Genomic DNA, 72,089 nt, shown 5'->3' with positions numbered 1-72,089 from the left:
TGTTGCTTTATGTGCAGGTGTCACGATTGGCTCCTCCCACTCCATGTGCATTTGTTTTGGTTTTGTAACTCCGCCCTGATTGTGTTCACCTGTCCCTCGTTACCCTTTGTTATTTAAGCCCAGTGTTTGCCCTTAGTGTTTGCTGGTCTTTGTCCTTGCCTTGGCTATTTGACCCTGGACCATTTTGACCACGACCCTGGATTTGCCCTTAATAAAAGTCGCTTACAGCAGGTAGAAACAGTGTGAATGTCCCATCAAAGCTCCAACAGTGGTTTTAGGGGCCAATTGTGAACCTTAAATAAGTTTTTCCAGGTGAAACCCCTCTAGTCACTGGGGTGGGACCCTCAAGGTTCCATCTCAGTGCCTTTAGTCAGGGAACATAACTGATCCATAATCCACTGAAATGATCTGTTCTAAGCTGTACTGACTCCACACACCCTGCCTCGCCTCGCCTCCAGGCTTTTATTCTACTGCTCTGTTTTAAAACATTTGGTTATGAAAAGGTACAAATACCAACTTTTCACCAGGAGGAACTGATTTAAGCTTCACAATCAGACCTTAAACCCACTGCTGGAGCTTTGAGGGAACATTTACACTGTTTGTACCTTGATGAACTAAAAATGGACCTGAACAGAACCTTCATTTCTTTTTTTTTTTTACCCGATTTTCTCCAAATTTAGTCGTCTCCAATTCCACCCACTACTTAGGACTCCCCCAATCCAAAATCCAAATCCAATCACACGATACTACCAATGCTAGGAGGGTGAAGGCAGCACAGGCTTCCTCCGAGACCTGTGAAACCAGCCACTGCTTCTTTACAAACTGCCGTTCACGCAACGCTCGCTCGGAAGAAAACGTCAACTGCCAGATCTGTTACGTCAGCTAACAGACGCCTGCGCTGACTAGTATCGCGTTGAGTGATGGGGGGGAGAAGGAGGGGCCGTCCTATCCACCCAGGCCCATTGTGCTCTCTTGGACTCCCGGCTACGGACGGCTGTAGCATCACAGGGATCAAACCCATGATCTCCTGATGACACGGCCAGCGCTTAGACGGTCGCGCCACTCAGGAGCCTCGAACCTTCATTTCTAACTGTGTAGTGAAACTGCTAAAGTAAACTATTGACTTTTCTATTATTTATCACAGCGCTTAGAAACGTCCTGAAAAATCGTGAGACTGCAAAATAAATAACATGATTGTTTTGCAATATTGGCAACTCTTGCGATGCTATACTGTAAGTAGATCATATAGCCAAAAATGGCAAAATCGATTAAATTAGGCACTAATTAGTGTTCTTAAAAAAATGCGTCCTAAATCCATTCAAATGAGGGCAACACATTCAAGTGAGGATAAAATTTTAACATAAACCCAATAAAAAGACAAAATTTAAAGCTAAATTCGCGTCCAACATTACGGCCAGTTTTTCTGGTTACCATAGCGACGCTTCATGATTGAAATCTGTAATGTTTTCCAACAGCTAAGTATAATTTCACTGTCATGGCTGTTCAGCCTGTGCTATGCAGTTTCATTACCATGGCTTTTCTCAAGTTTTCCGACTGGGAAGGGCTGGGAGGGCATTGCCCCCTAGCTTTACTTCTAGGGGGCCAGTAACCCAGTGACCCACCTCCTGAATTGACGTGTCTGCTGAGAAGAACTGACGTTTTTCTTTATTTTTCCCCTTTTAGTCATAGCCAGCTTCCACTGTAGGCCACGCTTGACTGCAGCAGCAATCTGAGAGGGCAAAGGGCAGCACTGACCTCCTGTGATGAATATAAAGCGCAGCATTTACTGTGTCAATATAAGCCACTGCACCTTTTTGAACTAGGCTGTGCTGTCAAGCACCTCATGGAGAAGGAATAAACACTGTCAGTCCACCTGACTGGCTTAAATGTTTCACGGCGAGGAAGAGGGGAACTTTTTGACCTTCCAAGTAAGATGTGGGTGGTTTGGACTTCGGCAACCTGTGGCACAATCAACCAGAGCCAATAATCTACTACCACCAAAGACTAGATCGAGGATGCCAGGAGTAGTATTCACTCATTACCTTTACATCCAATTTGCCCTCTTGAGTTGAGACTGAACTCCGAGTGGAATTTCTGGAACGGTGGAAAAAAGTCAACTCTCTGTTTTAAACCGATTCCACTGAAGCTCCGTTTAGAGTCACGTTCTTTTCAATCTGTAAATTCCTCAGCTGGTTTTCATAAAGCTTCTCTGGCTGTTTTTCTCTGAGCGTTTGTCTTCAGGCTAACATGGTTGATAACCAGAACAAAACCTGAGCGCAAAAGAAATCGAGTGTAAAAGAAGCTGTGAGATCTGCCGATGGAAAAGTTCAGAACGTTCAGACAGTCGTTTGGAACCGCTTTACTGATAACAGCAAATAGCTGCAGAATTCTGAAAAGCAGCTATTTTTATTTGGTCTAAAAGTCTTATGCGGGAATGTGTAGAGTTTAAACAATGATGAAGTTGAAATGAGTTGATTTCAGCTGATGATGCAGCAGATGTTAATAGAGCCTTTAACATCTTACAACATGGAACAGGTCCTACACACAGGAGTCTGGTCTAAAATGCCTTTACAGTGCTTTACATCACCAGAGAAAGTGATATGTAAAGCTAATTATCTGAAGGGTAAGCATGTATTTGCTTGGCAAAACAGAATAAATGTAAGTAAAACTAATAAAAACTAATTTCTAGGCGTTGGATGGTCAGTATCCATTTTTGAAAAGTTAAATGCTTGTAAATACACTGGTCAGGCGTAACATTCTGACAACCTCCTTGTTTCTGCGCTCACTGTCCTTTATCAGCTCCACTTACTGTATAGCTGGTCTTTGTAGTTCTACAGTTACAGACTGTAGTCCATCTGTTTCTCTGATACTCTGTGACCCTGTTCTTCAGTGGTCAGGACCCCCATGGACCCTCACAGAGCAGGTACTATTTGGGTGGTGGGTCATTCTCAGCTCTGCAGTAACACCGACGTGGTGGTGGTGTGTTAGTGTGTGTTGTGCTGGTACAAGTGGATCAGACACAGCAGTGCTGCTGGAGTTTTTAAACACTGGGTCCACTCACTGTCCACTCTATTAGACACTCCTACCTCGTCGGTCCACCTTGTAGATGTAAAGTCAGAGATGACAGCTCATCTGCTGCTGCACAGTTTGTGCTGGTCGTCCTCTCGTCCTTCATCAGTGGTCACAGGACGCTGCCCACAGGACACTGTTGGCTGGATGTTTTTGGTTGGTGGACTATTCTCAGTCCAGCAGTGATGCTGAGGTGTTAAACTCCACCAGCACAACACACACTTTCTCTTTTGTCTGCCTGAGTTGCCACATGGGAGCTACCAGAGCTGCTAGAGTCACCAGAGCTCTGTCTTTGTTGGCTGATCTGCACTTCAGCCTCATGAACTGACCCTCCTGCTGCTGCTGCACAGACTCAATCGATCTAATTAACAGCTGCTCCAACTGTTTTTCTCAGTTTTGTGTTCTAATATTTTATTCTAATGCTGTTCGCTGTCCGGTGCGGTCCAGAGGAGGTCGGGTTCCCCTTCTGAGTCTTGGTTCCTCTCAAGGGTTCTTCCTCCTGCTTTTACGGAGTTCATCCCTGCCACTGTCACGACAGACTATTTAAACACTAGGTGCAGACGCTTAAGACTGAGCAGCGTGTTCTGGGTGCCCTTTAAGGGCTGCTCAATGTTATTACCATGCTAAACGGAGTGCAAACGATTATATTATCAGAGATAACATCAGTATTAGCTGCTGGTGGTCTGGGCTGTGAAGGACAAAAAGACTCGTGGTCATGTGATATGGCTTTAAGTGCCTCTCTGGCTTAAATTAACTTCCATTAAAATAAGCACGCCGCTATGAATATGCAACAGCGTAGTTATGAATATGCAGCAGCTGAGCCATTTGCCAGGTCTAACTGCAGCTTCCTTTGAAGATCAGGGCCTGTATTTGTGATAACATGTACCAGCTGTTACTGAGCAGTATCTGTCCTCTATCTGCTCCTTCTCTCTTCTACATGTGAACTTCTTGACACCTCAGGACGCTCCCCCTCTCCGCTGAGGCCCATGCGTAAAGTTTAATGGAGGATGAAAGACAGAACGATAAAGAGGATTTATCCGGCGGAGTCCTGATAAATAAGCCCCCTAATGATGTGCCTGTCATTATTTATGTGTGACTGATTTCAGACAGGCACTTTGGAGCACAGCCAAGGCCTCGTCTTGTGACAAGCGCACGGCGCCCACGCGGGACCCTGATTGAACGGGTCCTGGAGTACAGGCTGTCTGAACCCCGGACGTGACGGCGACGGCTGGTGATTGATGAGTTTGTGGGATTCTGTGAGCTAAATCAGGGCGTTACTGACTGTGTGAGTTACTGACTGACCACCCAACATGGTTTTCTTGGCATGAAAGACCTTCTGCTGGAATGTCACGCTGCACTGAACCTTTATCTACAGCCTCATTTGAAAAGAAACAGGGTTTTCTGACTGATTGATTGATTGAATGATTGAATAAAGACAGAAAACAAATGGGAGTCTGTTGAAATCAGCTCACTGTAACAGACTTAACGTAAGTGCTAGAAACAACAATTTAGTGTTCTTATCAGTCTTCATTATCTGATGATACTTGCTGTGGTAACCCATATGGTTGCCAAGGTAGTGGTAGGCAGTTGCTATGGTACCCCAGGTGGTTGCTAGGGTGTTGCTAGTTGGTTGCTGTGGTATACCAGGTGGCTGCTAGGGTGATGCTGGGCAGTTATTGTTGTATCCCAGGTGGTTGCTTTGGAGTTGCTAAGCATTTGCTATGAGATCCCATATGGTTGCTAAGGTGTTGCTAGATGGATGCGGTGTTATCCCAGATGATTCCCAAGGTGATGGTAGGCAGTTGCTATGGCATCCCAGGTGGTTGCTAGGGTGTTGCTAGATGGTTGCTGTGGTATCCCATGTGGTTGCTAGGGTGTTGCTAAGCAGGTGCTGTGGTGTACCAGGTAGCTGCTACGGTGATGCTAGGCAGTTACTGTGGTATCCAGTATGGTTGCTAGGGTGTTGCCATGCTATCCCAGATGATTGCTAGGGGCAGCTAGATGGTTCTTATGGTGTGCAGATATGTACCGTTCCAGACTGATGAACATCTTCAAACCAGGCTGAGGGGCTTCCTATTTGCCAGATTCTTAACCAAATGTTCTGTTCCACCTTAAATTCCACAGCTTGTACAGGCACCAGAACATAACTGCGGCACCATTTAAGGTGGAACAGGAAAGTCTCAAAACAAGCTGGCAAATAGGACCTTCAGCAAACACATCTTTAACAGGATCTGTCACGGCGTAAAAGACCTTCTGCTGGAATGTCACGCTGCACTGAACCTTTATCTACAGCCTCGCTTGAAAAGGAACAGGTTTTTCTTCCCTTATTTGATTGATTGATTGACAAATTGAAAAAAAAAACAGAAAGCAAATGGGAGTCTGTTGAAACCAGCTCACTGTAACAGACTTAACGTAAGTGCTAGAAACAACAATGAGTGTTCTTATTAATCTTCACCATGTACCTATAATATCTACACTCATTTATCATTGAGTGGGGGAACAAACCCAAGAATGGCAGAGGTGAGGTCTGTGCTGGAACACCCACCAAGGTGCAGGACCAGGTGAGTATTAAGAGGCGTCGGTAATGATGTAAATGTAAAATGTAAATAAATGTAAATAAAAACAGAATGCAATGACTTGCAAATCTCATAGATCCATATTTTATTCACAACAGAACGTAGAGCACATATCAGGTGCTGAAAGTGAGACGTTTTACCATTTCATGAAAAACATTAACTCATTTAGAACTTGATGGCAGCAATGCATGTCAAAAAAGTTGGGACAGGGCAACAAAAGACTGGAAAAGTAAGTGATGATAATAAAAACAAACTGCTGGAGGAGCAATTTGCAACTAGCTTACATGACTGAGGGTGTTTTAGAGTCTCTCAGAAGCAAAGATGGGAAGAGACTCACCAACCATTATTTACATTTAACACAACATCCCAACTTTTGTGGAATTGTGGTTGTAGATTAGCAGCGGGAAAAATATTCATACATGCAGGCCCAATACATATCAGCTTGACGGAGAGCCTTCTCCACACTTAAGGAACAATAAGCTCCTTTTCCATGGAATATGATGGCATATCTACCAAAATGGCATTTCATTTAAAGCACAGGATTAATGTAACCTACAGTTTGTGTTATAGCACAAAATTAACATAACCACAATGTTTTATGGCACAAAATGTATATAGTCTGGTGTTATTTCTATGGTTGGGTTTACAGCACCAGATTAATGTCATTTGGGATTATTTCTGCAGTTTGTTTTATAGCACAGGATTAATATAACCTGGGATTCCTTCTATGATTCTATTGATTTAATGTAATGCAAGTTTATTTATATAGATCACTTTTGTAAGCATCTATAAACACAGTTATAACATGTTATAATTCATTCATAAGGCATTATAAACATGGTTATAAATAGTTATAAAATGAATTACACTTTATAGCCATGTGTATTATATGTTATGCATTGTTAATATAATGCATTATAAGTAGTGTTAATAACATGTTATACTGTCAGTGTCAAAGAGGTCAGTCCAAGCTTGGAAAACATAAAGTAAAGACAAATATAAAGTTTATTTACATGTTGAGATTCCTAGTATAATCACTGCTACCGTGAGCTTTTCTCACCTAGCGTCTTACTTTAAACATTACATTACATCACAACAAACCAAGTATCCATCAGCCCCTCCTCTGAACCCCCTCTGACATCACACTGAGCTTGAAGTCACTGTGAAGTGAAGGCCTGGAGAGGGAGAGGTGAGATAGTAGAGTGCTGTTATTGTAATTTGTTCCTCACTGGTCCTAGCATTAAGCACTAGAACCCTTCACTCTGTAACACTACACTATACTACAGCACAGTAATGCTGGTTTCTGCTGGCGTTCTATTGGATATGCAGTGTTATGTCAGGCTAACGGTGGTGAACATTAACGGTGGTGTACATTAACGGCGGTGAACATTAACGGTGGTGAACATTAACAGTGGTGTACATTAACAGTGGTGAACATTAACAGTGGTGAACATTAACAGTGGTGAACATTAACGGTGGTGAACATTAACAGTGGTGTACATTAACAGTGGTGAACATTAACAGTGGTGAACATTAATGGTGGTGAACAATAACAGTGGTGTACATTAACACTGGTGAACATTAACAGTGGTGCACATTAACGGTGGTGAACATTAACGGTGGTGAACATTAACAGTGGTGAACATTAACAGTGGTGCACATTGACTTTCCCACATTGGGTGAAACACTGACGTTGCTCTAGTTTAAACTCTGACGTTTGAAGCCTGTAATGAGCTTTATTGTGTTTTAGTGTTTCAGTAAATTCTTCAACCTGAAGCCTCACTCTTAACCCTGGAGGAGGCTTTAGTCCAGTACGCTCCACTTTACTTAGAGCGGACAAATACAGCTTATGAGCGCTTATAATGTGTTATGAACAGTACTTATACTGCATTAACAATTCATTTTGCATAATAAGCATGGCTCTAACATGTAATGCATTTTTATAAATATTTACAGCCATGTCAGTGATACCTCATGAATGCATCATGACATGTTATGAATGTGTTTAAAGATGCTTACAAACGTGACGTTCATTGAAAGTGTTACAGATCATTTTATAGCAGGTAAAAGCTGCTGGAATCTTTTCTAATGCGGGACATGATGAATGAAATGTTTGACACCCCTACTTACAAGTATACTACTGGTGCATTGATATTAGCATACCCCCTACCCAAAGTATACTCGGGAAATATACCAAGTCAGAACTGTTCACAGTGGTGGTGATAGGAACCAGACGTCCCCCTCACAGCTCCTCACAGAAAGTTCCCACATGAAATGGTTCTGAATTCATTGCCTGATGACTGAGACGCTGTTTTATGACAGTTTGTGATAACGTTTTGGCTCTAAATGTATTTGTTATTGTTATCCAGTAAGTTTACTTAATGAAATTACATTCACAGAAACAAAGCAATCAAAGGCTCTGCTTTCCGGCCTACATCAAGGGCAGGACACTGTGCGTCTGAGTTTGGTAACAATTCTGACATTCTCTCTCTCTCTTTCTCTCTCTCTCTCTTTTTTTTTTCTCTCTCTCTCTCTCTTTCTCTCTCTCTTTCTCTCTCTCTCTCCATCTCTCTCTCTCTCTCTCTCTTTCTCTCTCTCTCACTGTCTTTCTCTCTCTCTCTCTCTTTCTCTCTCTCTCCATCTCTCTCTCTCTCTCTCTCTTTCTCTCTCTCTCACTGTCTTTCTCTCTCTCTCTCTCTTTCTCTCTCTCTCCATCTCTCTCTCTCTCTCTCCATCTCTCTCTCTCTCTTTCTCTCTCTCTCTCTTTCTCTCTCTCTCTCTCTCTTTCTCTCTCTCTTTCTCTCTCTCTCTCCATCTCTCTCTCTCTCTTTCTCTCTCTCTCACTGTCTTTCTCTCTCTCTCTCTCTCTCTCTCTCTCTCTCTCTCTCTCTCTCTCTCTCTCTCCATCTCTCTCTCTCTCTCTCCATCTCTCTCTCTCTCTCACTGTCTATCTCTCTCTCTCTCTCCCTCTGTCTCTCTCTCTCTCTCTCTCCATCTCTCTCTCTCTCTCTCTCTCACTGTCTATCTCTCTCTCTCTCACTGTCTATCTCTCTCTCTCTCTCCCTCTGTCTCTCTTTCTCTCTCACTGTCTCTCTCTCTCTCCCTCTGTCTCTCTTTCTTTCTCTCTCTCTCATTCTCTCTCTCTCTCTTTCTCTCTTTCTTTCTCTCTCTCTATTTTCTCTCTCTCCCTCTCTCTCTCTCTCTCCCTCCCTCTCACTTTCTCTCTCTCTCACTGTCTCTCTCTCTTTCTCTCTTTCTTTCTCTCTCTTTCTCTCTCTCCCTCTCTCTCCCTCTCTCTCTCTTTCTTTCTCTCTCTCTCTCTCTCCTTCTCTCTCCCTCTCTCCTTCTCTCTCCCTCTCTCTTTCTCTCTCTCTCTCTCTCTCTCTCTCTCTTTCTCTCTTTCTTTCTCTCTCACTGTCTCTCTCTCTTTCTCTCTTTCTCTCTCTCCCTCTCTCTCTCTCCCTTTCTTTCTCTCTCTCTCTCTCACTCTCTCTCTCTTTCTCCCTCTCTCTCTCTCTCTCTCTCTCTCTCAAATAGACCATAGATTTGTGTGTGCCAGAGAGAGAAATGAATAGCATGATACAAAAACTGATTACAGGTTCATTTCCACGGCGGAGGGCTGATTTATACGCTGTTTTCCCATCGTGCCCAGCACTCTGTTCCCGTCAGCAGAAAATATGAAAGAAGCAGAGTCGGAAAAAGAGAGAAAACATTTTGAGCTCAGAATTCAAACACAGATTATACCTGAAATACACATACAGCATACAGAAACACCAGAAGGCCAGATCAAAACGCTCTGTGTGTTACATCAACGGACAGATGATGGTCCCTTTAAAGATTTTAAAAGTGCCATAGAAAGAAAAACTGTATTTACACTGGCGTAGTTGAATAAGGAGAGTTCAGTATGTGGGACTGACACACTGTAAACCTCAAACACGGCTGTCTCATTTGCAATGAGATCCCATGGGGTTGCTAAGGTGCTGCTTGATGTTTGTTGTGGTATCCCAGATGGTTGCCAAGGCAGTTGCTTTGGTATCCCAGGTGGTTGCTAGGGTGATGCTAGGCGGTTACTGTGGTATTCCATGTGGTTATTAGGGTTTTGCCATGATATCCCAGATGATTACTAGGGCGTAGTTAGATGGTTCTTATGGTGTGCAGAACCCTTCATAAGAACTGAACTGTCAGTGGCTGATGATCATCTTTAAACCAAGCTGAGGGGCTTCTTTTTCACCAGCTTCTTAATTAAATGTTCCGTTCCACCTAAAATGTTACAGCTTGTACAGGTGCCAGACTGTGGCACCATTTAAGGTGGAACATAAAATTCCCAGACCAAGCTGGTGAATAGGAGGCCAACTTTAGCTCCCACATCTCTAACAGGATCCCGACAGCTTTAACTCAGAGCTGTTAGTTTCTCCCGACAGTTTCTTAAAGCTCGGACAGCATCGAGCAGCTTCGGTCAGCGTTTGACCCTGAAGAGACGGAGACGCAGCTCCACCTTTAATAGCATCACAGCCCCAACAGCAGCCTGTGAGCAGCCCTGCTGTGAGATTTTAGCAGCTTTCTGACGGTTGAAGCAGATCATCTTGAGAGCTTCATAGTGAGAACAGCTTTAATTTACTTTGTGTTGGTGTAAACAGTATGAGGAGCAGCTCAATTACACAGTGTGTTTGTGCCCAGTGTAGGACCTGTTTTAAACTAGGGGTTTTGTTTGTTTGTTATGTATTGTTTGTGGTATATTTGTGATTTGTTTTGTTTGCATCGCAGTGCAGATGCTAACAGGGCCGCAAGCAGGGACACATCTTACTGCAGATTCACTCAGGATGTAACAGCAGACACACCGAGTCAGAATCCAGAAATAGTTCGGCAAACAGCTCCACAGAGAAGCTAGATTGATGTCCTCTTCTTTGAAGGCACAGCATAACGACGGCAGTGCATGATGACAGAAACGTGATGATGACTAGAAAAGAAAATGCAGAGTGATTGTGCAGTTTAAACAAATTCCAGGTGGTTGCTAGGGTGTTACCATGGAGTTACTATGGTATTTTAGGTGGTTACAAGGCTGTTTGTAGGTGCTTGCTATTTTTTACCAAGTGGTTGCTATGGTATTGCTAGGCATTTGCTATAAGATCCCAGGTGGTCCTAGGGTGATTCTTGGTGGTTGCTGTGTCTATCCCATGTGGTTGCTAGGGTCTTGCTAGACGGTTATTTTAGTATCCCATGTAATTGCTAGGGTGTGGCCAGGTGGTTGCTGTGGTATCCCATGTGGTTGCTAGGGTGTTGCTAGGTGGTTGCAGTGGTAGCCCAGATGATTGCTAAGATTCAGCTAGATGGTAGTTATTGTCTTATGGGTGGTTGCCAAGTTGTTGTTATGCAGATGCTATGTTATTCTAGGTAGTTGCTATGGTGTTTCTAGGCAGTTGCTATTGTATTACAGGTGGTTGTTGTGGTGTTGCTAGGAGGTTGCTATAGTGTCCCAAGTGGTCGCTCGCATGTGGCAAGGTGTTTGCTAGGTGGTTGCTATGCTATCCCAGGTAGTTGCTAGGTGGTTGCTATGCTATCACAGGCAGTTTTTAGGTGGTTGCTATGGCATTCTAAGTTGTTGGCAGAGTGCTGCAGGGTGGCTGCTTTTTGGGGGTTGTGGTAGCATTATCGAAAGCTTCTGTATTGAGAAAAGTCCTGTAACATAGATGTTCATGTGAAAAGTGCTATAGACCGAATGGTACATTTGGAAACTTTAACCATGCTTACGTACTACAAAGCAAAGTTTTCTGTGATATGGGCCTAAGGACTGCGGAGAGAAGTGACTTCACTTTTCATAAGTGAGGCCTCTTCACTTTAAGCACTGTATCCGATTATTAATGACACTCAAGGCTGTAGTTCTTGCAGTTCTTCTACCTTGAAGCCCACTCATGTCATTTGCATTGGATGATGTACCAAGTTTAGTACAGCAGACAATTCAACCCAGCAAAAGTAAGCTTGACTAGTCTTGTTAACTTCATCATCTCCAGCTAACACAGCTAATCTAGTTTTCAGGTTATAGTCGTGTTCATATATCCATCGTTTTATCGCACTGCACACATTAGCTGATGCTGTTATGAAGGGATTTTCCCATTAGGAATGTATATCCCTTATTTAGCTTGGACTCCCACATTGATGTGTGTTCTTCTGTTCATATGAAAAGGGCTTATTATGCTTAATGGTGATAATCCACCACCAGGGTGCTTACAAGTCAGTTCTAAGTGTCTAATGACATTGTATTTAATATTGTAACCGGGTCTTTCAGCAGCGCAGCTCTGTGAGGTTTGTCGTGAAGAGGCTCCTATCATGGTAAATAATAGCTATTTTACAGTTGAATACATGCTTGTGTTGTAGGTCCCCGTATGCAGTGCTGTCTGCTTAGCTTTCTAATCATTAGACTCTGTATATCCTGTAGAAAGGACAGCCTACTTGAATAACTTCAATGGCTTGTAAGAAAAAACATTTCAAAGTTAATGTTTTTCACTGAAAATGCGTGTTCTATCAGTTTGACTCTGTGCAGGCCAGTCAAGTTCTTCCACACCAAACTGGCTCATCCACGTCTTTATGGACCTGCTTTGTGCACTGATGTGCAGTCATGTTGGAACAGGAAGGGGCCGTCCCCAAACTGTTCCCACAAAGTTGGGAGCATGAAATTGTCCAAAATCTCTTGGTGCTGAAGCTTTAAGAGTTCCTTTCACTGGAACTAAGGGGCCGAGCCCAACTCCTGAAAAACACCCCCACACCATAATCCCCCCTCCACCAAACTTTACACTCAGTACAATGCAGTCAGACAAGTACCGTCTCCTGGCAACTGCCAAACCCAGACTCGTCCATCGGGTTTCCAGATGGAGAAGCGTGATTGGTCACTCCAGAGAACGTCTCCACTGCTCTAGAGTCCAGTGGCGGCGCTTTACACCACTGCATTCTACACTTTGCATTGCGCTTGGTGATGTAAGGCTTGAATGCAGCTGCTCAGCCATGGAAACCCATTCCATGAAGCTCTCTATGCTGTTCTTGAGCTGATCTGAAGGCCACATGAAGTTTGGAGGTCTGTAGTGATTGACTCTGCAGAAAGTCGTGACCTCTGCGCACTATGCCTCTCAGCATCCACTGACCCCTCTCTGTCATTTTACGTGGCCGACCACTTCGTGGCTGAGTTGCTGTCGTTCCCAATCGCTTCCACTTTGTTATAATCCCACTGCCAGTTGACTGTGGAATATTTAGTAGTGAGGAAATTTAATGACTGGAGGTGTCCAATCACGGCACCACACTGGAATTTACTGAGCTCCTGAGAGTGACCCATTCTTTCACTAATGAATTAAATAGACTAGCAGTTCTAACGCCTGAAGTGCCAGAATGTAACTGCTGCACCACTTAAGGTGGAATTCAAACAAGAATCTGGAGAATATGTGACTTCAGCATATCACTGAAGAATTAGTGGTGGGTGATAATAAATAATTGCCCCCCTCTTTGAAGGCGTATGACCCCTAAATGTAACTAAAGCCCAGCAGTGAGGAGCTGAACTTTCCCCTCCTCTGCTGTCCCTGCAGACGGGCAGGGTCGCCTACAGAGCAGCGCTGGTAGCTGTTAATGAAGTGATGCTCTGTTTATTTGAGGATCTCATTTCAGAGGGAAGATCTCAACCACTGCCCTGTAGCTCTTGACACTTGAAATAAGGGGTAGGGGTAAAAAGAAGAAATGGTATTGGGCCTAAAAGTTCTAGCTATGCCCCTGCTTATAGATTTCGTTGGTGCCTGAAAGAAGATTCTACAAATGTGTAAACTAGCGAACGCGGTCTCGCTGAGCGTTCAGACGAGCCATTTAAGAGCAGTGGCCAGATCTTGCTCAAGGCCAGTCGTCTCTGTTGTGTCTGTTCTCCCAGAGTAGCCTGACCCTCATCTCCTCATGGCCACAGCGCAGGAACAGTTTACAGGTGATGGATCGCGTGGCCTCCTGGTGGGCGCCGTGAATTTCATTTCCCCAAAGCCAGCAGGGGGCTCACTCCTATCCCCTGGCAGGGGATGAGGAGGGCCAGTCCGCCGAGCTGCAGTGCATCCTTTCCTCCACCCATCCCCCTCCACCCCACCGACACTTCTATTACGAAGAAAAATGAAGGGAAGACGCGGTGGTCTGTCCTCCCACGGTCGGCGCCTTCTAAACACTCTCAGTGAAAGCAGCAGCAGGTGGAGGGGGTCATTTAGACTATAGGATGAGAGCCGCTGCTCTCCAATTTGTGAGATCAGAAAGCACTTAAAGGGCCCATATCCTCCATTTCTCATGGGCTTTATTGTTGTACCTTCATCTGAACATTTTCCCACTTCTTTTTAACCCTTAGGATTAAACAGAGTTTCTGTTACTGTGCCTTTAAGATCGGACTGGCTGCCCTGTACTGTGCCTCATTTAACGAGGACTCTGGGATGAAACACTTGAGTGTATTGAGATAAAGTGCTATAACCTGAACGGTTGGAAATATGTTAATGTTAATTGAACATAAATATGTTTATATGTTAATGTCAATTGTACATAAATATGTTAATGTGTTAATGGTCATTGAACATAAATATGTTAATATGTTAATGTCAATTGTACATAAATATGTTAATGTGTTAATGCAAATTGAACATAAATATATTAATATGTTAATGTTAATTGAACATAAATATGTTAATATGTTCATGTTAATTGAACATAAATATATTAATATGTTAATGTAAATTGTACATAAATATGTTAATGTGTTAATGCAAATTGAACATAAATATGTTAATATGTTAATTGAACATAAATATGTTAATGTGTTAATGGTAATTGAACATAAATATGTTAATGTGTTAATGGTAATTGAACATAAATATGTTAATACGTTAATGCAAATTGAGCATCAATCTATTAATACGTTAATATTAATTGAACATAAACATATTAATATGTTAATGTTAATTGAACATAAATATGTTTATATGTTAATGTCAATTGTACATAAATATGTTAATGTGTTAATGGTAATTCAACATAAATATGTTAATATGTTAATGCAAATTGAACATAAATATATTAATATGTTAATGTTAATTGAACATAAATATGTTAATATGTTCATGTTAATTGAACATAAATATATTAATATGTTAATGTCAATTGTACATAAATATGTTAGTGTTAATGCAAATTGAACATAAATATGTTAATATGTTAATGTTAATTGAACATAAATATGTTAATGTGTTAATGGTAATTGAACATAAATATGTTAATACGTTAATGCAAGTTGAGCATCAATCTATTAATACGTTAATATTAATTGAACATAAATATGTTAATATGTTAATGCAAATTGAACGTACATATGTTAATATGTTAATGTTGAGCATAAATATGTTAATATGTTCATGTGCGTGTTAATTGCACATATTGTAACCACAGCATTGGTTACTACGGTTAATTCTTGCACTTTATATGTAAATAATATTGTATTTTGCACTTCTGGTTAGACGCTAACTGCATTTCATCAGCTCTCTACCCTGCTCCGTACTCAGCATTGACAGCGAAGTTGAATCCAATTTAAACTAATCTAATGGATTGTTTTCTGTGACATCACAAAAACAGTGAATTTAAAATGAACTGTTTTTGCAGCTCAGATTCCACATATACGCTGTGGAGTGAATGGTACTTTGGGACCCTCAACAGTGTTTACATACTACATTTAAAAAACAGGAAGATGTGGTTTTCAGTGGTATAGGCCTTAAGGCCCTTAAGAATGAGGACTGTGGAGAGACGTGTAACTTTAGCCAGCAGTTTTATTTGAGGCCTCTTCAGTTTAAGCACTGTGTCCCATTATTAAACACTGAAGGCTGCGGTTCTTGTCCTGTTCAGAACATAAATCAAAACACAATTAGCAACCAGACGCCGTATCACAGAAACCTCTTAAGTCTGAAAACACATCTGCTTTGTCTCCATGACGACTTCAGTACGGACTGAATTTAGTTCAGTAGCTATTCCAGAATACCAGCTCCTCCCTTCCTGATCTCAGCATTAACTCCAGATCAGAAAACAGCATCACACAAACATCCTAACTAGATTAAACCTCCTAAATCCTGTCCTAACTTTAGGATGAACCCCAGCAGGGTCCTGACTTCTGTTTAAGCTCCGTTTCTCTGGTTTTTAGGCGGCTGAATCAGGCGGCGTAGTTCACTACCAGCATAATGAGCTCCGTTTATTTCTACTGTAAAACGCGGCTTTCACTGGGAGATGTTTTTCTTTTCTAACTCTGCATTTTAAACATCTCAGACGCTGGCAACTCCACCGCCCCTCTGATCACCTTACTGTGTTAATGTAGATGATGGAATATTACAGTGATGGTGGTGAATAATGAGGAGGCGGAGCTGAATGTGCGTCTGTTTATAGGAGGAGTAACGTGAGCGCGCTCGGCTGAAGCGTTTGGGAAATGGAGACTGAAACTGGGCAGCGGCGACGCTCTGATAAACAGCAGGGGGCGCTCTTACAGCATTCACCACTCACAGTTTATCAGACTTTAGTTCTGTTTGAGCTTTTTTACATCAGTAACAGCAGCTTAACTCACATTTTTAACATGATTCTGGTGATGTGTTTACATTTCAGCTGTGCGCATATGGTAAAAATCTGTGAAAAATCTGATCTTGACCCATCAGAACTTAAGACAAAAGATGGGCAGTTTCTGTAATACGGCCTCAGCACTTCTATAAAGGGTCCTACATTTTTCTTGCATTTTATTTCTTCATTTTTTTTTACCCTGAAGTCCATTTGCTCTGGATTATGTACCAAAACTAATTTGGTTAATTTACCTTTATGACCTTTTCCCCACCTCTCTTAATCCCTCAGAATTAAACAGGCTGTTTTTCTTACTGTGCCTTTAAGACTGATGCATGTAAACAAGCTGTTAATTCTTAAATTGGCTGCTCTGTGTTGAGCCTCATTTAATAAACAATCCAAGGTGAAACATTCCTTATAGCTTCGGTGAGGGGGTGTGGCTAAACTGCTATAGGCCAAACAGCTATATGCCAGAAATTCAGAAAAAAGCCGCGTCAGTCTCGACTGCATATGTGGACATATTTCTATATTGAGCTCTATTTACACAAAGTTAGGTTAGTTCATCATTTATGTTGAACAGACTCTCCCAAAGTTTTACGCTGCCGCGCTGACGTTGAACCGCGTGCTGCACTGGGTCGGTATGACCAACAGGTCAAAACCAGCTCTAAACAAAGTGACCGCTGGGCCCTGATTGGTGCTCTGGCTTTGCGCTTCTTTCGTTTTGACATGTTACGTTTTTATACACAGAAACCAAAAGGAACGACAGATTTCTCAAAATGTAGGAGGAAAAAGTCGGATATTAGACTCTGAAATGTAGTGGAGTGAAAGGAAAAAGTCGCCCAGAATGAAGAAACTTCAGTACAGATACACCAAAAATACTAAAGTACAGAAACTAATTACATTTACTCAGTTACTCAGTTACTCAGTTACTGTCCAACACGGGTGTTAAACTCTTACTTTTATTCACTATTACTGTTATTAATCAACACAACATGTAATTTGCCTTGGGGGTGTTCAAACTTTTGAAACTTTTACACATGTAGTTGCAAGTAAATTTTTTTTGTGGCATCAAAGAAACAAGGATTTCAAAACAAGCTGTTTGTACAAGTTAGTTTTCTTATGTTTTATCTATGCTCTTCAAAAGTGAGGGAATATTCCAGGGTTTTTAAAGTCACAGCTTGTATAATGTCCATAGAACAGCACTGACCAATAGATTGGGACACTCTGGAGCAGCTGCACACGAGCCTAAGGTCTCCATGCCCAGTGTCAAGTGTGGTCTAGAGGGGTATAAAGCCCCCTAACATTGGGCTGTGGAGCAGTGGAGCTGTGTTCTCTGAAGTGATGGAGCTCCATCCAATACCGTTGGGATGATTACTGTTCCAGAACTGACCATCCAACATCAGCACCTGACCTCACTAATGCTCAATCAAACCCTCACAGCAATGTTCAACATCTAGAAGCCTTTCCAGAAGAGCAGAGGCTGTTACTGCAGCATCGTGGAACGCTCTGAGAGGGGCCCGCGTTTGATGTTGTCGGTTTTCTGTGATTTTTTGAAAGCTGGTCAGTAGCAGAAGCGTTTGGGCTTCGTGTTTCAGAAACATTGCACACCTGACTGAATAAAGTCGTCACGCATCGAGAAGGAATGTTTTACCTCAAGGGGAAGCTCAGGTCACGGATTCGTATTGTTTGTACTTCTGTTTCCAAAGGAACTCTTTTTCTAAAAGTCTGGGTGTTTTTCCAACCGTCTTTGTGAGGTCATCCTCTTACAGCTGGACTCTCCCTGCTTCCCTTTCTTAGTCTCCATTCAGTCTCCCCTGCTGTTAGAACTGCTCTGCTCCTCTGGCATCTCTTTAGGAGAGCAGGTCTTTAGACATTAAGGTGACTTGACCTGGTTACAACAATCTGCTTGTTTCCCCTGTTGAGACGGAGGGGGGGTTGGGGAGGTGGGGGTGGGCTCTTTCTTATCATGAAGTCTGAGTTGGAGAAATATTGACTTTAGTCTAAACACTATGATGGATGCTCATTTAGTAGACATGCACTGAGTGTCCACTCTATTATGTCCACCTACCTACACTCCCTGGTCAATTTATCAGAAACACCTACCCTACAGGTCTGTAGGTTTACAGTTACAGACTGTAGCTCAACTGTTGTTGCACAATTTGTCAGCCCTTCTCTGCCATATCTAATATATAATAATAACAATAATAATGATGATAATAATAATAATAATAATATCAAAGATAAAAGAACTGATTCTATTACAGGGAACTGAATAAGCTGCTAAAATGCCTGTCACTAAACAAAAGCTGTTTACTCGTGAAAATGGTTCATGGTGTTTAATACGATTTTATAGAGGTAAGAAGTAGTCTCATATATGTCAGTGATTTTGTTGGGCTTTAAAAATATTACTACTACTACTACTACTACTAATAATAATAATAATAATAATAATAATAATTGGAATTATTGTTTTCTTTTTACTGTATTTATTATTATCCCCACTGTCTAACGACTTCAGCCAACGTCAGGCCAATGTAGCCCCACCGTCGAACGCTGAGTCAGCCAATGTCAGGCCAATGTAGCCCCACCATCTAACGCTGAGTCAGCTAACGTCAGGCCAATGTAGCCCCACCATCTAACGCTGAGTCAGCTAACGTCAGGCCAATGTAGCCCCACCGTCTAACGCTGAGTCAGCTAACGTCAGGCCAATGTAGCCCCACCGTCTAACGCTGAGTCAGCTAACGTCAGGCCAATGCAGCCCCACCGTCTAACGCTGAGTCAGCTAACGTCAGGCCAATGCAGCCCCACCATCTAACACTAAGTCAGCTAACGTCAGGCCAATGTAGCCCCACCATCTAACGCTGAGTCAGCTAACGTCAGGCCAATGTAGCCCCACCGTCTAACGCTGAGTCAGCTAACGTCAGGCCAATGCAGCCCCACCATCTAACACTAAGTCAGCTAACGTCAGGCCAATGTAGCCCCACCGTCTAACGCTGAGTCAGCTAACGTCAGGCCAATGCAGCCCCACCATCTAACACTAAATCAGCTAACGTCAGGCCAATGTAGCCCCACCATCTAACGCTGAGTCAGCTAACGTCAGGCCAATGTAGCCCCACCGTCTAACGCTGAGTCAGCTAACGTCAGGCCAATGTAGCCCCACCGTCTAACGCTGAGTCAGCTAACGTCAGGCCAATGTAGCCCCACCGTCTAACGCTGAGTCAGCTAACGTCAGGCCAATGTAGTTCCACCGTCGAACGCTGAGTCAGCTAACGTCAGGCCAATGTAGCCCCACCGTCTAACGCTGAGTCAGCTAACGTCAGGCCAATATAGCCCCACCGTCTAACGCTGAGTCAGCTAACGTCAGGCCAATGTAGCCCCACCGTCTAACGCTGAGTCAGCTAACGTCAGGCCAATGTAGCCCCACCGTCGAACGCTGAGTCAGCTAACGTCAGGCCAATGTAGTTCCACCGTCTAACGCTGAGTCAGCCAACGTCAGGCCAATGTAGCCCCACCGTCTAACGCTGAGTCAACCAACGTCAGGCCAATATAGTCCCCCCGTCGAACGCTGAGTCAGCCAACGTCAGGCCAATGTAGCCCCACCATCTAACGCTGAGTCAGCCAACGTCAGGCCAATATAGCCCCACCGTCTAACGCTGAGTCAGCCAACGTCAGGCCAATGTAGCCCCACCGTCTAACGCTGAGTCAGCCAAGGTCAGGCCAATGTAGCCCCACCGTCTAACGCTGAGTCAGCCAACGTCAGGCCAATGTAGCCCCACCATCTAACGCTGAGTCAGCCAACGTCAGGCCAATGTAGCCCCACCGTCTAACGCTGAGTCAGCCAACATCAGGCCAATATAGTCCCACCGTCGAACGCTGAGTCAGCCAACGTCAGGCCAATGTAGCCCCACCATCTAACGCTGAGTCAGCCAACGTCAGGCCAATGTAGCCCCACCATCTAACGCTGAGTCAGCCAACGTCAGGCCAATGTAGCCCCACCGTCTAACGCTGAGTCAGCCAACGCCAAAGTTAGGCTAATGTAAAAAATTCCGCTGAGTCACCTTTGGGCCAGCGTATGCTTGATTCTCAGAAAATGTTAAATGCCATGGAAATTCGCAATGAAGGCCTCTTCCAAGGATCACCACTTTCTGCACTGTCTGCAAGTGACACAGAGCTCCTCCATGGAGGCGCTCAGATCTTTGAAAACAACAATCACAACAATGACCTCAACGGATGCTAACAGGACAATATTTTTGTCCAGGAAGACTTGGATGTCCATGATGGTTGCCCACCTTTCAGCCTTGTGCAGGTACACCAAATCCGAGAGACTTAAACTGCACTGTCTGTGGTGATGGACACCTCTTCTAACAGCTCACTCTGCCTGTTCTCTAACACTGCATTGCAGGCTTGCATTTGTAGTACGGAGCATGCTCCTCCACCAGCCCTAACATCTAGACAAGGGCCTGATGGATCACAATGCCAACGTTGTGCCGTTATTGTTATCGTCTGACCGAGAAACCAGTGATAAAAGACTGAGTTCATAGTTAATGATAAAATCTATTGTATTACTCATGTCTTTAATTTCTATTCTTGTTTATTTTGTGTTACATTTTAAATTATATTTAATTTCATTAGAATTATCTTTGCATTGCATCATATGTACTGCACTGCGTGAAAGGTGCTAAATAAATACACTTGCCTGGAGGAAAGGCTGATAAACTGTCCAGATGAGCTGCAGTCTAACTGTAAACCTACACAGTGCAATAAAATGAGTGGAGCTACAAGGCACCTAATAAACTGGCATCAAGAGAGCCTCGTTTCAGAAGAACTTCTTCTTCTTTCCAGTCGAAAGTGATGCTACATAATCGCTCAGTATCTTAAAGTAGCCAGTAGGGGGAGGTAATACTAGTAATGCATACCATTCCCGGTCCCCAGCAAACCTGGAGAACTTGGTTTTTGCAGAGATCCATGCAGATTCCCTGATTCCTGTAGACGATGATGTATGAATCACAGGATCAGGACAGACTCTACTCTCCTCCTGCATCCTCAGCATCGCAGCGCTGATGTGAAACCTTGCGCATTCATTTGCTGCCATCTTGTGGCCGTGCACTGTTTTCTGTCCTTTCTGTGCTTCTCAAACATTTTCACAACTCAAACTTTAACATTTTTAATCTAAAATTGATGCATTTGACACTGGAAAACATCTAACCGTGAAAAATAATACAACAGACTGACATTCAGAGGCATTATATACACAAATTATGCATGAAACATCAATTTTTCCTGTGTAAACTTACTTTAATGCAATATCAGTTAAATGTGCAGGATTTTGGCTGAATGACCTGTCAATTGAATCAAATCAAATCAAATCAAATCACGTTTCTTGTCACATCACATTTACACAGGTGGAAAGTGAGTGAAAATCTTAGGTGTGTAGCCCCCATATAGAATTTAAGTACCAAAAAAATAAATATATATATATATATATATATATACACACCGACTCTGAACATACACATATACACAATATGCACCAGTACTGCACTATTTCAATGTACAGTTACAGTAATAAGTTACTGAGAGGTTTCCGTGACATTCCGGGGACTGCACACAGGACAAAACATATCAGTTTTGGATTGTTGTTAACGACGGGGCACGATCGCATCAATTTTTGATACCTTTGTTCATTTTTCCAGTAGAAAATCATGACTTAGGCCAAGAATTCCTTATTTGGGCATGACATCAACCACTGAACAATGCCTGTTTCATATTTCAACTGCATTTTACTGTGTATTTCATTACATATGAGATACGTTTCAAATACATTGATTCATTGCAACACGTAATTCAAACAACATTAAGCAAAAATATCATATATTACATATTAGTTAAAATTACTGTTGGCTGGGAAATAACAAGTTTCATCTTCAAGTGATTTTTTATTGTTTTCAGAGATTCCATTCGGTGAAGTGAAGGCAACCAGCAGACAGTGAAGGTGGTCAGGGCGCCCCCTGCTGTTTGCGTTTACTTCGTAGTGTAAACAGTGAACTGGAGGTGATTTTCATTACAGGTTTTATGTGTGTATTTGAATGTTGTTTACTGTAACCTGCAGATTCCAGCTCAGGGCCTGTCAGTGGGACCTCAGACAGATAGACAGACATAGTTTCAACTTTACCGTCATTGCTCAGTCCAAGTACAAGGCAATGAAACGCAGTTAGTATCTACCACAAGTGCAAATAGTAGCAGTATGTAAAAAAAATAAATAAATAAATGTACAATAAATATGGCAAGAATATGAATATTAGTACAGATAATGAATATGATAATTAATACATTAATGTAAATGCTACATTTAGGGTCAGTGTACAAATATACACATAAATACATATATACACAGTTACATGTAGAAAAAATACAGTGCAAAATATCTTACAAATATACAATATGTAAATATATACGGTGTCCACAGTATTTATATTTATTGTATTTGGCTGACGCTCTTATCCAGAACGACTTAGAATTTGATTATTTTTACACAGGTAGGTGAAGGTGGTGTTAGGAGTCTTGCCCAAGGACTCTTATTGGTATAGTGTAGGGTGTTTGCCCAGGTGGGGATTGAACACCAGTCTACAGTGTAGAAGGCAGAGACGTTATACCAACCAACAAACACCAGTATATACAGTATGTTGAGTACTGGTAAGTATAATAAACAATGGAGACAAATAAGTCCTGTGTGTGCATATGTGCAATTTTGTTGTGTTATCCTGTATATCGCTGCTGTCGGAACAAAACCTTGTATCTCCATTTCTCAGTTTTGAACATAGTTTGAAAATGCCTGTTGCTCTTTACATTGTGTGTAAATTTCATGATGAATGGACCAAAAGAAACGGCCTAAAATTACTTGGAAAAATTTCTGGTTCCATTGACTTACATTAAAAGTAAAGCAGGTTTTTTCCTTCTCCTGTAAAGTTACCATTTTGGAGATACGAGGTTTTTGTCCAACTGCAGCGATATGATTCCTGAAACTATCCCATGCAATTGTCAGTGCGGGTGCTCTCAGTAGACAACACAGCTCTTTTTAAAAAGGTACTGAAACATCACAAGCTCAAGATCTTGCGAATAAAAACCCAAATAGCAAGCATGCATCAGTCCTCTGGCTTGATAAGGTCGGCACTCCGCTGCTGCCACTGCTGGTCCATCCTCGGCCACCCAGTTCATTGTCCTGCACACAAGGTAATACACTTTTGTATTGGAAAATGAACTAAAACAAACCTTACAAACCACTGATACAAGAAACGCTATAATAACTCTGTGAGGAGCTTTTAGAGGTGGACGTCTGGTTCCTATCACCACCACTGTGAACAGGTCTGACTCGGTAAAGTTTCCCACCGAACCACTCTGAACCACTCTGTTTACATCTTAACCGTTAAATTACTCAGAAATGTTTAGAAATCAACAGAACTGACCTTAATATCAACTAGACTGTACACATGATGTCAGTCTAAAGCCCATGTGTCAAACACAAGGCCGGCGGGCCCAGTTAGGCCAGTGACACAGTCCAGTTCAGCCCATGAAATTACGTTAATGTTTTATTCTTATTAGACTGTTTTACATTGATATGCTCTACAGTTACAACATAGTGTGCGTTCTGACCCCCAACAACAGCGAGCAGCATCCTTAGTTGCTGCGTTGGCTCCAGCCAGGCACGTCAACAGCGCCACCATTTTAGGGTGGTCAGCATCGCTGCTGGACTGCATTCAGTACCATTACAGAGCGGCAGTTTAAGAAAGATACTGTCCAGAATTCCACTATTTCAGGAATGTCGCTCTCAGACAGTGGGATAGGATTATATAAACGCAGTGATCCACGCTCATGTCTGTGTGATGGTTATGTGTAGATGTGATCGTGTGGTTGGTGAAGCTCAGAGAACCTGGTGATGTGATTGTTTTTCCTCTGGGTTTATATTAAGCTTATTTCATTTAATCCTCTATTCAGGAGATCTTACCTTGGTGCAGTAGTTCTTTATTTACAGTGATGGTTAAAGCTTTGTAGCTCGGTAAGTTACAGCATTCCTTAATCCGTGTAGATATTCATAATAGATTAAAGTTAGCGCCTTCTTACACGAAGCTGAAGTTAGAGTCAATTTTCCCGTTCCACCTTAAATGGAGCAGCTTCAGGCACCAGAAAGTGATTGCTGCACCATTTAAGGTGGGACAGGAAAACTCGAACAAGATGCTGGCGAATAAGAAGCCAACCTCAGCTTCGTCCTTCTTTCTGTGGTTTGGGGGTTTATTTATTTTTATGTGGGTTAATATTCAAAGTGATAAACACACACATCAGCAAGTCCATCGGTGTGTGAGTGTTTTTCTCGTGTTAAGCTTGGTTTTTATCACCTGGTGCAGACTGAATACTGACCTGCTGGTCTGGACGGCTAATTATCATGATTGGTTATGAAAGTTATAAAAGCTGCCGAGAGCAGATCCGTGCAGCCTGGATTAATCTGAGTCTGAGGATTATAACAGAACAGGCTTGGTGAAAATGGGTTGAGTAGTAAGGAAGTCGTGGCCGATTTAATCCTGAAACTCTTCGTCTCTCTGTACCAGTGAATTGGTTCATAAGCAGATCTTGACCTCTCCAACATGGCGGACGTGCAGACGCATCACCTTACATGCAGAACAACAGACAACACAACATCTCGGCGTGTATATTTATGGCCAGCAGTTACAAAAGAAGAAAAGATGCCTGGTGTCTATTTAAGCAAATAGGCAGTTTAAAAAAAAAACTACCTAAAACAATTTATTTTCATTGAGAATTATTTTTGAGTAACTATTCAATGCCTATTTTGCTGTTGCACTTTTGGCATATTTTGAATAAATTATGGCAAAATGTTAGGTAAAAATGAAATAAAACACTGCTGTCACGCAGATTTGCTGATACTGTCAATATGTCCCTTTTGGTGGTTGAGTTCGACACCCCTGGTCTAAAGCAAGATCAAGTTATATCAGTCATTTTCCTGTGTGTTTCAGATGTTTGGTAAGAGTCACATGCACATTAGCTATGAAATCAACTGGAATCATAACACTAAACGTCAGTTATTACAGGTCTGGGACATACAGACAGGACTTACCTCCACTACCAGAAGAGGAGGACTGGACATTTAACTTGAGTACAGCATGAAGCTTCTTAATATTACTATTATCAGAAACTAGACTTTTGCAGACACTATTAAAATGTAATCAGAGTGGTTCAGAGCAGTTTGGTGTGAAACGCTCTGTTCTAGATAAACTTACCCAGTCAGATCTGTTCACAGTGGTGGTGATAGGAACCAGACGTCCCCCTCTAAAAGCTCCTCACAGAAAGTTCCTACATGAGATGGTTCTGAATTCACTGCCTGATGACTGAGACGCTGTTTTATGATAGTTTAGAGAACTTCAACTCCATTCATGGTGGAGGGAGACATGTAGGGCGCTGTGCGGCAAAATAGTCCCCAAAGAGAACTTCCATATTGTCATCAATACTCCATATTAACCTCATTGAGAGGGGTTTGGCGATGTCTGAGACACTGTCCTATGACGGTTTTGAGAAGATTTTGGCCTAAAATGTGTTTTTTTTTTCTTAACTCCATTCATGGTGGAGGGATAGTGAGACAGTGGTGAGGTGTGCAGTTGGAGTGACAAATGGTTTCAAGGTGAAGGTAGGGTTACATCAGGGATCAGCTTTGAGCCCCTTCTTGTTTGCAAGAAGTGATGTGGTGATGGAAAGGTTGACAGATGAGGTCAGGCAGGAGGCTCCATGGACCATGATGTTTGCAGATGAAATTGTAATCTGTGGTGAGAGTAGAGAGCAGGTGAAAGAGAATCTGGAGAGGTGGAGGTTTGCACTGGAGAGGAGAGGAATGAAGGTCAGTAGAGGCAAGATGGAATACATGTGTGTGAATGAGAGGGAGGCAGGTGGAAAGGTGAAGATGCAAGGAGTAGAGGTCGTAAAGGTGGATGACTTCAAATATCTTGGGTCAACCATCCAGAGCAATGGACAGTGTAGAAAAGAGGTGAAGAAGAGGGTGCAGGCAGGATGGAGTGGGTGGAGACGGGTGTCAGGGCTGATGTGTGACAGAAGGATAGCAGCAAGAGTGAAAGGGAAGGTTTACAAGACAGTAGTGCCTCCTGATATGATGTACGGTTTGGAGACTGTGGCTCTGTCTAAAAGACAGGAGGCTGAGCTGGAGGTGGCGGAGATGAAGATGCTGAGATTTTCGTTGGGAGTGACAAGGATGGACAAGATTAGAAATGAGCAGATCAGAGGGACAGTGAAGGTGGAGCAGTTTGGAGATAAAGCCAGAGAGGCCAGGTTGAGATGATTTGGACATGTGTTGAGGAGGAATAGTGGATATATTGGTCAAAGAATGTTGGAGATGGAGCTGCCGGGCAGAAGGAGAAGAGGTAGACCTCAGAGAAGGTTTATGTATGTAGTGAAGGTGGACATGGAGATGGTTGGTGTAAAAGTAGAGGAGGCAGTGGATAGGGCAAGATGGAGGCAGATGATCCGCTGTGGTGACCCCTAAAGGGAGCAGCCGAAAGAAGAAGATTCATGGTGGAGGGAGACATAGGGCGGCTTGTGGCAAAATAGTCCCCAAAGAAAACTTATTATTCCAGATTTTCCACTATTTTTCCATCATCAACAGTCCATATTAACTCAGAAGACTGGTGTAGGTTCTCAGGTGGTTCTAGATAGACACTTTCTTTACTATCTGTGTTGTAGTCGTGGCGACGCCTGGTTCCCATCACCACCACTGTAAAGACGTCTGAACCAGTTCACACCAAAATACTCCGAATGACGTTGTTTACTTCTCAACCGTTTAATCACATGGATTGTGTGTTACAAATGAGCGGCGTTCCCCTTCAAACATCACAAGGTACCGTTATAAAAGATGGAAAATATCGGGGTTACGATTTTTCTCGATATCGCCCGGTCCTACACACCCGCCATGTTTTGTTGTTGTTACTATTGGTGACGTAAGCAGGTCGAAGCCGCGCTCCCATTGGCTAGGAGCGGGCAGATTTCGCGCCATTCGGGTCCGCGAGCACTGTGGGATAGCAGCCGGAGGCCGCCGCCACCGCTTTGTTTATAAACACATTTTAAGAGATTTGGTCTTTTTCCGACAGCAGCGAAATGAGAGGAGACGAAACGGACTCCGAGTCTGGAAAATCGGACGACGGTGGCTCGATTCGGAGAAGCCTCGACGCGCTCTGTCAGGAGCTGAACATGGACGAGGAGACGGCTTCGGAAGCGCTGCAGAACTTCACCGCCGTCTGGAACACCTACACTCTGGAGGTCTGCGGCTCTCAGATCGATATATTCACTAATATCACTAATATTACTAATATCACACTGTCAGATTAACCCTAGGACTGGCTATCCAGGTCTGACTACGCAGCCGAGACTGTAGGAGAGGCTCAAGAATGCTTCTCGCTCCAACTCCCCGTTCCACCTTAAAAGGTGCAGCAGTTCCTCTCTGGCGCCTGTAGGCTCGGCAGGCGATAGATTGGAACTGCTGCCCCATTTAAGGTGGAACGGGGAGTTCGAATCAGAAGTCGACTTCAGTTTCGTTCGGGCTGCTTTTAAGAGGTGGATTTGGTTTAATCTTGGACTAAATTGCAGTGCCAACGTTGCTTTGCCATTAAAGCAGTATTTAGACTAAGTTTAGGCTCAGTCTATGTCTTGGAAAACACACAAGGTTAAGTTAATGAAGCTGAAATGTTAACAGTGTGCATTTGTTTTGGTATTAGCTTTGTAGCTAACCCTGGTTGGCTAACAGAGCAGGGTTTTTCAGTTAAAGAGGAGATAAGCAGATTTTTTCAGCATTTTGAGGCTGAAGTGTGAGATGTAAACAGAGAGGTTCAGGGTGGTTTTGGTGTGCAATGATGTTGACTGTGATTTAACTTGGGTTTCTTTACAGTGGTGATGATAGGAACCAGGGGTCGCCATGACTTTTATTTATTTATTTATTTTTATTATTATTATTTTTTTAAGAAATATGTTTTCTTTGGGGACTATTTTGCCCTTCATAGCTTTGCATATATCCCTCCATCACAAATAGCTTATAACAATAGATTTAAGGCCAAAATACTCATAAATTAGGGGCAGTCGTGGGCTGGAGGTTAGGGAGCTGGCCCTGTGATCGGAAAGTCACCGGTTCGATTCCCAGTGCCGGCAGTCCATGGCTGAGGTGTCCTTGAGCAAGACACCTAACCCCCAACTGCTCCCTGGGTGCCGTGGATAGGGCTGCCCACCGCTCCGGGCAAGTGTGCTCACTGCCCCCTAGTGTGTGTGTATTCACTAGTGTGTATGTGGCGTTTCACTTCACGGATGGGTTGAATGCGGAGGTGGAATTTCCCGGTTGTGGGATTAATAAAGTATCACTTAACTTAATTGTGAGGGAGCTTTTAGAGGGGGACGTCTGGTTCCTATCACCACCATTGTGAACAGATCTGACTCGGTAAGTTTATCTAGAACTGAGGACCCTGTTTATATTAAGGACCCTGTTTATATTTCAACTATTAAATTGTGCGCAAATTTTGAAAAATCTGTGGAGTTCCCCTTTAATAATGCCTGCAAGCCACTGGTCGCTGATAAAAGTCGTAGTAAGAAGCTTCAAGCTTATCTGGGGTTGAATGTCCAGTCCGCTCCTTCTGGTCGTGGACGTCTGTGCTGTCTGTGTATCACAGACCTGTAATAACTCACGTTTAGTGTTAGGACAGGGTCTCAGACATCACCAGACCCCTGCCCCCGAGTGACTTTGTTTACATTCTAATGATTAAATTATTCAGAAATCAATGGAATGACTTCAGCGTCCACTAGACTGTAGTGACATGATGTCAGTCTAATTGAAGATCAAGTTATATCAGTCATTTTCCTGGACCCTGTGTGGTTCTGATGTTTGGTAAGTGTCACATGCACATTAGCTATGAAATCAACTGGAATCAAAACAACCTAACGTCAGTTATTACAGGTCTGGGACATACAGACAGGACTTACCTCCACTACCAGAAGAGGAGGACTGGACATTTAACTTGAGTACAGCATGACGCTTCTTGCTATGACTTTTATCAGCGACTAGTGGCTTGCAGGCATTATTAAAGGGGAACTCCGCTGATTTTTCAAAATTTGCGCACAATTACGGGCAGCACGGTGGCGTGGTGGGTAGCACTGTCGCCTCACAGCGAGGAGGGCGTGGGTTCGATTCCCCGGCCGGGCGACCAGGGTCCTCTCTGTGTGGAGTTTGCATGTTCTCCCCGTGTCTGCGTGGGTTTCCTCCGGGTTCTCCGGTTTCCTCCCACAGTCCAAAGACATCCAGTCAGGCCAATTGGATGTGCTAAATTGCCCCTGGGTGTGAGTGACTGTCTGTGTCTGTCTGTCTGCCCTGTGATGGACTGGCGACCTGTCCAGGGTGTATCCTGCCTTCCGCCCGAAGACTGCTGGGATAGGCTCCAGCACCCCCCCGCGACCCTGATGGAGAAGCGGCTTAGAAAATGGATGGATGGATGCGCACAATTAAATGGTTGACATGTAAACAGGGTCCTTAATCCGAGTCGCTCGGTGTGAAACGCTCAGTTCTAGATAAACTTACCGAGTCAGATCTGTTCACAGTGGTGGTGATAGGAACCAGACATCCCCCTCTAAAAGCTCCCTCACATTTATGAGGATTTTGGCCTAAAATGTTTTGTTATAAGCTGTTCATGATGGCGGGATATATGCAAAGTGTTGAGGGGCAAAATAGTCCCCAAAGAAAACATATTTCTTAAAAAATAATAATAATAAAAATAAATAAATAAAATGTCTATATCTGTGTTGTAGTCACGGCGATGTCTGGTTCCCATCACCACCACTGTAAAGGCGTCTGAACCAATTCACACCAAACTGCTCTGAATCCGTGTTGATGTCGCAGGGATTGGATTATCCAGAACTCTTGAGAAAATCATTTCAGGCAGCCTTAATGTGAATTGATTTCAGGGGGATCTCGGAATAAAACCCTCCAAGGTAGGACTTTTAGAGCAGAGAACGTTCTTTGTAGTGGAGGTTATTTTGGGGGTCTTTTTTTATTGGTCCATTCATCATTAAATGTCAACTTAAGGTAAAGAATATCGGGAATTTTGGAATTATGCAAAAAATCAAATATAAATGAAATATGTCACTGCTGTCGGAACAAAACCTCGTATCTCCATTTTTGTCATTTTTCAGTTTTGGGCATAATTTGAAAAAACCTGTTGCTGTTTACGTTGTGTGTGAATTTCGTGATTACTGGACTTAAAGAAACGGCTCAAAATGACTTGGAACAAAGTCTGGTTCCAGTGACTTCCATTAAAAGTAAAGTAGGTTTTTTCCTTCTCCTGTAAAGTTACTATTTTGGAGACACAATGTTTTTGTTCCAACAACAGCGATATTTAATATGTAATAATATATTTAATATTTAATATTTTTTTATGATGGAAAGTTCTTGTACAACAGCGATGCTGTATTTAGGTGAAGAGTTAACTGAACAGACAGCTTGCATTTGGAGATTATACTGTATTTTTTCTGCACGATTATTTTATTGTTTTGATTTTTTACTGAAATGTGTTCCGGTTTTATGACGGAAATAACATGACACACCTTTACTGGAGTGTCATAGCACAATTTTGCGTCACTCATTATGCTAAATAGCCAGTTATTTCTTACTTATTCTTTATTACTTGATTTTTATTTGGTTCTTTTTTTTAATAGGCAGATTATTTTCCGTTTACAAATTAAAAATGCTGGTTTGGCTCATTAAAGCACAAACGATGGCATTTATAATCTGATTTTGGCTAACAGATGAGCCAGTCCGATACTGTGGATTGGATCGACACTAATACTGGCTATTTTAAACCATATTAAATCATATATAAACATGATAAACATCGAAATCGCTTTGTGTTTTAATGAATGGAACAGAAAGCTTATACGTGTAATAATTAGGGTGGAAAGATTCGTCATTGGATCGAAATCACAGTTAAATTCGCACGAGCTGCCTTATTTTATTAAAGCCTGCGTTATCTTGTGGGGGAAGTTGGGCCTTATAGCACGGAGCTTGTGACCTGTCTGTAGGTAAATTAGACCAATCAGAGGCAGCCAAACCTCCATGTGTTGTGACATCACAACCACAACTGGCTCACTGTTTTCAGAGTTCAAGCCTAAACCCAGAAAAAGTGGATATTCTTGGACAAGAAAACAGGCCTGAACCTTTTATACCTTCTACATAATAATCACCAATAATATTTCCATCTCAATATCAGTCAGAAAAATCGCAATTAGGTATTTTCCCCAAAATCGTTCAGCCCCAGTAATCACTATAAATGATGGTGCTACAGGCAAACTTTAATCAGCAAGCCTGAAGCCTGCGGCCGCTGTTTGTCCCTGAAGCGGCATGTCAAAATAAAAGCCCGGTGTAGGAACTTGCCCTGGTCTTCTGTTTCCTGCCCTTGCTGTCACTGCCTTAGACGTCTCTGTGCCCCTGCAGCAGCGCAGAAAGTGAAAGGTTATTTAGAGGAACATCATGTTGTGTATTAGGAACCGTCAAACTGCAAAGACAGAAACCGCTGAAGCTCTAAAACGGGTTACTGATGTTAGCAGCGTGCTTTTATTTTGTGATTTCATTTCTATATATACACCAATCAGGCGTGACGCTCTGACCACCTTCTTGTTCCTACGCTGATTGTCCATCTTATCAGCTCCACTTACTGTATAGCTGCACTCTGTAGTTCTACAGTTACAGACTGTAGTCCATCTGTTTCTCTGATACTCTGTTACCCTGTTCTTCAGTGGTCAGGACCCCCATGGATCCTCACAGAGCAGGTTCTATTTGGGTGGTGGATCATTCTCAGCACTGCAGTAACACTGACGTGGTGGTTTTGTGTTAGCGTGTGTTGTGCTGGTACGAGTAGATCAGACACAGCAGTGCTGCTGGAGTTTTAAACACCGTGTCCACTCACTGTCCACTTTATTAGACACTCCTACCTTGTCGGTCTGCCTTGTAGATGTAAAGTCAGGGACACTGGCTGGATATTTTCGGTTGGTGGACTGTTCTCAGTCCAGCAGCGACACTGAGCTGTTTTAAAAACTCCAGCAGCACCGCTGTGTCTGATCCACTCAGACCAGCACAACACACACTAACACACCACCACGTCAGTGTTACTGCAGTGCTGAGAATGATCCCCCACCCAAATAGTACCTGCTCTGTGAGGGTCCATGGGGGTCCTGACCACTGAAGAACAGGGTAACAGAGTATCAGAGAAACAGATGGACTACAGTCTGTAACTGTAGAACTACAAAGACCAGCTATACAGTAAGTGGAGCTGATAAAGTGGAGGTGGTCAGAACGTCTTGCCTGAATGTTGCTGAGTACATCAGGTTTACTTTCTGTTTATTTCAAATTTTAACTTTTTAAAACTCTTGCATCGTTCACCTTTATTTTATTTATTTCATTTTCAGTTTGGTCACTTGTCTTTAAATTATTTTGAGCTGCTGCAGGTGTGAAATGTTCCCTATTAATACAGTTTTTTCTTCTTCTTCTTTGTATTATTATTGTTATTGATCATATTTTCCTGTATGATCTAGAATTTGCTGAGTGTTGTGTCTCTCTGTCTCTCTCAGGGTGAGGTGGTCCACTGGCTGGCCTGCTCTCTGTATGCTGCTTGCCGAAAAGGCTCCACTCCCACTGTTGGGAGAGGTCTGGTGGAAGGCAACTGCGTCTCCCTCACCAGGATCCTCCGCTCCTCCAAACTCAGGTAAGGAGAACTGTATATCTGTAGGTTATTATTTTTTGTGCTTTTAACCGTTTGCTTTAAAGTGGAATTCCACTGGTCTTTCAAAATTTCTGCATAATTAAATTGTTAAAATGTGAAAAGTCGTTCAGAGTCGTTTGGTGTGAAATTCATCATAGTGGTGGTGATAGGAACCAGGCATCCACCTCTAAAAGCTCCCTCACAGAAAGTTACTACAAGAAAGGCTTATGAATTCACTGCCTGATGCCTGAGACACTGTGTTTACATGGACTCCATAATCAGAATTGCAGAAAATCAGATTTTGTCCAGTCAACACGTGGAAATGCATTTGAGTAATCAGATCCTGGGGATACACCGGGTCTAAATAGCCACGTTTACATGCAGCCTAATAACTCGACTAATAGCCCAATCGGAATACACTACGTCTTGTCTGATTGAGGCAGTTCGGAATACAGTTTCTGATCTGATTGATCGAGATGGGTAATCCTGTAAATAATCCGTTAAATAGAAGAACAGCATCCGTGTAAATGCCTGTATCCGATTACATTCCCTATCGGAAGGTTTAAGTCCTTTCTGCATGTGCGTCGCGTCATAGTGAGAGTTTATACCGTTCAACACGGCGGAGCAGAAACTTCATGTTTTGATCTTTAAAAGACGGCGGTGGGACGGACGTCCAGAACACGACGTCTTCCTCTCGGCCTTCTTTAATAAGGACATGTGAAGGACGTTTTCCTGAGTCTGACGTCATTTTAAAGCAGTAAAAAACAATCACTGCTCACTGCTGCTCATCTCATTCTGACTGGACCTCACGTGATGCTGGTTGTCATGGTAACGTCTACACTAAGCGGTTCTCTAGGCATGTGCGTCATTTTGGATCTGATTACTTGCAGTGAGCGTGTAAACGAATATTTTCCATCAGATTGTTGAGTAGAGTGAGAATAAACTCCTCAGTCTGAATCTGTAAATCTCTGCATATAAACACCGAGTCAGACAGTAATCAGATTTCTGCTTCACAACTGGCCAATGAATTCACCGAACAAGACGTGATGTAAACGTAAAGTAAGACTGAAACTTCATGTCACGGCTCTTTTTTAAAAACCATTGGTGACGCTGGTCGCTTATTTCCGGTACCGCTGTCTGTTTTCGCACATGCTCAGACTGAGAAATGTGAAAGAAATCAGAGTAAGAGTTCACAGCACTGAGAAATCTGATCACTCAGCTAAAATCCAGCCTCTTTATCAGATTTTAAAATGAGATTTTTAGACTTTACTCCGCTCTAAGAAATCAGAGCGTGCTGGTGTTTTTCCAGACGTTCTGAGAAGGTTTTTGCCTTAAACTCATTGTCCATTTACTGCGTTCGTGACGAAGAGGTTCGTCCTTTACGCTCCGTGTGTTTATTCTCTTTTCAGTCTGATCCAGTTCTTCAGCAAGATGAAGAAATGGGCGGACATGTCCAACCTCACTCAGGATTTCCGGAACCGCATAAGCCACCTCGAGAGGAACTTCGAAGTATCGACTGTGATTTTCCGTAAATTTGAACCAATATTTTTGGACATGTTTCAGAATCCTCAGGGTGAGCCTCCTCGTCTGCCAAGAGGGAGGAAGCACAGGTGAACGGTCTCTGCGTTAGAATTACTGTCTGTTCATATTTCGTTTCTGGTTTTGTTGCCTCTTCTGTTCACGCTGTTGCAAACACAGCTACTTTGCAATTTGGGTCCCCCTTTATGTTACATGTCTGTAATAACTGTGTAGTTACACATGAATAACAGGCGCAACACTAACTTCTGATGATTTAGTCAGTGTTACAGATGGTTTACAGAAGTACAGCCTGTGTAATTACACATGTGTATCAGCTTCAGTTTTGCCTCATGTAATAACACAAGTGTAACTTCTGCAGAGGAGCTTTCCTGTAGTGTTAAAGTGACCGATTATAATAAGTGGACAGTTCCTGTGTAGCTGATACACAGGTACTGTGTAATAATGTAGTAGTAATATAGAAATTGCTTTAAGATAAGGGAGCATCTGCTATACTGTCATAATTTTTATATATATATATATATATATATATATATATATATATATATATATATATATTACACACACACACACACACACACACACACACACACACACACACACATACATACAGGGTGAGTCAAAAGTCACAGGACAGGTTTCATTTTATTTTATTATTGATTTTTATCTCTGGGGTCATCTCAAACAAGTTGTGTAATCACAAGGTGTACTGCTGTAATAGTGACAATCATTAGTAGTTACATTGTTGTTGCACATGTCCTTCACGTGTAACTACACGGTTATTAGAGACAGTAAAGTCGGGCTGCGATTTGAAATTTGCTTATTTTGAATTGCATTGCTATCTTCTAGGCGCCTTCCATGCCACATCAGTGATGTCTTCAAGTTCTGTTGGACGCTCTTCGTTTATACCAAAGGTTAATCACCTTTTCCTTTACCTGCTTATGTTGTTCATTTCTGAAACACGTTGTATGTCCAGAAGTTTGTGGACGCCGGTTTGTCTAGTGTTTCTTCTGAAATCAGTGATATTAGACAATGCATTTTAACTCATTTTGATATTCAAGTTCACAGGTGTCAGTTTAACTACAGGAAAGGAGGAAAATGAAACACTTGGGCTAAAGGATTGCAGGGCTAGAGCTTTGACTCTTTAGGTGGCGGCAATGGTTTTCCACAAAAATATAGAAACATGTGGAGAAATGCACTTGAAAACATCTCTCTTAAACTCCTTGGAACCACCGGTCGTTCCAAAATGCACTTGAGAACATGCTTTTTAATGCAGCCTCTTAAACTCCTTGTCTCGTTTTTCATAACTTTCATATTTCATAAGCTTCATTCAGAAGGTGGGTGTCGTATGAGGCACCAGTGAGTAACACCAGTGTGATCAAGTGCATCTTAAAGTGGCTTAGTCCACTTATTAGAAAGGGTGTCTGGATACCTGCTGGACGTACAGTGTGCATGATGGTTCATATTCGCTGCATGTAGTTCATAGACGTTGATTCAGTGTGCAGTTTCCTCAAAATCCTGGTCCAGTGTATTGAAGCAGTGCTGTTTTAATGATCGAATGCAGGTAATTTCCGTATGATTGGCGATGATCTGGTGAACTCCTACCATCTCCTCCTCTGCTGTCTGGACCTGGTCTTTGGTAACGCTCTACTCTGCAGCAACAAGAAAGACCTCATCAATCCACACTTCAGAGGTAATGCTTAAAGCCATATGATTAAGTTTCACTAATTCATTTCAAGCTTCATTTCCAGCCAGAAAACCTGACATGCATCTTACACAAGTATCTCCTTTCCTGAAAGACAACCGAACACAGAAGGGACCTACTTCCAAACTTTCATTCATGCAGAACTAAAAAGTTTTTTTTCCCCTCAGACAACAAACACATTTTTTCACGGTTAGTTTGGTTTTAGTGTTACTGTTGGGTATCTAATCTATAATAGCAGAGGTATGCATACATGCAGTGTATGGTCAAAAGTATTGGGACACCTACGGGAGCATTTTTAAACCCCGTTCTAAATCCCTGGCCATTAATATGGAGTTGCACCTCTTTGCAGCTCTAACAGCTTCCACTCTGGGAAGCTTCTACATGATGTTGGAGAGTGTCTGTGGGAATTTCTGCCCATCCTTCCAGAAGAGCATTTGTGAGGTTGTGAGGTTAGACGCTGATCTTGGACAAGAGGCTCTGGCTCACAATCTCTATTCTAGTTCAGCCCAAAGGTGTTGATGGGGTTGAGTTCAGGGCTCTGTGAGGGTCACTCAAGTTCATCCACACCAAACTCACCCAGCCAGGCCTTTATGGAGCTGCTTTGGTTACTGGGGTTCAGTCATGCTGGAACAGAAAAGGTTCTTCCCCAAACTGTTCCCATAGAGTTGGAAGCATAGAATTGTCCAAAATGTTTTGGTGCTGAAGCTTTAAGATTCCCTTCACTGGAACTAAGGGTTCTAGACCAACCCCTGAAAAACAGCCCCATATCATCACCCCTCCTCAGCCAAACTTTACAGCTGGCACAGTGCAGTCAGGCAGGTAACGTTCTCCTGGCATTCACCAAACCCGGACTCGTCCATCAGACTGACAGACAGAGAAGCATGATTATTCACATGCTCCTCAGCTCTCTGTGACCCACTCTATAACTTTATGTGGTCTGAGGCTTCGTTGCTGAGTGGCTGTGGTTCCTAAACGCTTCCACTTTTCAATAATACCATGAAGAGTTGATCATGGAATGTCTAGAAGGGAAGGAATTTCATGTAATGACTTGTTTAGATTAACCAGTTCTTTCACTAATATATGTGTAAAGGCAGGCTGCCTTTGCTTGCTACCATCACGAAAACGAAACAACAATATCTTGGTATGTTGGTATCATGGTTTACTGATATAGATGCTCTGAAGCTTCTTGAGATTCAAGCTTCGTAACCTTGGAGGCTCACGCTGTAATCCCCATGTGTGAAACGCCATGCAATCCTGTCCGGCTGGAAAAAGTATTTAAATTTTCTATTAATATTGGCCCGTTTCACTATGTGCTGCGCTACGGTCCCCAACATGCACTGCAACGTAATGTCCCCAGACTCTCCTACCCCGGCAGCAATCTGTGGGACAGCGGTTACACCTCAATTCTACACAATTCTGCCCAATTCATATCACCAAAATGCATTGCAGCTGCAGTTTAACCAGCATAAACACTTAACTTTAGCCCAGCAGCTCAGAAAATGGACCTAAGTATCAATGAACTAAGTATTGATGAGCACCTGGGGACATTTAAACTTTGAATATTTCAAGTGTTCATGTAATATTTCGAAGTTTTCTTCAAGTGTCTGTTTTACTGTTGATGTTTTTGCATATTGTAAATAAACAATGGCCAGTTTGGGTTACAGCACAGCATTAATTGAAATTGCAATAACCCTTTTTTTCTCTGGCTGACAGATTTGATGACATTTTTAATATGGCCCTTTTACTGGTTGAGCCTGACTCCCCTGCTGTGATCACTGTGCTGCCATCACTCCACTTTCTCTCTTCTTTTCTACACATGCCACAGTTTGAGCAAGAGAAATGCATCCCTCTCTTCTCTCCAGGTTTGCCGAAGGATTCTGGAAGCTCAGAAGAGGCTCCTTGTGTGATTGAGAAGCTGTGTGAGCTGCATGATGGTCTAGTCGTAGAGGCAAAAGGAATAAAGGAGCATTACTTCAAACCCTACATCCGACGGCTGTTTGAGAAAAGAGTAAGCAGACGCTGTTTTCAGGCTCACAAACTGTCCTGTAGTCAAACCACGCTTAGCGTTGTGATCTGAGCCGCTGTTTTCTGAAGAGATGAATATAGACGTATAGCTGCTGATGCGTTATCACTTTATATCAGATTCTGAAAGGAGATGAAGAGACCCTCACTGAGTTACTGGACACCCCCAACTTCCAAGATAATAAGTAAGCAAGAATTTTTTTTTCCTGCTGTTTTATTTTTGTTTTTATTGTTGTTTTATTGCACTTTGGATGCTGTGTTTGGGGGCAGTCATGGGCTGGAGGTCAGGGAACCGGCCCTGTGACCGGAAGGTCGCTGGTTTGATCCCCTGAGCTGACAGTACGTGACCGAGGTGTCCTTGAGCAAGACACCTAACCCCCAGATACCGCTCCGGGCAAGTGTGCTCACTGCCTCCTAGTGTGTGTGTGTGTGTGTGTTCACTAGTGTGTATGTGGTGTGACTTAATCTTAAAATGTACATGCGTGTAGCAGAGTGTATCTCTGTGTTTATCCAGTAAAGCCATAAACCGTGAGTACGAGGAGTACGTCCTGACCGTGGGGGACTTCGACGAGCGAGTGTTTTTGGGGGCCGATGCAGATGAGGAGATTGGCACCCCACGCAAAGCTGCCATCGAGCCGCCTTCTGGCCAACTGTCAGCCCGCATGCAGGTGGAGAACAACCTGCAGCAGCACTTTGAGAAGGTACCGGAACTAATACTGTTACTTAGAGACGCACAGATGGCTGATGCCGTTAATATCCGACACGTCTTCTGATTCCGATTCATAAACATTTAGAAAATGTAGAAATTGGGACTAGGTTCACTTGGATTGCTGTTGCAGAGAAATATAACATTTATATAACCTTTATTTAACATTTCGCGTTCATTTCTGTAGTAAAAGTGCAGTAGAATGCAGATATGTTATTGCAGTAACCCAGCGTCACCTAAACGTTCTGCTCTTCTGGAGTTTAATAAACACATTATCAAATATCAGTAAAAATATTGGTCTGATATCAGCCAGTTCAGAACGGATGCTAATATTGTCTTAATAGGCAAATTCCTGATAATCCTGATATGTCTGTGATCTATTCGTGCATCTATACCTGTTACCAACACTAAAGTGCTGGCCGTTCATTATATAATAGATAGATGGGTAGATTGATCACTTTATTAATCCCAGCATTAATCCCAGTGAATTACAGCAGCACAACGTTCAGTAAAGAGCAAAACAAAAGCAAAAATATTATCGTAAGGTATTATACAGATGCATAAATAGAAGAAGAAGATATCTAATAAAATATACTAAAACACTGATAAAATATAATGCACAATGCAGTGGTGCATGTCAGGTCCAGTGAATGAACCTAGTGACTAAACAGTAACATACGTTAATAGTGCATATGCATGGATGTATAAACAAAGTGGCAGTGCATAGTAAAGAGCAGAGCTATGTAATGTCCAGACAAGGTGTGGTATAATGATCATTTCATAATTATTATTATTATTATTATTTTTTTTTTTTTTTTTTTTTTTTTTTTAATGGACTTTATTTGGACAGTTCACTTTACATTCTTTTTTGATACTTAATTTACTTTCAATGTACATTCCATTGAATAAATTGACTAAACTGACCATTTTCTTTACTCTAATCCTAACCTTAACCTCAGTCTAACCCAAAACATAAATCCCACCCTAACCGTGGTCCAAGTCCTAACCGTAACCCCACCACTGTTTAGAATCAACCAAGTTTCAACAGGCAGTTGGTGAAGAAGTTGAACATGTGTAGAGAATCTATAGGGGACTGTAGTGGACTATCCAAATAAAGTGAGACCTTTTTTTTTTTTTTTTTTTTTCTTTCTGAAACTGAATTTTAATACTTTTTCGCAGTCTTGAACTTTTTGCCCTTTTTGGTACAACAATAGTGATGTGAGTTACTACCTTCAAACAGATTTTCTTCAGATTCCTGGAGTTGCATTTGAAGTTCTGTGTAGATTACAGTAAATAAATTGCCCCAAGTTGATAGTCGGTCCTAACCAGCACGACAGTTTTGTGGCCATAGCCGATGCCAGTTTAAGGGGCTGAAAAGTCAGATAATTGATATGGTCCAGCATAATTTTATGTTGTTTTACGTTTGAATTTTATACTCCTGTAGTTTATTGAACTGTGTTTTATTGACTGATGTGACATGAAGCAGCGATAATAAATAAAGGTTGTAACACGGGGGCGGAGCTTCCCAATGTTCTTCACCGTTTTTGTGTTATTTGCCACTTGTTTTTCTCAGCTTTCATAATCAGTTATTTACATAGAGGTTTTATCTGTTCTAGTAAGCTGTTCTCATGCCAAAGATGAGGTTTGAATCCTTTTACATGTGCTTATCAAATCAAAGCAAATCAGATTTATTTGTAGCGCTTTTTACAACGGATGTTGTCACAAAGCAGCTTCACAGAATTCCAGAGAAGACAGTTTTAACCAGAATGTTAAAAAAAATAAATCAAATAATTTAACCATGATGGTGTTCAGTCTCCAGTTGAGTTTGTATTACTGTCATAATTGTGTGTCGTATGTCATCAATTTGTTCAAATTGCAAGCTGCTTAAGTTGACAACTTTCAGCACATCACAAATACCGTAGATTGTCAATATTGGCTGATATTATCGGCCATTTGATATATTGATCAAGCCCTGATAGGTTGAAGTGGCATTCAGTAGTGTTTTGTGCGGTTGGTCTTTGGAAGTGCACTCGTGCAGCGGCTTTACCAGCATTACAGACCCGTCTGTAAATATGAACATTGAAATATGATTTATAGTCAAGACAATTTTATTTATGACTTGACTTTAAAACTGGACTGTGTGGTCACTCCTGCCATGTGTTCCTTTAATTTGCAGACACGCTCCCTGGCTCCTTCGACCCCACTTACAGGTCGGCGGTACCTCAAGGAGAAAGAGCTGCTTATCACACCGGTCTCCTTGGCAACTCAGAGCGTGAGTCGACTGCAGAGCATGGTGTCCGGCCTCCGCAACGCCCCGAGTGATGCCCTGCTGCAGATCTTCAAGTGAGTGTCCATGTAATAGGGGAGAGCAGAGCGCAACCTAACACCAACCAAGCTGAATAAAAAAAATGATTTGAACAAGATGAATCAGTTTCTCATACGAGCAACTAGGGCTGGGCGACATGACTGTACATCAATGTAAACTGCACTGATCAGGCATAACATTCTGACCACCTCCTTGTTTTTACACTCCTTGTCCATTTGATCAGCTCCACTTACTGTATACACTATATTTCCAAAAGTATTCACGCATCTGTCTTCACGCACGTATGAACTTGAGTGAGATCCCGTTCTTAATCCATAGGGTTTAATATGATGTCGGCCCACCCTTTGCAGCTATAACATCTTCAACTCTTCTGGGAAGGCTTTCCACAAGGGTTAGGAGTGTGTTTATGGGAATTTTTGACCATTCTTCCAGAAGCGCATTTGTGAGGTCAGAGACTGATGTTGGACGAGAAGGCCTGGCTCACAGTCTCCGCTCTAATTCATCCCAAAGGTGTTCTATCGGGTTGAGGTCAGGACTCTGTGCAGGCTAGTCAAGTTCTTCCACACCAAACTGGCTCATCCGTGTCTTTATGGACCTGCTTTGTGCACTGGTGTGCAGTCATGTTGGAACAGGAAGGGGTCGTCCCCAAACTGTTCCCACAAAGTTGGGAGCATGAAATTGTCCAAAATCTCTTGGTGCTGAAGCTTTAAGGGTTCCTCTCACTGGGACTAAGGGGCCGAGCCCAACTCCTGAAAACACCCCCACACCATAATCGCCCCTCCACCAAACTTTACACTCAGCACAATGCAGTCAGACAAGTACCGTCTCCTGACAACTGCCAAACCCAGACTTGTCCATCGGATTTCCAGATGGAGAAGTGTGATTGGTCACTCCAGAGAACTCGTCTCCACTGCTCTAGAGTCCAGTGGTGGCGCTTTACACCACTGCATTCTACACTTTGCATTGTGCTTGGTGATGTAAGGCTTGGATGCAGCTGCTCGGCCATGGAAACCCATTCCATGAAGCTCTCTACGCTGTTCTTGAGCTGTTCTGAAGGCCACATGAAGTTTGGAGGTCTGTAGCGATTGACTCTGCAGAAAGTTGGTGGGTCATTCTCAGCACTGCAGCAACACTGATGTGGTGGTGGTGGTGGTGGTGTGTTAGTGTGTGTTGCACTGGTATGAGTGGATCAGCCACAGCAGTGCTGCTGGAGTTAAAAAAAAATATAACAGCCAGTATCAAAAGGGAACTGTTGTGTCCATGTAGAGGCGTAACTTTAGCCTAGTCTTTCTCTCCATCCATTTCTCCTTCTCTAGATTTGCCGACTCTGACATTGAAATACTTTAGAGGACAATTCATTACTTATTGTGTTTGTGTTTATGTTTATTTCCTCAGGGCTTGCTCTCGTGACCCCACTGAGACCATTTTGAGTCGTGTGAAGACTTTTGGAGAGACTTTTAAACAGGGCTACACCAAACAAACCGATGACCTTCCAGGAGCTCATATGGGTTAGATACCTTTTACTTTGAAGGGATGAGGGAGTGAGTGCGGACAAAGTACTTTAAAAGCATAAAAAGCATATAAGCGTGTATCCATACATTCTTTTTGGTTGATGTCAACTATTTTAGATTTTGCTGAGAACCGTCTGAAGCTAGCTGAGATCCTGTACTATAAGATCCTGGAGAGCGTCATGACTCAGGAGATGAAGAGACTTCATGGTAAAGACATGACTGTAAGTTTACTTGGCTTTATTGCAGCCGAGTCGTCCTCATATTGTATTGGTGTATGAAGATGTGGGCAAAAAGTGGGAATAAATGAGATTTTACTCACTATTATATCCGTTTATACCATATTACCCACCTCTTAACTGGTTCAGTTTGTTGTCTTTTGTAATGTCAGGGTTACTTTACATAATTTTGCAGTAGAGATAAAACAAAGCAATTCAGAGCAGTTTGGTGTGGAACGCTTTGTTCTACCAAAACTTACCAAGTCAGATCTGCTCACAGTGGTGGTGATAGGAACCAGACATCCCCCTCTAAAAGTTCCTCGCAGAAAGTTCCTACATGAAATGGCTCTGAATTCACTGCCTGATGACTGAGACGCTGTTTTACGATAGTTTTGAGAAGGTTTTCACCTAAACCAAGCAGAGAGAAGTACGTGCAGGACACTTTGAGGTAAAATAGTCCTTTATTTGTCCAATTTTCCACTAATTTACCATCATCAACATTCCATATAAAACTCACACACGTTTTGGTTCACTGGTGGATTTGCGTAGTGAATAAAATGGCTATTTTTAGTTTATTAATTTTAAACATCTTCAGGAGAAGAATGGCCTTTTCTTCGGTCAGTTTTAAAGCTTGGTACATGTTCAAGAGTCAAAACGGTTCAGCTTCAAACTACAAGAGGCTGCACAGTAAATCTGTGACCAGACAAACCACAGTGGCTGCTGATCCAGACAGGATTCACAAACATAAAGCTCATAGACACCTCACTGGGAGTGAACATATCAATTTCACAGGGCAATTTTAACCCTTCTTGTATGATTCCTTTTGAGGGAGCCTAAATATATGAATTATGTAGGTTTGAACAGCAGTGAAACACGTATTTATGGGTTTTTCTCTCTTTTTCTCATCAGGGGCTGTTGGAGCAAGAAGTGTTCCACTGCTCTCTTTTGGCTTGCTGTCTGGAGGTGGTACTGTTTGCGTACAGCTCTCAGCGAACCTTCCCTTGGATTTTAGAAACCTTCCAGCTCAGGCCCTTCTACTTCTATAAGGTCAGATGTGCTGTGGTCACAGTGGTGGCTGATTTATGTGATTAGTCAACGTATGACCTGCTGAAATGCATAAGAGAATGTGATAAAATTGTGATGTTTTTAAGTTCAGCTGTAGTCTATTGGCTCAAACGTCCATGTGAAACTGTATGAAGTGTTTACTAATTGCATCTCGCATATATTTGCCGTCAAACGCTACAGATTTAAAGCCTTTTTTAGGTTTTTGTGGTACGGGGTTACAGATTTCAAACGCGTGTGTGGGGTGGTGGTGGTGGGGCTGAGGGGGCTGAAAGATTAATCATTTTTATTTAAGCAGTAGAAGCCGAGAGGGAGTGTGTTGTCGTGAAATACCATCCCGGCTGTGATTCGGTCGCCGTAGATCATCACAGCCGTGATGTTATTGGTGATAACTCACTCCTCGAGTGTCTCTACTGCTTTAATACAGCAGTTAAATAAATACAGTAAGAAATGAATAAACTGGCCGTGAACGCAGCGTTTAATATGTTTTAATGTTCAGTTCCTTCCTCCTAATTAGAGCTCCTTAACGAGCAGCTTGTTGCTACGTCAGAGTAACGAGCTCCGCCCACTCGCCGCTCAGCCGGCAGTTCGTTCTCCAGCTCCTTACACTAAATTCCCAAACTGTCGTCACCACTGAGCAGCTTTTCAGTCAGCAGCTGTGACAGAAGAACCTAAACAACCTGGAATCAGCCAGAAATGAACCCAACACCATTCGCCAGACGTGTCTGATCTTTAGAGTCGGACCAGATCAGACTGAGCCATAAAACTGACCCAATATCAGGTTCAGCTCAGTTTGGTCAGTTTCTCCAGATCAGTATTAATGTTGTTTTGTTCCAGCCGGTCTGTAAAGCTTCTTACAGCCCGTTTAGTTTGGCGAATGGTGTTGGGTTCATTTCTGGCTGATTCCAGGTTGTTCAGCTGTTCTTCTGTCACAGCTGCCGACTGAAAAGCTGCTCAGTGGTGACGACAGTTTGGCAATTTAGTGTCGTCTCGTCTTCAGAGTCGGACCAAATCGGCTGTCAGTGAAATGTGATCTTAACAGTGTACGTTTTCTGTTTGTGGCAAAGTAAGAAGTAAAAACGTTCAAATGGCTTGAGCGACTCCTACAGCTGTCAGAGTCATTGCTTAGCAACAGCGTCTCAGCGGAGTGATACAGTGTTTGTGAAAAACCCGTGATGCTATGGTGAAATAGTCAGAACGCTGCTCAACCAGTCAGGTCGCCTGGCCGGGACAAACTGTTGTATCACAAACAGAGTGCATTTTTTAAATTGTAAGAGCTGCATTTTTTTTTATATTATTTTAAAGAAGTTAATGGACTACATTAGCACCGTCTTGCGTATTACGTGGGAAAATTTAACCTAATTACTCAAAGTTTGTGAACTGCCTATAGATGAGGGAGACCAATCGAATGCCTCCATATGTTGTGACATCACAGCCACAACTTACTTGCTGTCTGGCGCACTACATTCAGGGGTCGAGCCTCAAGCTGGAAGAAGTGGATATTCTGGTCTTATTGGCAAAAAAGCCTGAACCTTAATTTATAGAAACTAACTGCAGTCGCAATATTAGTCAGAAAACTCGAAATTAGACATTTTCCCCAAACAAAAACGTGTCTATCTAAAATGTTGAAAACAGAATAGGGTAGGATCTTTTTTTTTTCCTTCATTTCTAATGTCAGTAAATGTAAAGAGGTTTTGTTCCAAGTGATTCTGGAGCATTTCTATTGGTTCATTAATCATAACATGTTTTTACTCAAATGTGTAGAATATGAAGACAAGTATTAAGGACAGCTGCCAGATTCATATGATGTAGAGAAATAAGTGTGTGTGTGTGTGTGTGTGTGTGTGTGTGTGTGTGTGTGTGTGTGTGTGTGCGTGCTGCAAATTTGGTCTTGTTTTAATAAAAATAACATTGAAATTGTTCCTCTGCAGGTGATAGAGGTGTTTATCCGCTCTGAGGAGGGTCTCTCCAGAGACATGGTCAAGCACCTGAACACTATAGAGGAGCAGGTGTTGGAGAGCAGGGCTTGGACTAAAGACTCTGTACTGTGGGAGGCTTTACACAACGCTAACAATAAAGTTCCCACCGTAGAGGAGGTGCGTATATACACACTCACATCCAAAGTAGGAGACTAGTAAAGGAATATGTGCACTAGTACCCTATACACAACTTAAATAATGAAATAGAGCAGTGGAAAATATAGTGGTGAACAGGCAAGAGGAGACTCCCCAAATCAGGGCCTGGTGTAGTTTTCCAGATGTGTGTGTTTTTTTTTTTGTTTTTTTTTTTTGTTCGAATTTTCCAGTTCCGCCTTAAATGGAGCAGCTGTCACATTCTGGTGCTTCAGGCGTCAGAACTGCTGGACTATTTAAGGTGGAACGGGAAAGTTAGCTAGCCAGCTACCGAGACGTTAGCATGTTATTAGCGTTTTTTATGTTTGTTATGAAGAAAAATGACCAAAATCCCCTGAAACGACATTAAACTAAGATAAAACACTGGACATTGTAATATTTTAACAGAAAATTCTCACATTTGAGGGTTCGTTTGGCCTCTTGTGCTCCGTCTTGCCAGTTTTTCTTTTGTTCTCGTATCTCTCTGTTTGGAGTCTCTGAAAAACCTCAGTTTGGAGGGTCATGTAGGGCTAAGGGTTCAGTGGTAGGGTCGAGGGGTGAAATGGGACTGGACCTAATGAGTGGCTTCCAGACTTTGCGCTCAAACACACAAAGACAAAAAGAAAAGCATCTCTCTGACATACGATTTATGGATTTTGATCATCTAGAGTGCATTGAGGACAATATTTCAGTATGTATCTGTGTGTTTTAGGTGAATTTCCCTAGTAGTTTTGACACGGGCAGTAACAGCAGTAGTGGTGGCCCCACCCATCTCCCTCTGGTGGCTCTGTCTCCCATCATCCACCCCCGCCTCCGAGAGGTCCGCACTGGCCTCGGCTCCAGCGCTCGCAAAGGTACCCTGCACTGCTCCACCCCAGACAAAAGGCTTTAAGGTGTGCCAGATTGTAAAAGTTCACATCAACTGCATGGAGTTAAGCAAATATGCTTATTTCAGGGGTCGCAGCCCAAATGTTAAGAAGAGCCAATCTGTCCTTTCAACAATAATGAAACCACCTTGGGAGCCACAACATTTTATATCCATTTTATTGAAGTAACATTTTTCCATCTTGGCTGTAAATATGTCTCAGCATGTGTTGATGTGCTAGTATAGACTATAAAAGTTGATATAAAAGAAAACGCAGACTATAGCTGCTTTTCTCGGATCTCCGGCAAGAAACCTTTCCACACAAGTAGACCAGTTTCTTGTAAAATGTTTCCCAAAGTTAATGTTTTTTTAAGACTCTGCTCCTCATTCTCTAGTTTCTTGTTCTGCATTTCTCGTTCCACCTTAAATGGTGGTTTATGTGCTAGAATGTAACTGCTACTCCATTTAAGGTGGAACGGGAAAATTCAAACAAGAGGCTGGCGATTGAGAAGCTGACTTCAGCCTCAGGGACGCCAGCTCTAGTGACTATAAATGCAAATAAGTCCATTCGTCTCTAAATGATTGTCTTAAGTCTTTTTCTTTTCCCTTTTGCTACTAGCTAGGTGTGACTGATGTCTGCGTTGCTGTGTGACCAGCAGTCTTCGGGCCAGTCTTTAGGGCTAAGGGTGGTGAATTAACAGACTGTAAGACTGTTTATAAATGAGCTCCAATGTTAAAGACAATTTACGCTCAGCTGAGCTTTATTTTGCTGCAGAGGAGGATTATTTTATTTTTTACCTTAAAACCTATGTCTTCCAAGGAGCTGCATATGGCTCTAATAATGATAATAATAATAATAATTCTTTATTTTTATATAGCGCTTTATCAAGGATGCAAAGACGCTTACAATTCAAAGTACATAGATAACACACTTAACTGGTTGTGTTGGAGCCGAGACCACTAGAAGCGAGTCTGAAGGGACCCGAGACTGAGACCAGATTAAGATATTTTTTTTTTAAGAATATGAAAATAAAAAAGTGCACATCCACAAGTATTCGTAATAGATCATTACTGTTAGTATTCATTAGTAATCAACATACAGCGCATATTTATATATATATATAGTCCAAAAAAATTATGTAATAGTCTTAATGGAACTTTACACTATTACTTTTCAAAGCAGTCGATGGTGAGCTTCTTCTTAGTCCCCTCATATTCAGAATGACCACCTAAAATCAACTGAATATGAACCAAACAACATTTATTCATCATTATTAAATGAAAACGCAACATTCAGATCTGCCCTCAGCAGGTATTTGAATTCTGTAACCAGTTAACATTAACAGACAATTAATACCCAATTAAGGCATCAGGCGAAGGTTTGATTAGATCCTCACCTACCAGAATAGTTTTATATTTAAACTGAGAGAAACCAGAAAAGACTTTTATTCTCTTTGAATTGTTTGTTGATGTTCAGTAATTGTAGTTCAGTTTTCAGTGACTTCAGAAGGAGGCATTGCACTCAGCTGGTCTTGAGAACAGTTTCCGAATCCACAGAGTCTTTTATCTTGTGTTCATCATGTATTATGAATTAATTACCATACACGTTGTGTGTCTCTCTCTCTGCCTCTCTCTTTCAGATGTCCCTCCGTCTCCTATCTCCCTCCACGACCGCTTCAGTTCCCCAGCGGCCGGCAGTGCCAAAAGACGCTTGTTTGGTGATGATCCTCAACCTCAGTCTCCAGTGAAGAGGATCTCAGTCACCCCCATAAAAATCATACCCAGCACCTCTGCAGAAGGCAGCCAACATGCCAACACGACTACTGTCCTCTCTATGTCCACCACCAACGGCCAGCAGCTCAATATTCCCTTGCCAGGTACGTTATTTTGTTTTGAGTGTGACGCTGCTTGTGCAGATATTTTTGGGTCAACCACTCTGACTAGGCAAACCTTACGGGTGGGTTTCTGTTTATATCCACCATGTTGAGTTATATTACTGTCTGTAAACACAGCATCATGTCTTGTGGAGCGTTTACTTGTATTATCTGTGACCCAAATCAAGTGCATATGTGTTGTCCTAACTCAAGTTCATGTCTTATTAACATTAAAACATGTAAAAGGTTGGAAACCATGTTTTACCAAGGGCTTCATGCTGTGATTGCATTCACTTAAGACAGCTAGTTAAGTTCTCTAATCAAGGCCCAGTCCCATTTGACCCCTCGCCCCTACCACTGAGCCCTACCCCTCGATTTTCAGCGTTCACGTCCAGGGGTGGGGTGTCCCGATTCTTGTTGAGATAGAGGGGTTGGGCGAAGTGTTGGGGCTTCATGACCCTCCAAACTGAGGTTTTTCAGAGACTCCAAACAGAGAGAGATGGGGAAAAAAGTAAGACGGAGCACAAGAGACCAAAGAAACCTACACATGTGAGAATTTTCCGTTACACATTACGATAACCCACTGTATTATCTTTATTATCTTTAATGTCATTTGTGTATTATGGTCCTTTTCTTCATAACAAGCATAAAAAATCACTAGTAGTAGCTGTTGCCTTGGTCACTAGCTAGATAAATTTTCCTTTTCCACCTTAAATGAGCAGCAGTTACTTTCTGCCATCTCGGCCATCAGAAATGCTGCACGACTTAAGGTGAAATGGGAAAATTCGAACAGTTCAGTTTCATATCACTGAAGAATTAGTGATGGGTGATAATAAATAAATAATTGCCCCCTCTTTGAAGGCGTATGATTCCCTGCTGTCACGGCAGACGGGCAGGGTCGCCTACAGAGCAGCGCTAGTAGCTGTTAATGAAGAGATGCTCTGTTTAATTGAGGGTCTCATTTCAGAGGGAAGATCTCAACCACTGCCCTGTAGCTCAGTAACAAGGGGTTAGAGTGACACTCAAAAACAAGGGGTAGGGGTGAAAATAAGAACTGGGATAAGATCAAGTCCAGTGAGAGAACTGTGGAAAAAGAGGGCTATAAAGGGAAATTGATGTGGCCTCATGGCATTTAGATCTGTTTTTCAGTAAAACTAGACATTAATACATGCCATATTTGAGTTTGTGTGTGGTGGAAATCGTAGCCTCTCTCTGTTGGGGTCTCTTACAAGGTTTGAAAAAGCGCTAAATTAGATTTAAACGTTCTGCAGCAACTGTGGCGTTTACTTTTCTGTCGTTTCTTCTGTTTTAGTTTCTTTTTTGTTAGTGTAAAGTAAAGCAACACATTATCTTCAACAAGAATCGAGTTTTAATGAACTGACAGGTTAATGCCCAAAATACAGTGTCCAGTGGTGCTTTGGTAATAAAGTGAATGCCTCGCTGCAGCTGGAGTCTGCTGGAAATTTCAAGGTGCTTTAGAAGTGGCCTGTCAGGTTTCAGACGGAAAAATAGAAATTTACTGCTTATTTATTTAAGTGTCTGGTAAATAACATTTGCTACATTAACATGCATTTGTATTTAGTGACTGATGAACGTTCCTGCTCTGTTTCTCTTCACAGTGGTCAAAAATGAAATGGGAGGCATCACAGTGATTCAGGTCCAGGCCAGCGATCTGAACCCCCTCACAGCTCAGGTGTTGCTTGCCTCCCCCACGCGAGCGCCTGCTCCTCTCGCCTGCCCGGATTTACAAATGCAGCCGGTCAACAGACCCCGCCGCACCGGCTCCCTCGCCCTCTTCTTCCGCAAGGTGAGGATGAGGAGAGCAGGCTGAGGGGAGTAACAGCCACATGCAGCATGCAGCTCTTTGGTTCTCTATGGACGTTACCAAGACTGGATACTGGCCGATTCCACATATAGTTTGTTTTAAATGAAACAGACTGTGTTCTGTTAACATGAACCTGAAAGGGAACCAAATGCAAATGACATCCGTTCTTTTGTGTTCAGTGTAAATGAACTATAAAGAGCGCTCGGTTCCCTTTCTGGTCCTTTTTTATAGCAATGATTAGATCTCTGGGTATTTTCACGCTTGGTTTCAGTGTAAGAAGTGGACTCAGACTGCTGAGCCGTGGTTTCTGTTGCATATCTGAACAGGCCAAACTAAGTCAGACCCCTCTAAACGGCCCCAACAACAAGCCGAACTAAGAGCACCTCTCGAGAAGGTCTCAGTTTGGTTCGTTTGTACATTGTGAAAACAAAACGGCCCTGGTTCAGTGTACATAGTCACAGTTTTCAGGACTTCAGCAGGTAAAAACAGACCAAGGGTCATTTGATCAGCACCACTTACTGTATAGCTGCACTCTGTAGTTCTACAGCTACAGACTGTAGTCCATCTGTTTCTCTGATACTCTGTTACCCTGTTCTTCAGTGGTCAGGACCCCCATGGACCCTCACAGAGCAGGTTCTATTTGGGTGGTGGATCATTCTCAACACTAATAGAGTGGACAGTGAGTGGACACGGTGTTTAAAAACTACAGCAGCACTGCTGTGTCTGATCCACTCGTACCAGCACATGCGCACTAACACACCACCACCACGTCAGTGTTACTGCAGTGTTGAGAATGATCCACCACCCAAATAGAACCTGCTCTGTGAGGGTCCATGGGGGTCCTGACCACTGAAGAACAGGGTAACAGAGTATCAGAGAAACAGATGGACTACAGTCTGTAGCTGTAGAACTACAGAGTGCAGCTATACAGTAAGTGGAGCTGATCAAATGGACAATGATGCCTGATCTGTGTATGTGACTTTAACCCATTATCAAGCCAAATAGTGCTTTTTACAACAGGTGTTGTCACAAAGACAACACCTGTCTGAGCCCCCATGAGCGTCACCAATGGCAACAGTGGCAAGAATAAACTCTCCTGAGGAACCAAGACTCAGTTCTGTGAAGAGTGACTGATCACAGATTAGTGTTAACAGAGAGCATTACACACTTCTCTAGCCTAACAATAGAATAGTTTGCATTAAATTCCCTGTAGTTACTGAATAATAAGCCTTATTTTGAAATAAACCTGGGTTGTTAAGGGGTTAAACACAACAAGCATTGTTTATTTATTTATTTTTTGGTTGTGTTTTTTACTTCTCAGAAATTCTTAGGCCTTCTCTGAAAGCCCTGTAGGCCCCACACTGCTAAATATAACCTATTGTTTCATTTTGTGAAGGTTTATCATTTAGCCAGTGTGCGTCTGAGGGATCTGTGCCTGAGGTTGGACATTTCTGCAGAACTGAGAGGTAAAATCTGGACATGCTTTGAACACTCCTTGGTCCACTGCCCGGACCTGATGAAGGACAGACACCTGGATCAACTCTTGCTCTGTGCTGTCTACATCATATCCAAGGCAAGTTCCAGCATCTCTCACAGAGCTGAAGGCAGTGCTTCTTAGACTTAATTTAAGTTGGTGCAGAGAGACATTCTCTTTAAATTCCTTACTCAGTTTAAAGAAACTTATTTTAATAGACTTTTCTTGATTAATGGTTAGTTGTCACATTGCAGCACAAAGGCTGCGCCCTGTAAGCAGCCATGGACGATTAAATTTAAAGTGGAATTCCACAGTTTTTTCCTATGATTATATAATTATATATATGTGTGTATATAAATCAGTGGTTGAGATGAAATCAGTGTGATTTGGTGTGAAATTGTTGATTGTAGAGACCTGGATTTCTTGACAGTGGTGGTGATAGGAACCAGAGGTTGCTATGACTACAATGCAAATATAACAAAATAATGGTAAATCTAAATTAAGACGTTTTCTGCATTTACTGCTTTGCAATTAATGGATTTTAGAAACACTTTTTAGACAAAAATCTCCTCAAAACTATCATGAAACAGTGTTTCGGCATCAGGCAGTGAATTCGTAACTTTCTGTGAGGAGCTTAATAACAGAGCGTTTCACGTTACACCGCTCTAAAAGACTTTGTTTACTTCTTAACCATTTCATCATCCAGAAAGTTTGAAAATCAGTGGTTATTTTTCCCCCTTTAAAAGAGCAACTGAATAACAGCAACCCTGATTAAATGCCATATAGGTAAGATATTGAATTTGGTAGCAGTGGACTGTTAGAAATGAAGGTTCTGTTCAGGTCCATTTTTAGTTCATCAAGGTACAAACAGTGTAAATGTTCCCTCAAAGCTCCAGCAGTGGGTTTAAGGTCTGATTGTGGAGCTTAAATCAGTTTCTCCAGGTGAAAAGTTGGTATTTGTAGCTTTTCATAACCGAATGTTTTAAAGCAGAGCAGTAGAATAAAAGCCTGGAGGCGAGGCGAGGCAGGGTGTGTGGAGTCAGTACAGCTTAGAGCAGATCATTTCAGTGGATTGTGGATCAGTTATGTTCCCTGACTAAAGGCACTGAGATGGAGCCTTGAGGGTCCCACCCCAGTAATGAGAGGAGAACCAACCCAGAGACAGTCTAGAACATTTATTTCTGAGAGTGTTGACACGTTCATGTTCTCTCTACTTAGCAGATCTCAAAAGAGGAGCACATGTTCCAGGACATTATGAAGTGCTATCGGAGCCAACCTCAGGCCAGCAGCCACGTAAGTAGTGCGTCTTTGTAGAAGCAGGCTGTTAGTGGTGAAGGGGAAGTCTGGCGTTGTAATGAGTGGGTGTGACCTGTCCAGGTGTACCGCAGCGTGCTGCTACGGAGAAGAGTCAGAGAACAGCAGGCTGATGAGAACATGGAGGTGGACCCACCAGCAGATCAGTGTAAGGATGTCGGCCCACTCTCGTCTCTACTTCATTTGCATTATTGTTTTTATTTGAATGTTAATTGTACCGTGTCATTAACCAGCCAACGAGAGGACTGCCGCCAGACCCGAGTTTGACAGCGAATCGGAGGAGGAGAGGGGTGACCTCATCCAGTTCTACAACTCCGTTTATGTTCTAAAGATGCAGAATTTCGCACTCAAATATGCTCTTCCAGCATCGGATAGTCGGGTATGTAGATACCTTTCCTCAACGTGACGAGTTCTGTGACACACAGCGCGAATTTAGTTGTTGAAACCCTGATGACGTATTTACGTCAAATAAATATAAGTGAAGTGATACTTTTTTAATCCCACAAACGGGGAAATTCCACCTCCACATGTAACCCATCCGTGAAGTGAAACACCACATACACACTAGTGAATACACACACACTAGGGGGCAGTGAGCACACTTGCCCGGAGCGGTGGGCAGCCCTATCCACGGAGCCCAGGGAGCAGTTGGGGGTTAGGTGTCTTGCTCTAGGACACCTCAGTCATGGGCTGTCGGTTCTGGGGATCAAACCGGCGACCTTCCGGTCACAGGGCTGGTTCCCTAACCTCCAGCCCACGACTGCCCCATACTTCCACCATCAAGCAGCTCCCGATTTCCCGTGTGCTGCCTTATGTACACGTCCAGTGTGTTTGACGAGTCTCAGTGTGCAAACTGTGCCTGATATCTTAGAGACTGAGGCAGGTCGGCGATGAAAGTATCAGCCGTGTCGAACTAGTTCAGTTTCTGCGCTGAACGTTAGACATCAGGTGTGATGGCACCTGAAAACACGACGTCCTGCCTGCGTAAACTTTTACGTCTGTAGCACAAATGGAAAAAAAGGAATTCATTGCCTTGGATGACCATCTGTCAACATGGGCACCATGTTCCACTGCGCATACTGAGCACAACATACTGTAATTATTTTAGACGGTTCATTTTATGTGAATTGTTTTGTTTTTATTGTCGGCTTCTTTTGGATGTCGGCCGAGTTTGACCAAGAATGTTTGTTTCTGTGCATCAGTCATTAATAAATAAATAACAAACAAATAACACATTAACTTTCTCTTTTTTCACTGTTTTTTTTTTTTCCACACGCTTTCTCGCGTCCCCTCTCGCAGACGGAGGCCCCCCCGTTATCTCCATTCCCCTCGGTGCGAGCTCAGCGCCTCTCCCCACGGCGAATCTCTCAGAGACACTCCATCTATCTCTCTCCGCATAAGAACGGCTCCTGCCTCACCCCCAACTCCGCCTACACGTACAAGTTCAGCGGCAGCCCCTCTAAGGTAAGCAGGTTTCCCAGCTTGGCCATTCTTATATTATTCTCCATCAGTCTGGAGAACAGTTTCCCTGCTCCACAGTCCAGTGCGAGGGCATTTATACCCCTCTAGTCTTTCAGAGGGGTTTGGTGTGAAATGGCTCAGCTGTCTTTACAGTGGTGGTGATGGGAACCAGGCATCACCATGACTACAACACAGATATAGACACTGTATTTACCATCCAGAACCACCAGAGAACCTACACGAATCTTCTGAGTTTATATGGAATGTTGATGATGGAAAACAGTGGAAAAGCTGGAATAATCAGTTTTCTTTGGGGACTATTTTGCCGCACAGCGTCCTGCATGTCTCCCTCCACCATGAATGGAGTTGAAGTTCTCTAAAACAGCGTCTCAGTCATCAGGCAGTGAATTCAGAACCAGTTCATGTAGGAACCTTCTGTGAGGAGCTTTTAGAGGGGGACGTCTGGTTCCTATCACCACCACTGTGAGCAGTTCTGACTCAGTAGAACGGATCGTTTAACACCAAGCTGCTCTGAATGACTTAAATAAGCAGAAATTTTGAAATTTCACTGGAATTCCCCTTTGAACTGCACCCACTGCTGATACAGGCACACACATAATCTCCAACAGAAAAGCACTGACCATCAGAAGGGGACCATCAGAAAGCACAGCTCCACTGCAGCCCACAGCTGGGGGGGCGCTATATCTACGGCTGTTATGATTTAAACTACGTTTATAAATTGAGGCCCAGGCCCGTTTTTCTGGCCAAGAAGACCCGAATTTCTACTGTTCTCCAGGTTCAGCGTATTGTGCCAGGCAGCCGGTCAGCTGTGGTTGTGATGCCATTTATGCATCATTTGGGTGTTTATTGCTTCTGATTGGTCCAACTCATGTATTATTATTATTATTATTATTATTAAGCAAAACATATCAATTAAACAATTAAAATTGCAGCTCTTGACATTTGAAAACTGCACTTTTAAACTGTGATTTTGATCTAAAACCCAATTCATTTTTTCAATACTCCTCTAACCCACACTTAGCACTGGACATGTTCCGTCTCACGGGGCCAGATATGGGCAAGAATACCAACAGGTTAAACCTCTGGTGCTTAAAGTGCGGCAAAATGTGCCAAATGAGGGCTCATCCCCTCTAAACTTCCTCCAGTCCATGCTCTGTGTCCAAGCTGTGGTCAGTTCTGGCTCTGGAACAGAGCATTTCACATCAAAGCACCCTGAATGACTTTGTTCATTTTAACATTTTATTAGAAATGAATCAGTCCTGTTGTTTTTTTGCTGTCCTCAGTACAAGTAAAGCTGATGTGATCATGTCTCTTCTTCCAGGAGCTGAGTGACATAAACCGCATGATCCGTCAAGGCGGCGTGAGCAAGAAGCGAGCCTTCACAATGGATGGAGACGAGACGGAGTCTCCCACCAAACGCCTGACCCAGGAGAATGACGACGTTCTGCTTAAGCGCCTGCAGGATGTGGTCAGCGAGAGGGCCAACCACTGACCAGTAATGGACAAGAGACAGTTACTCACTCTCCCATCAGAGAGGGAGGCAATGCTGCAGGTCACAATCAGCAAATTAATGATCACGGACCGTCAGAGCATATCAGCCACGTCTCCTTTACGGAGCCACTCGGAGCTCCTGTCCATGGATCATGACTGACAGTTCATTACCGAACCCTTCAGCGTGGGTTTGAGAATCAGGACAGTCCTCAGGTTTTTATTTCAATCCTTTGAAATGGATCAAAATTGGTTTGATCCACACTTTTAATAACCAAAGACCACATTCGCACACACAAAGGTCTGCAGACAGCAGCGTTTCCACTGAAATGAAGGATATTGATAGTGGGTTTGTGCTGCAGTAACAGCCTCTACTCTTCTGGGAAGATTTGATGCTAGATGGAACATTGCTGTGAGGATGTGATTGCATTCAGCATTCGCAAGAGCATTAGTGAGCTCAGGTATTGATGTTGGATGATCAGTTGTAGAACACATGCTGTTCCAGCTGATCTCAGAGGTATTCAGACAGCCCTTCTGAGTGCATTTAGCTGCTTTAAGGTCACCCGTTGCTGTGGCTCCTGTTAGGATGAAGCAATCCGAACCAAAAAAATACACTACATACTTTGATGTGTGTGTAATTGGTTGCATTACATGTGATGCTGGAAGTGATCTCCATTTTTTACCAGACACACAAAAGGGTACGGGCGTCTGCACCTGGAAGGTGCAAACTGAGCTTAAACGACGCAATGGCTTTCCTGTGCCGACATCATCGCTCCTACACAGGGGCATCCCAGCTTGTTTGAAGCTCCGAACACTGAGGAGCACATTGCACATTGTTTTGTTCAGATTGCTTCGTCCCAGAGAGAGTTATTACAGAATATTCGGGGCCTCTTTCGAGTGAATCTCCCTGTATGATCTCCATAGAGTAGCATCAGCCAATAGAAAGGGACGCTCTGGAGCAGCAGTGCTAAGCTCGGGGGCTCTCGAAGAGAATGCCATGGGACAGCCGTGAGAAATTTGGGGCTAAATGTGGAGGGAACAGACTTATTAGGGTGACAAACTTTCCAAACAAGTCTAACAGCTTATGAAGGTGGAGCTCAAAGTAGGGGGCGCTGGTGCGCTCATCTGTATTGTCTGAGACAACAATCCTGTCATTGTAAACTCCATTTAAGCATGTAGACGAGTGTCCCCAGTGCAGAGACGACGTTACACACTGCAAAAACATGTTTAGTCAAGTAAAATGATCTTAATTATAGTCAATAAATCTATTTCCCCTGCTGAAATTGTTGTACGCTGAAGATACAACATTTATGACTTGTTTCAAGCAGTTTTGTTAAGTAAAATGATCTCACTGTAGTGGCAGATACAAGCAACGTAATGTGAAATGTGCTTGAAACCAGCAAAATTATTTTCCAGCCTAGTTAGAGAATTTAATAATAATCCTGGAAACATGTCAATAATGTCTAGAAATAAGGAAGATAATCTTATAATAAGTGATATTATACAGATCGGCTAGAATTACGAACATTTCACTGGACGAGACGCTATTTTTTTGCAGTGCAATGCAGTAAACGGAAACATCACCTCTTACGAAGGGGAGAAACAGTTAAACAGAAACCATTTAGATGATAAATCACTGGATGTGTTATCGATTGTAAAGAGCATGGACTGGAGGAAGTTTAGAGGGGATGAGCCCTCATTTGGCACATTTTGCCGCACTTTAAGCACCAGAGGTTTAACGTGTTGGTATTCTTGCCCATATCTGGCCCCGTGAGACGGAACATGTCCAGTGCTAAGTGTGGGTCAGAGGAGTATTGAAAAAATGAATTGGGTTTTAGATCAAAATCAGTTTAAAAGTGCAGTTTTCAAATGTCAAGAGCTGCAATTTTAATTATAACCTACAGGTTTTAAGTAGGATATGTTTCGCTTAATAATAATAATACATGAGTTGGACCAATCAGAGGCAATAATCACCCAAATGATGCATAAATGACATCACAACCACAGCTGACCGGCTGCCTGGCACAAAAATTTCTGCTTAAGTCATTCAGAGCGGCTTGGTGTGAAACGATCCGATCTACAGAGTCTGATCTGCTGACAGTGGTGGTGATGGGAACCAGACGTCCCCCTCTAAAAGCTCCTCACAGAAAGTTCCTACATGAAATGGTTCTGAATTCACTGCCTGATGACTGAGACGCTGTTTTATGAGAGTTTAGAGAACTTCAACTCCATTCGTGGTGGAGGGAGACATGCAGGGCGCTGTGAGGCAGAAAGGCATTACGTCACTGACGTACAGGTTTTGGCCTAAAATATTGTTATTCAGTTTGTTCATGGAAGAGAGAAACTTGCAGAATGAGGTAAGTAGCTTAACTGGTTGTTCTGGATGGTAAATAAAGTGTCTATATCTGTGTTGTAGTCATGGCGACGCCTGGTTCCCATCACCACAACCATTTCACACCAAACCACTCTGGATCTGTCTGATGGTTTAGAAATTTTTAAAAATTGCTGGAAATTTTTCAGAATTTCTAGGTAATTCAGTGTTTGAGGTGGAAACAAAGTGATTTAGATACCAAAACGTTATTTTAAAACCATCTTAAACCAGTCAGTCGTCAGGCAGTGAGTCTGTAACCATCTCATGTAGGAACTATCTGTGAGGAGCTTTTAGAGGGGGACGTCTGGTTACTGTAAATCTGAGTCTCCAGTGAACTGTTTCATTTTCCCCTGTAAAGAGGCTGAATCCACGCAGTGGAAGGGCTGTCTGGATGTGTTTAGAGCATGCTCTGCTGTCTGAAAGCTTTGGCCTTTAAACCAGCCGTACTCAACCGATGAAGAGGCATCATCACGGTTCCTCCAGGCCTCTCGGTGAGTTCTCCGCCTGGAGGTCTCCAGGCTTTTGTCTGCTGCTGAACCCGTTTACATACAGGGCGTTTTATCCTCAGCACATCCAGCCTGTGGTGTGTTCAGGGCTCGTTCTCTGCTGCAGGTCGTGCAGCTGCGTCAGCGTGTGTAGTATCTACACTACAGATTTTAAGTCACTCTGCTTTCTTTTCTCGGCTGGAGAACGCAGTCCATTCCCTGATGCGCGCCGCCGGGAGTCTTCGTTATAAAATTCCGCACTGTTCTTATTCTTCATGGTTTTCCTGGAACAAAGTTTTTATAAGTGGTAATCGTTTGTCAGTGTTCACGCGGTCTTTATTGGTGCCCTCGCTGTCGTTTTTGTCCTCCTTTTATTCCCAGCGGAGCACTCTAATGATTTCGCATCGTCAGCTGTCACAATATTCTCTAATATTTTTATTCTCATTTTTTTTTAACCGAAATTTTCGGTCTGGCACCCGATATCCTGGTTCCAAGGACGTTCTGTTTGAAAAACAGAAGTGTCTTCTTAAAAGTGTGAAACAGAACTGCTGTTTTATTTTGTTCAGAAAAGTGGCTTTGAGCGCTGTTTATAAATAGAAATGCACAACCACTGAATTGATCATTGAGTTTTTACTGTCATGTTTTTGCAGAAAGGAGATCCCTGTGCTCAGCATACACATCCCTATCAGTGCCTTTCAGTGTACATAGAAATAAAGTATTTCCTGCTACTCATTTGCATTAATTTTTATTTATTTATTTGTTTATTTTGGATGAATAGCCAAATTTTTACGTGTCTGTTCATGTTTTTCTGCGGTAATTACTCATAGGGCTTTAGGATTGAGAGACTAGTATTACTACTTCTTCTCCTTCTCCTTCTTCTTCTCCTTCTCCTGACCACCAAACCGCACGTGGTCATGTTCTTCATAAGCTCCACTCAGAAGCTGGGTGTCGTGTGAGGCTGTAGCTCTGATGGCATTTTAAACCCTTATAATAAAAGAAGCTGAACTTTGTTTTTCTACTGAAAGTCGACCCGTTTTTCCCCAAATCTGGGCTCTAAACTATAAACAGACGGCGTCTCTTCAGTGATCTGCTCTGGAAACATCACTTTTAGAAAACAACACAAAGAGCGTCTGAGACTGTAAGCGTATAGTGATATGTGGAGATCATAAAACACATGTTCTGATAATCTGAGGGGAGCTTTAAAAAAAAAAAACATTTATTTCATGCAGTTACTGAATAATTTGCCTTACGATTTCTGTGCGTAAATTCAGACGGACAAACCAAAACATACCCTGGAGAATATTACACCCCTTCACATCCACCTCCTCTTAAAATTAGCATTAAAGTTTACATGAACCACCATAACATCTAAAACTCAGTATTAATTCTGTGTTTACAGTTAAAATTATGCGCCTTAAGTTTGAGTTTTATAGAGACCCACACTGACCCTTTACTGTTAGTCTAGTAACCTTGTGGCCTATGATGGTATTATGATGGGTGGCAGGTTTAATAAAATTAATAAATGAATAATTAATACAGGATTGGTAATCAGAGGGGCGGTGGAGTTCGAGTCGACAGAGTCTGAGTTCTTAACCTTTTAAAAGCTCTGTTTTCAGTGCAGATAAACGTAGCGTCGTTATGCTGGTTATAGTGAGCTGTGCTCCTTTAGACGCTCTGCAGTTTATCCTAAAGGATATTTTGGCAACTAAGGTGTTTCGGTTACCATGACAACAAAGCAGGTAAGATATGCTCTCATACTTGAGGCTTTTCTGTAATACGGCCTCTGGTGTTATCAGAGCTGGTTTATGAGGAGTTTGGTCCTGTTTACCCCCTTATATCAAAAGCAGGCCTGCTGAACAGCAGAGGGCGCCTGTGAGCGAGGCTTCAATGAATGGGAGTAAATGGAGCTCAACTCCCTCACTAGATTGTGAGCTGCGTAACATTAAGTTTAGAAATTCCAGCTTCTGCTGTTTAATAATGCACTGCCTGTGGAGTCTGAATGTGGATGAATCCCAAATCCCATTTTTAGCTGTATTTTGCTCAGTTGGGCTGCAGGAGTCAGTATTTAAACTCAGATGTAGTGCAGTATGTGGGGAGCAGGGAGCCGTTTGAGATGCAGACCCAGCGTGAGAACAGTGGCGTTGTCAGATTGACAGACGACCCTCGGCGGTGATTTGGTACCAAAAAGTGCTTATAAACTGAAAGTATTTGCACTAAACAGCGCCGCGTTATCATATCTTCACTGTTATACTAAAAAAACGTTTTAAAAATCATGAAATGTGTGCAGCTTACACTGAATGTTCTTCTCCTTCAGCGGTCAGTGGTTGCTTAGCAACGATACTGCACCCTAAAGGAACTACCTAACACTTGTTTATGTGGTTTATTATAAATTATTCCTTAAATAATCCTCTAAAAGTTTGCGTATTGTAATATATTTCATGTTGGCCGCCGTTCTATAAAGGCAATAAGCCACTCGAGGCAGTGGGTTACTGCGACATTATCACCGGGAAGGGAGTTTTACCCGAAGAACAAAGAGCACCCCCGTGATAAGATCGCAGTAACCCGCTGTCTCGAGTGGCTTATTGCTTTATTATGGGATGTGACGATGGTGCTGCAATCTGCAAAGCGCAAAGTGTGGGAAAATAAATATGCTGCACTTTCCACAACTTGCACTGAATCTTATTTCATTCAGTCAATATGAATGCAAACATTTCTGTATTGCTTTTTTCTGTCTGGATGATAAATGTGGCTACGACGGCGTTTTAGGGCCACTGTTAATAAAAAAGAAACAGTAGACCTCGAGAATAAAGTCATAATATTTTGAGAATGAAGTGGGCTGACTGTAGGTAGGTTAACCGTAGGGAGGCTGACTGTAGGTAGGTTAACCGTAGGGAGGCTGACTGTAGGTAGGTTAACCGTAGGGAGGCTGACTGTAGGTAGGTTAACCGTAGGGAGGCTGACTGTAGGTAGGTTAACCGTAGGGAGGCTGACTATAGGTAGGTTAACCGTAGGGAGGCTGAATGTAGGTAGGTTAACCGTAGGGAGGCTGACTGTAGGTAGGTTAACCGTAGGGAGGCTGAATGTAGGTAGGTTAACCGTAGGGAGGCTGACTATAGGTAGGTTAACCGTACGGAGGCTGAATGTAGGTAGGTTAACCGTAGGGAGGCTGACTGTAGGTAGGTTAACCGTAGGGAGGCTGACTGTAGGTAGGTTAACCGTAGGGAGGCTGAATGTAGGTAGGGTAACCGTAGGGAGGCTGACTGTAGGTAGGTTAACCGTAGGGAGGCTGACTGTAGGTAGGTTAACTGTAGGGAGGCTGACTGTGTAGGTAGGTTAACTGTAGGGAGGCTGACTGTAGGAGGGGTAACTAGGTCTGACTGTAGGGGGGCTGACTGCAGGAGGGCTGACTGCAGGAGGGCTGACTAGCAAGGCTGACTGTAGGAGGGCTGACTAGCGAGGCTGACTGTAGGAGGGCTGACTGTAGGGGGGCTGACTGTAGGAGGCTTAACTGTAGGGGGTCTGACTGTAGGTGGACTAACTGTCCATGACTGCCCCGGGGGAATTTATGGGGGAATCGATATGAAAGTGCAGCGCCACTCAGTTACTAAGTTGTGGCCATGCATTATTTGTATTGGTATAGGATGTCACCACCAGGGCTCTGTAGGGCCTCATTTCTGCTTTCTTGATTTTTTTCTGAATTCACTACTGAAGTTTTCTAAGATATTTTGCTAGATAGACGAAACTGAAAATATGAACATGCGAGCCGTAGCTCAGGGACCTTAAACGCTCAAGTCAACCCGGCTTTCAGGCGATTTCCACTCACAGAAACCTGTAATAAACCACACTGAATACAGTGCCTAGAAAGTTGAAAGGCATCTTTTATTGCACAATAAAAGACCACATACCATGTTTTGACTCGTGTGATTGGTCCACATGGGAATACAGGAGCTACTTGGACAACAAAATAGAAAAGAAAACACACCCACGGGCGTCGCTGTGGACTCTCGGACCAGGACGAGAAGTACTTCTTTTTTTTTTTAAAAACTTCTGTAGCGTCGAAATTCCCATGTACGGTGCAGTTGGTTCAATGTAACTAAGAGCTTACAGTACTTCCACTTACTGAACACTGGCCATTACTGGATGAGCTGCGTTCTAACGACTGTGCTACTTGCAAGCGGCCAAAGAACAGAGCCTCTGAGCATGCATAGAGCCTGAGCTCCTCAACCAGACCGAGCTGGTCCCAGTTCAGAAGTTCTAACGGCTTGTATGTTCATTCTGCAGGACTGAGATGCAAGAAGTGTCCCATCTGAGGACACTGCGAGTGTAGACCTTGTGGAACCAAAGTTTGGCGTGATCCTTCATTAGCATGTCCAGGTACGCATGCACAAACACGGTAGGGTGGTCAGGAGCTCGGGCTATTCATGTTGGATAGAAGCTGATGTACACTATGTCCAAAAGTGCGAGAATTCAGCTACTTTGTCACCCAGATTGTATAATCTCAATTGGAAAGCACTGACCAATAGAATATGATGCCCTGGAGCATCCTAGGCCCAGTGCCCAGCATGGGCTAGAGGGGTATAAAGCCCCCCAGCATCGGGCTGTGGACTGGACTTGATCCAGAACTGACCATCCAACATCAGTACCTGACCTCACTAATAATCAAACCCTCACAGCAATGTTCCAAAGTGTAGGAGCCTTTCCAGAAGAGCAGAGCCTGGGTAGTGCTTCACTGTAGGGCAGCATTCATAAGGCTACAAGATGGTCCTTCAAGGGTTCTTTAGTAAAGACGGTGGTTCTGTATAGAACCATAACACTTGGCATGCTTAAAGGGTTCTTTGCATGGTGAAATGGAACTTCAGCTTGATGGAGAATGAGTTGTATATGGTTATAAGTGGTTCTGCTGTTGCTACTATGTCAAGCAGAACCTGTTTTGGTGCTATATAGAACCACTTTAGTATTTAAACTGTTCAAGGTTCTATACAGAACCACTGTCTTAACTAAAGAACCCTTGAAGAGCTGTCTTTTTATAAGTGTACATAAGCAGGACAACTGAGATAAACCTGCATAAACATTTCTAAAGGCTTATTTCAATAGATGTCGACTGTAAAGGCTGCTTCGTCTGACATTTTTCTGACTCTGGGTCATCATGGAACCTTTTTTTGGGTGAAAAAGCACGTCGTGGCAACCGTCTGTGTAGCTTGGTGTTGATAATAATGGTAAAATAAAACTTTGTCTAAGAGCCACAAAAACTGCTCAACCAGCTTGACCTGGTCAAGCATTACGTCACTGTGATATACATATTTAAAATATTGGGAAACACTTTACTGTAGAGTGCTGTTCGTAAGGCTACATGACACCTACATAAGCTCGTCATAACAACTGACATAACCCTGCATAAGTGTTTATAAAAGCTTATAGCAGTAGGTGTCATTCGCTATAATGGTTATATTTGCCAGTCTTGATCACAGTTAGCTAAAGCAAGATAAATGACAGATGCTGACGATTGGAATAAGCATTTATAAACAGTTACGTCAGATTATGTCAAGCTTATGTAGGTGTTATGTAGCCTCATGAACAGCACTCTACAGTAAAGTGTAACCAAATATTTTTATTGATCCCATTCATGGTGGAGGGAGACATGCAGTCCCCAAAGAAAACTTATTATTCCGGATTTTCCACTATTTTCCATCATCAGCATTCCGTATAAACTCAGAAGACTCGTGGAGGTTCTCTGGTGGTTCTGGATGGTAAATAAAGTGTCTATATCTGTGTTGTAGTCATGGCGACGCCTGGTTCCCATCACCACCACTGTAAAGACATCTGAACCATTACACAGCAAACCGCTCTGAGGGGTCAACCTGACATTAAAGCTGGCAAAAGCAGCCTTTATGACAAATGACGTCTATTGAAATAAGCCTTTATACACGTTTATGTAGGTTAATGTCAGCTGTCTTGGGCTTAAGGGCTGTTGTCATAGGGTCCTACTGCAGCAACGGGGGGCAAACTCCCAAATAATACCCTTAATTTCAGAAGAAGCGCCATAGTCTACAGCCTTTTGGACACAGTGCAGTTTTGTCCTTCCTCAGATTGGAACGTGACGGACGAGAGGAAATCAGAGGCTTAATTAATCCCAGTCGACACTAATTTTGCTCCCAAAACAACCAAAGTGGACTCTGAACCAATGACGTCGTGTGCCACACAGTAGCTATTCGAATATGGGGGGTGTGGCTAGCACTGCTAGCAGTTCAGTTTCTACAACATTTGAGCTTTTATGTTGGATTAAAAAAAGAAACAACAGACATTCCATGACAGGAAAACACCCAAAGTCTATAGACAGCAACTTCTTTTATGTACATGTTGAAATACAGAGACAGATAACAACTGGCAAGACAGTGGAGTACAATAAATAGAAAAAATAATGAACGGAAATCTGACCTACTGATAAATTATTATCAAATACCAACAGAGAGAGAGAGGGGGGGGGGTGACAACACCTGGGAACGCTCGGAGTGCTAGAATGACATGGAAACTGAATAAATACTCATTGACCTTCAGTTGATGCTGCACCAAGTGGATAGTTCAAGTTTTTAACAAGTTCTGAAAATGGATGGAGTGTTTTTGACTTCCCAGAAGCCTGAAGGCCCAAACAGAAGACAGGATATTCTGGAGAACACTATCCATATGGTGGCCAGGAGTCGGAAATGACTTGACAGCACTAATAATAATAATAATAATAATAGTCATAGTAATAATAATAATAATCAAATGTTTCTGATGCCACATTTGGTGCGTTTTCTTGAAAATTTATGTAGATACAACCAGAAATGTAGTGTCGGGAGATCAGTTAACTCTCTCTGGTTGTATATGTACAGAAGCCCTCGTTTAACATCACAAGGAACAAAGGGAAGTATGTTAGAAAGCAACTTAAGTGGTTATTCCACAGATTTCTGCATTATTAAATGGCTAAGAAGTCACAGTGGTGGTGATAGGAACCAGACATTCATGATGCACTGCCTGATGACTGAGACGCTGTTTTATGATAGTTTAGAGAACTTCAACTCCATTCATGGTGGAGGGAGACATGCAGGGTGCTGTGCGGCAAAATAGTCCCCAAAGAAAACTGATTATTCCAGAGTTTCCACTGTTTTCCATCATCAACATTCCATATAAACTCAGAAGACTGGTGGAGGTTCTCTGGTGGTTCTGGATGGTAAATAAAGTGTCTATATCTGTGTTGTAGTCATGGTGACGCCTGGTTCCCATCACCACCACTGTAAAGACGTCTGAACCATTTCACACCAAACCCCTCTGAAAGAGACTGATTACACCTCAAGGACTCAATTATGCAGAAATTTTGGAAAACGGGTGGAGCTCCCCTTTAACAGTTTAGAGTTGTAGAGAGTTGATCTATATAGTGGCAAAAAGGATAAAATCACAGAATAAAAGCTTCTTTTAGCGACACTTTCAGGATCATTCTAGTCATGATTATGATTTTAGTGATGCAAAAATAGTGAAACGAGTCATTTTGTGCTTCACAACACTGTCGAGAAACATGATCCAACAGAATTAACGAGAAGATGGAGATGCTTTTTTCGATTTCCAAAATCGGTCAGGCCCTCCTGGATTTTGTTTTGCTTTCTTGGTGACACATTTGGATAAAAATGTACATTTACGGCTGACGCTCTTATCCAGAGCGACTTACGATTTGATCAGTTTACACAGGTGGGCAAAGACGGTGTTAGGAGTCTTGCCCAAGGACTCTTATTGGTATAGTGTAGGGTGCTTCTCCAAACAGGGGATTGAACCCCAGTCTACAGTGTAGAAGGCAGAGATGTTACCCACTACACTATCCAACCACCCAAACCACCAGAATGACTGATCATGTTTTGCTCATTTGTAAGTAAAGCTACTGAATAATGGTTATTACTGTTGTTTTTCCTAAATAAGTGCCGTTCAGTGGGCCGAACAAAACGCTCAGAGTTCTCATTTGTTTCCCATCAGTTTGACTCACGATTCAAACAAGGGATTACAGTGAATATCAGACCAAATCGGCAGTTCAGAACCGAATGAAGGAGGAATGGGAGGCACAAAACAGCACATTTTTTACTTCATGTAGTTTATCAGGTTCCAGTAGAGGGCGCTTTTGGTCATCTTGTGTTCCCATAGCAACGTCGTCTGTGAATTTCCACAGATATTTCTCCAGATCCATGATCGTAAAACAACCTTAAGGGTGTTTTTGTATCATAAACGTGTTCTTTTTAATGACCAATATAAGTTTGTATTATGATCTATAAAATCAGTCTACACACCTCTCCTAACAAATGAAAACAATACATACACAAGGCCAGAGTTGAATCAGTCACTGATGCTACTAATTGATGCAAACACAATTAATCAAACGGAAATCTGTAAATTCAATGAAAAAAAGAAAATTCTTAATCTAAATACAGCAAAATGTATATCAAAATGAATATGTTTAGTGCAGGGAGGCTCTCAAACTCATAATTTTGACTTATCAGCATAATAAGACTGAAATGTTCAAAACGCACATACGCACATTATTCAAGCCCACTCACCTGGACAGTAGGTGTGTTTTGTCTGGATTACATCATGACTGTGATTATATAAATGCAAATAAACATAATAACTTTCAAAAAAAGTACTCGATATCTTGTGAGCTAGTTTGAAGAGCAAAGTTTGGTTCCAGATTTCTCCTCCAAGCCTCCAGACATCACAGATTTATTCAAATAAATCAGCGTCTGATTTCTCATAATATTGGAAGACGACTAAACAATAATAATCCCTTGGTTCAAGGAGAGGACAGAAAACGGTTAAACAAGAACACTGGCAATAAAATCACTACTTTCTGTATTAATATTAATTGTATTTAATCTGAATAAATGTCTGAATAAAATCCCAAATTTCCTGACTGTTTACTTTGGGAGTCTTTGTGTGTTAAACTAACCCCCCCGTGTGGAGGCTGTAACTCTCACTGTTTATCTGCTTCTTACCGCTGCTGTATTACACACAGCAAGAGGAGATTAAAACGATATAGCAGTGAATTCTGTACTTTTATGAGATTAAAACTTTAGGGTCTTTAGGGAGAATTTAGAGAAAATTCACAGATGATGTTGCTATGGGAACACAAGAAGATGACCAAAAGCTCGTTTTACTGGAACCTGTTTAACTAACGGAAGAGTGCAGTATTCCGATACACTTCGACACGTTTCGTGTTTCAGAAGTTTGTGTGAAAATACTGTGAAAAGTCACACAGGATGTAGTGACTGGTTGGGTGCATTTTAATTGGTCATATTTGGGCGAATACTTTTAAAGACATAAGAAAGAAATGTTCTCTGTGTCATCACTTTGTGCCGTCAGTGTTCCGTATACCAGCTTCCGGAGAAGGAGCTTGGACTGGACTCTAGAGCAGTGGAGACGTGTTCTCTGGAGTGACAAATCACGCTTCTCTGTCTGGAAATCCGATGGATGAGTCTGGGTTTGGCAGTTGCCAGGAGACGGTACTTGTTTGATTGCATTGTGCCGAGTGTAAAGTTTGGTGGAGGGGGGATTATGGTGTGGGGGTGTTTTCAGGAGTTGGGCTCGGCCCCTTAGTTCCAGTGAAAGGAACTCTTAAAGCTTCAGCACCAAGAGATTTTGGACAATTTCATGCTCCAAACTTTGTGGGAACAGTTTGGGGACGGCCCCTTCCTGTTCCAACATGACTGTACACCAGTGCACAAAGCAGGTCCATAAAGACGTGGATGAGCCAGTTTGGTGTGGAAGAACTTGACTGGCCTGCACAGAGTCCTGACCTCAACCCCATAGAACACCTTTGGGATGAATTAGAGTGGAGACTGTGAGCCAGGCCTTCTCATCCAACATCAGTGTCTGACCTCACAAATGCTCTTCTGGAAGAACGGTCAAAAATTCCCATAAACACTCCTAACCCTTGTGGAAAGCCTTCCCAGAAGAGTTGAAGCTGTTTTAGCTACAAAGGGTGGGCCGACATCATATTAAACCCTATGGATTAAGAATGGGACGTCGCTCAAGTTCATATGTGTGTGAAGCCAGACGAGCGAATACTTTTGGAAATATAGTGTAGGTATTGTGGATAAATGACCAGGAAAAGTGTTTTTTCAATTACGCAGATAGGAAAAGTTGTAAGTGTACGGAATACTGTGCTCATAGGTTGCATAAACAATCCAAGTTACCTTTTATCTCATCAGTTTGTGCCCCACTTTCCCAAAGTTTTAGTTTAAATTATGAACTTTTAGGGCAATGTGAAGCAAATCTGAAAGTCTAGAACCGCAAAATCCTGGAGGGCCCGACTAACTGCATCACAAAAACAATGTATTTTACAGAGGCCAGCACGTATACAACCAGAGAGGCCATTCAGAAACCGGTACCGGAGTGCTTCCCATTTCAAAACATGAAAATTCTACATAATTACCTCAACACACACGGTTCAACATGAAGATGTAACAAACACGTTTAAAATGCTAAATAAGGCAAATAGATTGTAACATAAACTAAAGTAGATCAAAGAAAAACACTTTATATTTGGTGAAAGTCTGGCAAAGCCAAAACAAAGTAAATAAATTACAACACGGAGTCACAGGAAGTGACAAGGCAACGAAACGTAACAGTAAAAGGGGGCTGTGGTTATAGACGAGAGATATAAAGTACGCAGGTCATACCGCCCTCTACAGGTAGTGACGTGTGCAGGCGTGCGCATGCTTCCACACGAACACACGCACACAAAGAAACAGAAAAACTAAAATGATAGTAAAAAGGACGTGAGACGGAAATACGGTCAAACGGGTAAACATTCACCAGAAGGACTGTGCAAAATGTTTTCACATCGGAAAACAAAGAAAAGGCTGAGAGAAGATCTGAAAATCACCCAAAACACTTTCTAAAACCAGAAAAATCAGAAGAGACAGCGACCCTGTTGTGAGATCTGGGGGTAAAGCGCCAAAATTAAAGTCTAGTGTACAGTATGATAAACGCAGAGGGCCTAGAACTGATTTTAAAGTTTCTCCCAATGACCAAACTGGCAAGAGGAAAAAACAAGCAAAAAAAAGAAGAATGTGCTCGTAAACAAAAGTAACAGCAATATACAGCTAGATAGATTTACATGTTTGTTTTTTTATAAAAAAAAAATCTTAATACTACTCTACAGCATGTTCAGATGCATCAGAGGAGAGCGTTTTATAGAAGAAGGCCATGTGCCACATCACCCCGGGTCCTCTGTACTATACACATGGGACAAACACAGGAATGACACTTTTCCCATCTTATTTCCACTCATAGTGTTCATATGGATGAGCAGAGGTGGGCGATATGACACTATATCACAATACTTACCGTGATACCGATAAATCGTGCCACAACGTGCATCCAGATGTAGTCGAGCGGTCAAGACGTGTTTGGTGTCCAAAGTTTGCTTCCTTATTTTAAACTGGACCTACAAGACTCACGGCACCAACACTGGAAGTCAATAGTCACCCAAATCTCACTCAAATAAACAGACCCCCAAAAGCGCCTCCTAGTGACGTTCACGCAGGCGTACAGATTCCACTCCATGGGTGGTGTTTCTATTTATGATTATATAATTATTTTTATAACTATGTAATGTTCTTAAATCTTAAATTCAAAGAACTGAAGACATACAAAAGTGTTCAAGGCACCCTGGTCAAAACACACACAGCTGCTGTTTATCTGCCTACAGTTTATATTTATATTTCGCTGCTGTCGGATCAAAACCTCGCATCTCCAAAATTCTATCTTTACAGGAGAGGGTAAAAACCTACTCTACTTTTAATGTAAGTCAATGGAACCAGACGTCTTTTAGGTCATTTCTTTTGGTCCAGTCATCATGGAATATACACACAATATATAGGCACGTTCTATGGGCACGTTCAAAATATGTCAAAAACTGAAAAATGAGAAAAATGGAGATACGAGGTTTTGTTCCGACAGCAGTAATATATATATTCTTACCTTACTTTTATTTTTAGGGTTATATATGTTGTCTAAGAAGTAGCAAGTAACAAACTGTAAACCTTGGTGATTTACAAGATTAATTTCTTGTTTAATTCTCTTCTTGTTACTTATTTTCTTGAATGCTTTGCTCTCCCTTTGCTGCTGTAGCACTTAATTAATCTTGGGAAACATAATATGTGGACTGTGCAAAAGTTATGGCACATTTACATTATTTTATTCTCAGAAAAATAATAATTGCACGTAGGCATCGTTTTATTTTATTATTTTGATTTTGCTTTTTTGTCTTAGCAAAAATTTAAATTGCAGTTTTTTTTGTGTATTTAAATATACATATTTAAGTGTTTTCCCTATAGATGACGTTAACTTATTACAGTTCGGAAAACATTTAATTTAATATTTAACCTTAAATTTGTGTTGATTTTTTTTTGTTAAAATGACTTAACAAATCCTCTACAGAGACACACTCCTGCACATTTTAGTGCAAAACTGATGTTTATTTGCCGAATTTCATCTTGGGAAACAAAATGTGGACTGTGCAAAAGTAATGGCACATATATTTTACATTATTTTCTAAAAAATTAATTACACATTAATAAAAAGAGAAAAAAGGAAAAAGTAAGCCACGTTAGTGTGTTCTCTGTAAAATACGGGATAACTTATTTTCTCTTAATAAATTGACCAAACGT

At 42.4% G+C, this 72,089-nt stretch overlaps 2 protein-coding genes across 6 annotated transcripts in view; one reads left to right on the top strand and one right to left on the bottom strand.

Annotated features, from left to right (window-relative positions):
* Positions 1-27,269: 27,269 nt before the first annotated feature.
* rbl1 (retinoblastoma-like 1 (p107)) lies at positions 27,270-60,129 on the top strand. 2 transcript variants are annotated; one of them, XM_017718273.2, is made up of 22 exons: positions 27,270-27,557; positions 32,895-33,028; positions 34,435-34,635; positions 35,411-35,475; positions 36,126-36,254; positions 38,129-38,274; positions 38,409-38,473; positions 38,803-38,989; positions 41,171-41,337; positions 42,716-42,828; positions 42,949-43,052; positions 43,956-44,093; positions 46,040-46,204; positions 46,932-47,073; positions 48,725-48,961; positions 50,578-50,765; positions 52,180-52,356; positions 53,479-53,550; positions 53,635-53,719; positions 53,805-53,950; positions 54,871-55,035; positions 56,375-60,129. In XM_017718273.2, exons 1-22 carry the CDS (start codon positions 27,396-27,398, stop codon positions 56,543-56,545), a joined length of 3,159 nt encoding a protein of 1,052 aa, XP_017573762.1. In that variant the 5' UTR covers positions 27,270-27,395; the 3' UTR covers positions 56,546-60,129. The 2 variants fall into 2 exon arrangements, with proteins under 2 accessions (XP_017573762.1, XP_017573761.1); XM_017718272.2 differs by having other exon boundaries at positions 53,476-53,550.
* An 11,163-nt stretch (positions 60,130-71,292) lies between these two features.
* Positions 71,293-72,089, bottom strand: part of chd6 (chromodomain helicase DNA binding protein 6) — a 106,930-nt gene continuing 106,133 nt past the window's right edge. For all 4 annotated transcript variants that reach the window (XM_037534969.1, XM_037534973.1, XM_037534970.1 and 1 more), the window contains exon 38: positions 71,293-72,089. This exon is cut by the window's right edge and continues 2,411 nt beyond it. The gene's annotated coding sequence lies outside the window, so the exon portion shown is untranslated.

The sequence above is a fragment of the Pygocentrus nattereri genome, chromosome 26 (assembly GCF_015220715.1).
Source record: "Pygocentrus nattereri isolate fPygNat1 chromosome 26, fPygNat1.pri, whole genome shotgun sequence".
In the NCBI taxonomy this organism is placed as follows: Eukaryota; Metazoa; Chordata; class Actinopteri; order Characiformes; family Serrasalmidae; genus Pygocentrus; species Pygocentrus nattereri.
Note: the sequence above shows the minus strand (reverse complement) of the source record. Positions and strands in the feature narration are given on the sequence as shown.

Coding starts and splice junctions, on each gene's coding strand:
- rbl1 (XM_017718272.2), top strand. CDS start 27,396: ATGAGAGGAGACGAAACGGACTCCGAGTCTGGAAAATCGGACGACGGT. Junction 38,275..38,408: donor GACGGCTGTTTGAGAAAAGA/GTAAGCAGACGC, acceptor ACTTTATATCAG/ATTCTGAAAGGAGATGAAGA. Junction 52,357..53,475: donor CTGTCTACATCATATCCAAG/GCAAGTTCCAGC, acceptor CTCTCTACTTAG/CAGATCTCAAAAGAGGAGCA.